Source organism: Triticum urartu, chromosome 2 (genome assembly GCF_003073215.2).
Source record: "Triticum urartu cultivar G1812 chromosome 2, Tu2.1, whole genome shotgun sequence".
Lineage (NCBI taxonomy): Eukaryota > Viridiplantae > Streptophyta > Magnoliopsida > Poales > Poaceae > Triticum > Triticum urartu.
This window is the reverse complement of record NC_053023.1, coordinates 75,919,404-75,991,492: the sequence shown is the minus strand read 5'-3', so window position 1 is coordinate 75,991,492 and position 72,089 is coordinate 75,919,404.

Here is a 72,089-nt window from a genome sequence, read left to right as displayed (position 1 = left end):
ATACATGCTTATTCTCAAGAAGGTGGTGGGGTTGATGCAGCAAGCCAGCTTTGACTCTTGGCTAAGCTATCCTACGGAACTCCACCAGTAAAATAGTTTTCGCACACGAGTCCACTACTCACCAACACAATACTCCACCGGGGATCCTCCCTCGTCATCCTACGAGAGGGCCATCCTCGGTACTCACACTTATCTTGGGTCTTTTGGTAGTATCCATTAACTTGTCTATGAACTGTATAGGCAACCAAGTAGTCCTTTACCGTGGATGCGGCTATTCGAATAGTTTTATACCCTGCAGGGGTGTACTTCGTCATACACGCTTTCACCACTTACCGCCGTTTACACGACATGTACTCGGCAACCTTCAAGCGGAAGCCCAGCGAGGGTGTCGGCCACGGCCTACCTAAACACTTAAGTCTCTAGTCCAGGTTTATCGCCTATCCAGGTTCCATCCGCAGGGAGTCCGACCGAGGTTTCCACATACGGCCCCGAACGATGTGAACAGGGTCCCGAGACGCCAAACGGGCGCCCGGCATACCCGGCCACGGTGTATCTACCGCAACATAGCCCACCCCTAGGGTCAGCGCTACGCACGGCCGCCAACACATAACCTACAAACACCAGAAACTATTTGCAACTCCTGGACAGAGTACTAGGGTGATTAAGAAGCCGAGAGGGTCCATTGGTTTCGGGCCCAATGTACGGTAGTAACTGCATCTTAAATCACACATACAAATATCAGTTCTTATGGACGGCCTCAATGAAACAACCCACCATCTACTCCTACATGGCCTCTCATCGATACCTTTACCAAAACATGTTCAACACATCCCTCACATTACCGGCATAAGCATTTCACTCTAGCCCATCACCCAGATGAACCAGACCTGACACAACTCTAAGCATAGCAGGCATAGCAAGGTAGGAATCACATACATGGTTCAATCAACTCCTACACATGCTAGTGGGTTTCATCTAGTTACTATGACAATGACAGGTCATGCAGAGGATAAGGGTTCAACTACCGTAGCACACAACAGTTTGAATCGCGTTGTCTTAATGCAGTAAACATGAGCAGAAGCGAGAACATGGTTTTGTATCGCAATGATCATGGGTTGCTTTCCTGATGGACTGGTAGTGGGATACTGCCCTTTAGTTGAATACTCGTGAATATCCTCGGAGGCAGAACCTACCACGAAGAACACATCGGAACACAATCAACACATGACGATATGCAACAATATGATGCATGCTATGACATGGCAATATGAATGTGTCTTGGCCTAATGCAAGTTATAACAGAAAGAAATGTGCTTATTTGAATCAAAGATTCAAATATTGGCTCATTAAACATGGCCTTAATAGTGCATTTCCTTATTCTGCTTAAAAAGCAAGGTAAAATTGTTTTGTCATGCAAGAAACCATTACAAATGGATAGATTGAATTTTTCTGATAATTTTTCATATATAAATTATTTCATTTGTAGTTACGGTTGAATTTCTATGATTTTTAGAAGTTTTAAACATTTTCTGGAATTTCCTGAATAAAAATAAATCCAGAAAATGCAATACTGCGTCAGCATTGCATCATGCTGACCTCAGCAGGTCAAAGGCGCCAGCCCAGGTCAAACCTGACTGGTGGGCCCCTTCTGTCAGCCTCTCAGCTAATTAACAAGAATAGATTAACACTAATTAGCTGTCAGTGGGGCCTGGGCCCACATGTCAGTGACTGATTAACTTAAAATTAGTTAAAACTAATCCTAGATTAGTTAGCAGAACGGCCCCACCTATCATAGACTCAGGGGGGTCTACGTGGGCCCACCCAGGGGTCAAACTGGGTCAACTCGCCGATGACTCGACGACGGCGAGGCCCGAGATGGTGGCGCGGCTCGGAAAACGCCTACAAGGCACGAGCGAGGCCGATCTTGGGCGCGTTGGAGAGCTCTTGCAGTCGCGCATCTAATGGTGGTGGAGGCCGGGCCTACGGTGGCCGGAGACGACGACGGCGAGCTCCAAGGCGGCGGCCGGAGTTCTCCATGTGCGGGGTGTGGGCTGCGGCGTGCAAACGCGAAAGCTAAAGCGCTAGCGAGGCACTACGCGATGCGGCAAGCACGTTGCGTAGCACTGGAGGACCAAATGGTCGCTGGAGCGACGCCGGCGACAAGCTCGAGCGGCGATGAGCTTCGGCCATGGTGGAACTATGGCCTAGAGGGTGCGAATGCGTGGGAAAGAAGAGGGGAAAGGCGGCGGAGCTCACAGCAGGGTCGGAGAGGGGGTCAGCGAGCTCGGGGAGGCCCTGACGGCGGCGAATCGACCGGAGATGGCTCGGGTGCCCGAGGTTGAAGACGAGGGCGAAGACGGCGTTCGGTGGCGTTTGGAGGCGCGTGGGTCGGCGGAGAGGTCCAGGGCGACGAGGCGGAGCTGTTGGGCTTGTCGGAGGGGCGAGGGGGTGGCTCTGGTGGCGTCTACGGCGAACAGCGGCGAGGGACGCGCTCGGCCATCGTGGGAGAGAGTGAGGGAGACGAGGGGGGGATTGAGGGAGGATGAGAGGGGGGCGTGGGGGTCGCGTGGCGTCCCTGGGCGTCTCCAGGCGTCGGCGGAAGCAGGAGGTGGCCGGTGTGTGGCCGCGGGCGCCGGCCACGCGCTCCGCGTCCTTCTGGCGGGAGGTGGACGACGACTGGCAGAGCCAGTAGGCTGGGCCGAGCCAGGTGGGCTGGCCAGCACAGGTAAGGCCCAGGTGGGCTTCCTTCTCTCTTTTTTTGATTTTGTTTTTGTTTTCTATTTAACTGCAACTGTTTAGCTTTATTAAAAATACTAAAATGTTTCCAAAAATCCTGAAAATAAATGTGGCCTCTGTTTAGATTATTTCCAACAGGAAACATTTATTCCCAGAATTATTTGAGCATTTAAATTATTTTATAGCATTTAAATGCCCAAATTCAAATACTTATGATTTAATTCAATGACCTTCTGTTGACCTAGAAAATTGTGCACCAATTTTGCCAGAGGTTCTAACCCAAGACAAAGAGGGTGAACTTTTTAGAAGGGCATTTCAGGTTCATTGAAAATAATTTTAGTAAACCCTAGTTGTTTCCAGGGGGGTGTTGGGGGTTCTGTCTTCCCCAATTCAAATTTAAGAAGAATTTAAACATGATGCACATTCTAATGCTTGAACTAGCTAGGGTGTGACAACTCACCCCCACTCAAAAGAATCTCGTCCCGAGATTTAGGATCCTCTGGAAAGAAGGTGGGGTACTCGAGTCGAAGACGATCCTCCCTTTCCCAAGTGGCTTCTTTCTCAGAATGGTGTGACCATTGAACCTTGAGAAACTTGATATTATGACGTCGAGTGGTACACTCGGCTTGATCAAGGATACGAACGGGATATTCCCGATATGAGAGGTTATCTTGTAGATCAAGCGTTTCGTGGTCCACTCCACGGATAGGATCCGCGAAGCAACGCCTGAGTTGTGAAACGTGGAAGACATCGTGAACTCTGGAAAGATGCGGAGGTAGTTCCAATTGGTAGGCAACTTCTCCTCGTTTGGCAAGAATGCGAAAGGGTCCAATGTAACGAGGAGCCAATTTGCCTTTGATACCGAAACAATGGGTTCCCTTTAGCGGAGTAACCCAAAGGTAAGCCTTCTCGTCGACCTCATAAGTCATAGGCTTATGTTTACGATCATATTGACTCTTTTGACGAGATTGGGCTGTTTTCAATTTCTCACGAATAACGCGAACCTGCTCTTCTGCTTCTTGAATCATATCCGGGCCAAAGAGTTGTCTTTCCCCGGTTTCTGACCAGTTAAGAGGCGTTCGACATTTTCGTCCATAGAGAACTTCGAAAGGAGCCTTGCCCAAGCTAGCTTGATAACTATTGTTATAAGCAAACTCCGCGAATGGAAGGCATTTCTCCCAACTCATTCCAAACGAGATAACAGAAGCTCGGAGCATATCTTCCAGAATTTGATTGACTCGCTCTACTTGACCACTTGATTGAGGATGGAAGGCGGTGCTAAAAGAGAGACGAGTTCTCATAGCATTTCGGAAACTTTCCCAAAATCGAGAGGTGAAGAGACTCCCACGGTCTGAGTTAATTTCCAATGGGACACCATGAAGAGACACTATTCGGGAGATGTATAAATCGGCTAGCTGGATAGCGGTGATACTCTCACGAACAGGTAGGAAATGGGCTACTTTGGAAAGACGGTCGATCACAACGAAGATGGCATTATTCCCTCTCTTGGTCCTGGGAAACCCAGTAATGAAATCCATAGTGATTTTATCCCATTTCCACTCGGGAATAGCCAAAGGTTGAAGGGTGCCAGCAGGCCGTTGATGCTCTGCTTTAACATGACGACAAACGTCGCAATTAGCAATGTATTGAGCGATTTCTCTCTTCATCCTAGTCCACCAAAACCTCTGGCGTAGGTCTTGATACATTTTGGTACTACCGGGATGAATGGTGAGAGGGGATTCATGAGGTTCCTTAAGGATCAGCCGCCTCAGGTTTCGTGCCTTTGGAACCACTAGGAGATTCCCAAAGTATACGACACCTTGATCATCAATGGAGAAACAATTCACGACTCCTTTCTTAATGTTTCTTTTAATACGGGAGATTCCCGGATCTACCTTCTGTGCCTTGATGATCTGATCCGTAAGGGTAGGTTTCGCCACCAGGGTGGATAGGAATCCTCGAGGAACAATGTGAAGATTAAGCTTACGAAATTCCTCATGGAGAAGTGGTTGACTTTGTTGTAACATCAGGTTGTTACAATAGGACTTACGGCTTAGTGCATCAGCCATGACATTGGATTTGCCCGGGGCGTAAGTTAGTCCTAAGTCGTAATCCGAGATCAACTCGACCCAACGTCTTTGCCTGAGATTCAAATCTGGTTGGGTGAAGATATATTTCAAACTTTGGTGATCGGTGAAGATCTCGCAACGATTACCGAGAAGGTAATGTCGCCAAGTTTTAAGTGCATGGACTACAGCTGCCAGCTCTAGATCATGTGTGGGATAATTTTCCTCATGTGGATGTAATTGCCGTGAAGCATAGGCAATTACCTGACGATCCTGCATGAGTATGCAACCTAGTCCTTGTCGCGAGGCGTCGCAATAGATAATAAAGTCCTTGGAGAAATCTGGTGGTACCAGTACGGGAGCAGATGTCAGGCATCTTTTCAGTTCCTGAAAGCTGAAATTGCACTGTGGAGTCGACTCGAACTTTTTATCTTTCTTGAGGAGTTCAGTTAGAGGTTTAGCAACCTTGGAGAAATTCTCGACGAAGCGGCGGCAATAGCTCGCTAAGCCAAGGAAGCTCCGAACTTGCTTAACCGTCTCAGGTGGAGTCCAATCAAGGACGGCTTGAACTCGCTCGGGATTGACAGCAATACCCTTACTAGAGATTACATGGCCTAGATAGGTCACTTCTGGCAACCAAAATGCACACTTGGAGAATTTGGCATAAAGGCGATGCTCTCGAAGTTTCATCAATACCAGCCTTAGATGTTCGGCATGTTCCTCTTCATTCTTGGAGTAGATGAGTATGTCGTCGAGGTATACTACGACAAATTTGTCCAAGTACTCCATGAAAACCGAGTTCATTAACCGGGAGAAGGTGGCTGGGGCATTGGTTAAACCGAAGGACATAACGGTGTACTCGTATTGGCCATAACGAGTAACAAAGGCCGTTTTGGGAATGTCCCCATTTCTAATTTTGATTTGATGGTAGCCCAACCTCAAATCCATCTTGGAGAAGACTGAGGATCCAGCGAGCTGATCATACAGATCGTTGATCCTGGGAAGCGAGTATCTATTCTTGATGGTGACCAAGTTGACAGGTCGGTAATCCACAACCATTCGATCCGTTCCATCCTTCTTCTTAACGAAGAGGACGGGGCAAGCCCAAGGAGAGGAACTAGGACGGATGAAACCCTTTTTCAAGGACTCATCGAGTTGGTTCTTAAGCTCGGCTAGTTCTAGGGGTGCCATCTTATAGGGTCTTCTAGAAATTGGAACGGTTCCTGGAACAAGGTCTATCACAAACTCGACATCCCTGTCAGGTGGAACACCTGGCAGTTCTTCTGGAAAGACATCCGGAAAGTCTCGGACTACCGGAACATCCTCAAGGTCTAGAAGAGGGTAGGCATTTAGGGAGTAAAGCTGGCGCTTGGCCACTCGAGTTAAGACATTAACTGTCTTGCCCGATGGGTGAGTAAGTTGAACGGTTCTAGTGGCACAATCAATCTTAGCATAATGAGCTGACATCCAGTCCATACCCAAGATGATGTTTATGTCCGAGGACTTGAGAGCTATTAAGGATGCAAGGAAGACAAGTCTATCGACAAGAATTTCGTTCCCATGGCTTACTCTAGAAGTTTGCCATCTAGAGCCAGGGGTTTGAATTTCCATGGTAGAGGGCATGTCACAGAATGTCGTGTTGTGCAATCGAGCATAGTTCTCGGATATGAATGAATGAGATGCTCCAGTACCGAAAAGGACAGATGCCGGATGACAGTTAACCAGGAGCGTACCAAGGACGATGTTAGGATCCTCATGAGCCTCCTCGGCTGAAACATAGTTGACATGGCCATGGGAAGTAGTGACCGGCTTGGCGTAGAATGTCTTTCCCGCGGCATTACCACGGCCAACGGACTTTCCAGTTTGATTGGGGTTGTTCTGGGGATACTCTCGGCTATAGTGACCCGGCTCTCCACACTTAAAGCATGTCACCACATTGGGGCGTGGAGCAGCATTAGCAGCGGGGCCACCATAGGGCTTGGGCGGTGCAAATTGCTGGTTGGGACGAGGCGCCTCAAAGGATGGCCTCGGAATGAACCTGGGTGGCAGTGCCGTGCTTGGGATCCACACCCGGCGCTTCTGAGCTCCAGAGCCGGATGAAGAGCCAAAATCACGGGAGTGCTTGCGTGAAGCGTCATAATCAGTCTGACCTGTCTTAGCACTGATGACTTTATTGACCAACTTCTGAAAGGAGGCGCACTCGTGCAGACGAAGATCGCGGTGAAGCTCAGGGCTAAGTCCCTTGCGGAACCTTGCCTGCTTCTTAGCGTCAGTATATACCTCTTCGGGAGCATAGCGTGCCAGATTCCCAAATTCACGACTATAAGCATCCACAGTCAGTCTTCCTTGGGTGAAGTTGCAGAACTCCTCCCTCTTGCGATCCATGAGACCTTCCGGAATGTGATGCTCACGGAAAGCCTCACTGAATTCAGCCCAAGTGGTGATTTGGCCGACCGGGCGCATAGCTTCGAAGTTTTCCCACAAAAGGCTAGCAGGGCCTTCGAGGTGATAGGCAGCATAAGTAACCTTGTCGGCTTCGGCTACGTTGGCAGAACGTAGCTTGTGGGTGATGCTGCGAAGCCAGTCATCCGCGTCGAGGGGTTCGACGGAATGGTTAAACTTTGGTGGGTACAGCTTGATAAAGTCATTGATTGACACCAAGTCATTTCGTGATTGGTGTGCAGTGTTCTGCTCAATCCGCTCCAACAGGCGGTTAGTCTCACGCTTGTTTCTTTCCGCCTCCAGCATCACTTCGGCCAGAGAAGGCGGGTGAGGCAGATTTTCACCCCTAGCTGCACTGGCTTCCCCCTGCTCCGAGACAGCAGGGTTGCTGCGGGTGTTGACCATCCTAGGAGAAAACAAGAAACCAGTTTAGACAAGGATGGTTCAAACTTAGCAAGGAAGTGCAGAATGTAATGGATAACACGGAATGCAGAGATGTTCATCCGTATGTCATGGTAATATAAAACTGCCATATATATACCAACGGTCATACACATCATACATAGTTTAGTACAAGCCCAGGCTACAGTACAACTATGATGAAAGACGTTACATCTCATCGGAGGCATTCCAAGCTCCTATACATTATTTGTCTACACCTCCGGAATCGATTACACAAAAAGTCATATTCCACAAGTCACGCAGGACAGTGGAGATACAACTACTACAATACTAGTGGTACTACTACTAACTCAGACAGCTCCATAGTAGTCCTCATAGAAGTCACCTCCATAGACTGGAAGTTCAACGTGACCATCCGGGAACAGACGGTCCTGAGGAGCCTGTGGACCAAAGGGGCTAGGATGAGGCCTTGGACCAACAAACGGTGGCCTGCGGGGACCACGGGGTGGGGTGATGCCTCCCACATCACGCCAATCCACCATGTCTGGCAGAGCTAATCTCACAGGATACAGATCCCTTGTATCCATACATCCAGCTTGCACCGCAGGTGCAAACCGAGTCAATGTGGCCCAATGATCAGAACGGGTATTGAAAAGTTCCAGCCTCAAGGCCCGATTCTCTCGGTCCTTATCTTCGAGCATCTCGGCAGTGGTACGAGTTAATGAGTCCTCCTGAGTGGAGTCAGCATAGATAGCCTGAAGATACCCTTGCACTCCCGGAAGTGAAGCTGGCATGTAACAGAAGTCGGTGTTCCGAAGCAGGCCAGTCCGGACTCACATGATGGTCATCATGGAATAGGCAGCATCCTGCACAACCATCTCAACAGTAACCCCGAGTCCATAGGAACAGTGAAGGGGCTCGGTAGATCCAGGATAAGAAGGAAATATCCGGACGGTGCAGAAATACTGGCTTTGATTAAAGTCGCGGAATTGCTCTTCGACGGTGTATTCGGGATACCAACGGTAACCCGTCTCGATCATTACCCGGACTAACATAGCAGTATGACCGGGCACGTCGAGGCACCGGGTCAGGCGAACCACTTGGTTTGAGCATGGTTGGCCATCTGAAAGCACAACCACAATGCAAAGCCATTAGAATTTCTAGGGAAAATTGGACAACATAACGGCTGTAAATACTCAGAAAAAGATTTGAGACATCCACAACAGTTCACAATACCACTCAACAACATCATATCAAGGTTCTGATTCAATTAGCAACATACTAAGAATGGTAGAAACTGAACTGGGACTTGTAACAATAATCCTATAAGCTACTACGGATTAGTAACACGTGAACCTGATAGAAGAAGAGAGCCTAGTCCCTAACCCACGTTGAATGAGGAGAGAATGACTCAGATCAGAGGCATAGGGTAAAGGAGTAAAACAGCCTTACGTCCCCTTCCACAATCAATTCCCCTACATATAACTAAAGCATTTCTAGACTCGACATCGACTAGTTTGGCTCAACGAACCTACAGGCAGTCCGGCTCTGATGCCAACGCTGTCAGGACCCCGATTCCAAGTCACATCGATCTAGCCGGTAACACCTCATATCACTTTGCGGCCTCACGCACGGTATCCCACGGGTGTCGCCTTACCATGGCCCGGGACCGTTTGCGCCTTTTGGCTCACGTATATGATAGTGTCTCTAGCATCCATATGACAGAGAACACGGGCCGACATGGCTAGTCGTGAACCCAAAGCGGCACAGACCTATGGAGACAAGCATACATGAATCACATTGAGCATGTCGGTCATCAACGAGTGATTCCGGGCTGTAGCACTGGGCTAACAGGACTCCGGGGAACCCGGGCTGTAGCAGGCTAGGCAGGACTCCAGAAGTCACCGCGTGACATTTCCCCGAAGGGACAGACATAGGAACGAAGTGAAACACATGCCGGCCAGTCAAGTGTCCTGAACAGTAGTGCTGGGCTAGCAGGACTCCGGTGAACCGGGCTGTAGCGGACTACTATGGCTTGAGGAACACTAGACTACATTTCCCCATAAGAAAGGCTGCCAAGGATAAACAACTAGATTGTCGGATCCCACTCATACCAAGCATTTCAATCATACACACAATATGCCCGATATGAGTACATACAACATGGCATCACAACAAAACTCTACAACTCAAGTACTTTATTTAAAGGCTCCAGAGAGCCATACATAACATGTTCATACAGATAGGGGTCACATGACCCGACACTCAAGTCATACAATCATACAAGCACATGCGGAAGCAACTAGTCTGAGTACAGACTCTAGAAAGAAAGAAGGCTTCTCGAAGCCTGTCTATCTACATAGGGCCCTCCATGGTCAGAATCACCACCTGGGTGGCTAGTCACTCGTCGACGTCAAGGTCTACATAGAACCCATCGGAGGGGGCGGTGTTGTCGTCTGAAAACAGTAATTAAGCAAACATGAGTACAAAGGTACTCAACAAGTCTTACATCAGAACCTACTATACATGCTTATTCTCAAGAAGGTGGTGGGGTTGATGCAGCAAGCCAGCTTTGACTCTTGGCTAAGCTATCCTACGGAACTCCGCCAGTAAAATAGTTTTCGCACACGAGTCCACTACGCACCAACACACACCAACACAATACTCCACCGGGGATCCTCCCTCGTCATCCTACGAGAGGGCCATCCTCGGTACTCACACTTATCTTGAGTCTTTTAGTAGTATCCATTAACTTGTCTATGAACTGTATAGGCAACCAAGTAGTCCTTTACCGCGGACGCGGCTATTCGAATAGTTTTATACCCTGCAGGGGTGTACTTCTCGTCATACACGCTTTCACCACTTACCGCCGTTTACACGACATGTACTCGGCAACCTTCAAGCGGAAGCCCAGCGAGGGTGTCGGCCACGGCCTACCTAAACACTTAAGTCTCTAGTCCAGGTTTATCGCCTATCCAGGTTCCATCCGCAGGGAGTCCGGCCGAGGTTTCCACATACGGCCCCGAACCGATGTGAACAGGGTCCCGAGATGCCAACGGGCAGACCCGGCAACCCGGCCACGGTGTATCTACCGCAACATAGCCCACCCCTAGGGTCAGCGCTACGCACGGCCGCCAACACATAACCTACAAACACCAGAAACTATTTGCAACTCCTGGACAGAGTACTAGGGTATTAAGAAGCCGAGAGGGTCCATTGGTTTCGGGCCCAATGTACGGTAGTAACTGCATCTTAAATCACACATACAAATATCTCAATTCTTATGGACGGCCTCAATGAAACAACCCACCATGTACTCCTACATGGCCTCTCATCGATACCTTTACCAAAACATGTTCAACACATCCCTCACATTACCGGCATAAGCATTTCACTCTAGCCCATCACCCAGATGAACCAGACCTGACACAACTCTAAGCATAGCAGGCATAGCAAGGTAGGAATCACATACATGGCTCAATCAACTCCTACACATGCTAGTGGGTTTCATCTAGTTACTATGTACAATGACAGGTCATGCAGAGGATAAGGGTTCAACTACCGTAGCACACAACAGTTTGAATCGCGTTGTCTTAATGCAGTAAACAAGAGCAGAAGCGAGAACATGTTTTGTATCGGCAATGATCATGGTTGCTTTTCCTGATGGACTGGTTAGTGGGATACTGCCCTTTAGTTGAATACTCGTGAATATCCTCGGAGGCAGAACCTACCACGAAGAACACATCGGAACACAATCAACACATGACGATATGCAACAATATGATGCATGCTATGACATGGCAATATGAATGTGTCTTGGCCTAATGCAAGTTATAATAGAAAGAATGAACTTATTTGAATCAAAGATTCAAATATTGGCTCATTAAACATGGCCTTAATAGTGCATTTCCTTATTCTGCTTAAAAAGCAAGGTAAACTTGTTTTGTCATGCAAGAAACCATTACAAATGGATAGATTGAATTTTTCTGATAATTTTTCATATATAATTATTTCATTGTAGTTACGGTTGAATTTCTATGATTTTTAGAAGTTTTAAACATTTTCTGGAATTTCCTGAATAAATAAATCCAGAAAATGCAATACTGCGTCAGCATTGCGTCATGCTGACCTCAGCAGGTCAAAGGCGCCAGCCCAGGTCAAAACCTGACTGGTGGGCCCCTTCTATCGCTCTCAGCTATTAACAAGATTAGATTAACACTAATTAGGTGTCAGTGGGGCTGGCCCACATGTCAGTGACTGATTAACTTAAAATTAGTTAAAACTAATCCTAGATTAGTTAGCAGACCGGCCCCACCTGTCATAGACTCAGGGTCTACTGGCCCACCCAGGGGTCAAACTGGGTCAACTCGCCGGGCGACTCGACGCCGGGCGAGGCCCGAGACGGTGGCGCGGCTCGGAAACGCCTACAGGGCACGAGCGAGGCCGATCTTGGGCGCGTGGAGAGCTCTTGCAGTCGCGCATCTAATGGTGGTGGAGGCCGGGCCTACGGTGGCCGGAGACGACGACGGCGAGCTCCAAGGCGGCGGCCGGAGTTCGGCCATGTGCGGGGTGTGGGCTGCGGCGTGCAAACGCGAAAGCTAAAGCGCTAGCGAGGCACTACGCGATGCGGCAAGCACGTTGCGTAGCACGGGAGGACCAAATGGTCGCCGGAGCGACGCCGGCGACAAGCTCGAGCGGCGATGAGCTTCGGCCATGGTGAACTATGGCCTAGAGGGTGCGAAATGCGTGGGAAAGAAGAGGGGAAAGGCGGCGAAGCTCACATCGGGGTCGGAGAGGGGGTCAGCGAGCTCGGGGAGGCCCTGACGGTGGCGAATCGACCGGAGATGGCTCGGGTGCCCGAGGTTGAAGACGAGGGCGAAGACGGCGTTCGGCATTTGGAGCCACGTGGGTCAGCGAAGAGGTCCAGGGCGACGAGGCGGAGCTATTGGGCTCGTCGGAGGGGCGAGGGGGTGGCTCTGTGGCGTCTACGGCGAACAGCGGCGAGGGACGCGCTCGGCCATCGTGGGAGAGAGTGAGGGAGACGAGGGGGGGATTGAGGGAGGATGAGAGGGGGGCGTGGGGGTCGCGTGGCGTCCCTGGGCGTCTCCAGGCGTCGGCGGAAGCAGGAGGTGGCCGGTGTGTGGCCGCGGGCGCCGGCCACCGCTCCACGTCCTTCTGGCGGGAGGTGGACGACGACTGGCAGAGCCAGTAGGCTGGGCCGAGCCAGGTGCGCTGGCCAGCACAGGTAAGGCCCAGGTGGGCTTCCTTCTCTCTTTTTTTGATTTTGATTTTGTTTTCTATTTAACTGCAACTGTTTAGCTTTATTAAAAATACTAAAATGCTTCCAAAAATCCTGAAAATAAATGTGGCCTCTGTTTAGATTATTTCCAACAGGAAACATTTATTCCCAGAATTATTTGAGCATTTAAATTATTTTATAGCATTTAAATGCCCAAATTCAAATACTTATGATTTAATTCAATGACCTTCTGTTGACCTAGAAAATTGTGCACCAATTTTGCCAGAGGTTCTAACCCAAGACAAAGAGGGTGAACTTTTTAGAAGGGCATTTCAGGTTCATTGAAAATAATTTTAGTAAACCCTAGTTGTTTCCAGGGGGGTGTTGGGGGTTCTGTCTTCCCCAATTCAAATTTAAGAAGAATTTAAACATGATGCACATTCTAATGCTTGAACTAGCTAGGGTGTGACACGAACTAGCTAGGGTGTGACACTGGCCTTCATCTTTGGCAGGTATTTTTCTTATTTTCTGAAAAGTGGCTCCGTGAAGTGTCATGTCATTCCGAGAATGTTTGCTCCTGCACATAAATAACACCATGGTAATTCTGCTAAAAACAGCCTCAGTCCGTGTTAGTTCCATTCAAATCATGTAAGTTAGAGTCCAAAACAAGGGCAAAAGTGTTTGAAAAAGTAGATACGTTGGAGACGTATCAACTCCCCCAAGCTTAAACCTTTGCTTGTCCTCAAGCAATTCAGTTGGCAAACTGAAAGTGATAAGGAAAAATTTTACAAACTCGGTTTGCTCTTGTTGTTGTAAATATGTAAAGCCAGCATTCAAGTTTTCAGCAAAGATTATAACTAACCACATTTGCAATAACGCATAGGTCTCAAGTTTACTCATATCAATAGCATAATCAACTAGCGAGCCATAATAATAAATCTCAGATGACAACACTTTCTCAAAACAATCATAATATGATATAACAAGATGGTATCTCGCTAGCCCTTTCTGAGACCGCAGAACATAATTGCAGAGCACCTTTAAAGACCAAGGACTGACTAGACATAGTAATTCATGGTAAAAGAGATCCAGTCAAGTCATACTCAATGTAAACTAATAGTAATGAATGCAAATGACAGCGGTGCTCTCCAACTGGTGCTTTTTAATAAGAGGATGATGACTCAGCATAAAAGTAAATAGATAGGCCCTTCGTAGAGGGAAGCAGGGATTTGTAGAGGTGCCAGAGCTCGGTTTTAAAACAGAGGTGAATGATATTTTGAGCGGTATACTTTCATTGTCAACATAACAACCAAGAGATGGAGATATATTCCATGCTACACACATTATAGGCGGTTCCCAAACAGAATGGTAAAGTTTATACTCCCCTTCCACCACAAGCATCAATCCATGGCTTGCTCAAAACAACGAGTGCCTCCAACTAACAAGAGTCCCAGGGGGAGTTTTGTTTGCAGTTATTTTGATTTAGTTTGCCTAAAGCATGGGACTGGGCATCCCGGTGACCAGCCATTTATCTCGTGAGTGAGGAGCGGAGTCCACTCCTCTTGAGAATAACCCGCCTAACATGGAAGATACAGGCAACCCTAGTTGATACATGAGCTATTCGAGCATACAAAACGGGATATTTATTTGAAGGTTTAGAGTTTGGCACATACAAATTTACTTGGAACGGCATGTAGATACCGTGTATAGGTAGGCATAGTGGAGTCATGTGGAATGACTTTGGGGTTTAAGGGATTGGATGCACAAGCAGTATTCCCACTTAGTACAGGTGAAGGCTAGCAAAAGACTGGGAAGCGACCAGCTAGAGAGCGACCACAGTCATGAACATGCATTAAAATTAATCAACACTGAATGCAAGCATGAGTAGGATATAATCCACCATGAACATAAATATCGTGAAGGCTATGTTGATTTTGTTTCAACTACATGCGTGAACATGTGCCAAGTCAAGTCACTTAAATCATTCATAGGAGGATACCACCCTATCATACCACATCATAACTATTTTAATAGCATGTTGGCACGCAAGGTAAACCATTATAACTCATAGCTAATCAAGCATGGCACAAGAAACTATGATCTCTAATTGTCATTGCAAACATGTTTACTCATAATAGGCTGAATCAGGAACGATGAACTAATCATATTTACAAAAACAAAAGAGGTCGAGTTCATACCAGCTTTTCTCATCTCAGCCAGTCCATCATATATCATCATAATTGCCCTTCACTTGCACGACCGAACCATGTGAATAATAATAATAGTGCACGTGCATTGGACTAAGCTGGAATCTGCAGGCATTCAATAAACAGGAGAAGACAAGGCAATATGGGCTCTTTTGTCAGATCAACAATAATGCATATAAGAGCCACTTCAACAATTTAATTATGGTCTTCTCCTATCGACCCCCAAAGAAAAGAAATAAAACTATTTACACGGGAAAGCTCCCAACAAGCAAAAGAAGAACATGAAATCTTTTTGGGTTTTCTTTTTAATTACTACTACAAGCATGGAAAGTAAACTAATTAAAAGCCAAAACTATTTTTTTTTGGTTTTTCTTAAGGTTTATTAAACACTCAAGAAGAAAGCATAAAAAAGGAAAATAAACTAGCATGGATGATACAATGAAAAAGTATGAGCACCGACATCTAGCAATGAGTGTGTGAGCATAAATGTAATGTCGGTGAGAAATACGTACTCCCCCAAGCTTAGGCTTTTGACCTAAGTTGGTCTATGGCCACGGCTGTCCTGGCGGATATCCATAATAATAGTTGGGGTCGTACTGTGATGCAGAAGAGGAAGAATCCGATTGCCACTGGCTGACAATCATCTCCGGATCCCACTCATAATTAGACTGTCATGAAGGATCAAATTGTGGTTCCAGCTCTGGCTCCTCGGCTGGTGCAGGGTTCCGGTAGGCGTGAATAGCCATCAACGGAACAAGGTACGTGCCTACAGTCAAATCAAACAAAGAAGGAGCAGGCAAGGTAATAGTCTCAGGATGATGTTTATTAAAAAACAATTGATATTTAAGCTCTCCTTCCCTATTCTTAACAATAAAATCATGCGCCACCATACTTTTATAATCTAAATAAACACGAGGCAGCACCTTTTCTTCCTTCTCATAATGCCTAATAGGTATGTTAAAATGTGCAGCTAGGCGTGTAGCATAGATGCCTCCAAAGATGGGGCCCTTGGTACGGTTCAGACTTAACCGTTTGGCAATAATGCCGCCCATATTAAAAGAGTTATCACCGTATAAACTGTGGTGCAAAATAATAATATCAGGGATACTCAGGTTCCACAGTTTCCGCGACCAATCAAGCAACAACTAGCAAATAATGCAAAATAACGTAAAACAGGAAAGTGTATGCTAGTGATTCGTGCATCGGAAACCTTCCTTGTTTCCCCCACAGTGGTAGTATCGATAAATCCCTCCACATCATCACGATGTGGTTCTTCTGTCTTGCCCTCAAAAGGGACTAAACAAATCTAACAGAAATCATAAAGTGACATCTCCTTATGCTCATCATATAAATAAAACTCCACTGTAGGTGGTGAGCTCCTAGAATGGAAATGAAAGTTTTGCACAAAGATATTTGTGAGCAAGAGATACTGATCGCATTGGTCATGGAGGAAAGCGGTAAGGCCTGCAGTCTGAGCCAATTCATAAAAATCTTCATAAATCCCGGCTGCTCAAAGAAATCCTCGGAAGGCCATTCACACGCCCGAACCTCCGCGATGCGAGACAGATTATACTTACGCTTTGGTGCCTTTTCCTTCGAACTTTGGCTCGATGAGCCCCTCAAAAGTCTCCTCATCATTTTCTGAAAAATTCTGAAATTTTTAGTAACTTCAAAATAAAAGTAAACCAAACTCAATAATATTGATAGCAACTACTCCTACAAGTGCCTAGGGCCTATATCATGCATCAAAACTACTTTTGACCATATAAATTTGACATGCAAGCTCAAGAATAGGGTCACCTAAGCAGTAAAAATTTGCAATGAATAAAGCACCAGAACAAAAACTAATTGGACCAATGGAGGAGTCACATACCAAGGAACAATCTCCCCAAGCAGTTTTGTGAGAGGTGCTTTGAGCAAGGAGATCGAAAATGGCAGCAAAACGAGCTTGGACTCGGGTTTGAGCTGGTTGTTCGTGTTTGGAGGAGGAAGAAGGAATGTATGGGTGAAAGGATAAGTGGAGGAGGGCCATCGTGGGCCCACGAGGCAGGGGGCGCGCCCTAGAGGGGTGGGCGTGCCCTCCACCCTCGTGGGCAGGTGGTTGACCCCCTGGTGAGTTCTCAGTTCCGTAAATCCTCAAATGTTCTAGAAAAAACCATATTTAATTTTCAGGGCATTTGGAGAACTTTTATTTTCGAGGTATTTTTATATTGTATGGATAATCAGATAACAGACAGAAAAGTATTTATTTTTATTTTATTTAATATAAATAACAGAAAGTAAAAGTGGGGTACAGAAGGTTGTGCCTTCTAGTTTCATCCATCTCATGATCATTAAAAGGAATCCACTAACAAGGTTGATCAAGTCTTGTTAACGAACTCATTCTGAATAACATGGAACCGGAGAAATTTCGACTAACACTATGTTACCTCAACGGGGATATGCACATCCCCAATAATAAGAATATCATATTTCTTCTTGATAGTAGGAAGAGGAAATTCAAAACCTCCAAATATAATCGATGAAAATTTTCCAATAGAGTTGATACTATGAACTTGAGGTTGTTTCCTCGGAAAGTGTACCATGTGCTCATTACCATTAACATGAAAAGTGATATTGCCTTTAGTGCAATCAATAACAGCCCCTGCAGTATTCAAAAAGGGTCTTCCAAGAATAATAGACATACTATCGTCCTTGGGAATATCAAGAATAACAAAGTTCGTTAAAATAGTAACATTTGCAACTACAACAGGCACATCCTCACAAATACCGACAGGTATAGCAGTTGATTTATCAGCCATTTGCAAAGATATTTCAGTAGGTGTCAACTTATTCAAATCAAGTCTACGATATAAAGAGAGAGGCATAACACTAACACCGGCTCTAAGATCACATAAAGCAGTTTTAACATAATTTCTTTGAATAGAGCATGGTATAGTGGGTACTCGTGGATCTCCAAGTTTCTTTGGTATTCCACCCTTAAAAGTATAATTAGCAAGCATGGTGGAAATTTCAGCTTCCGGTATCTTTCTTTTATTTGTAATAATATCTTTCATGTACTTAGCATAAGGATTTGTCTTGAGCATATCAGTTAATCGCATACGCAAAAAGATAGGTCTAATCATTTCAGCAAAGCGCTCAAAATCCTCATCATCCTTTTTCTTGGATGGTTTGGGAGGAAAGGGCATGGGTTTCTGAACCCAAGGCTCTCTTTCTTTACCATGTTTCATAGCAACGAAGTCTTTCTTATCATAACATTGATTCTTTGATTATGGGTTATCAAGATCAACAACACGTTCAATTTCTATATCATTATCATTACTAGGTTGAGCATCATCATGAACATTATTATTGACATTTTCACTAGTTTCAGTTTCATTACCAGGTTATATTTCAGCATCAGAAATAGAAATATCATTTGGATTCTCAGGTGTTTCAACAATAGGATCACTAGAAGCATGCAAAGTCCTATCATTTTTCTTTTTCTTCTTCTTAGAAGAACTAGGTGCATCTAAATTATTTCTCTGAGAATCTTGCTCAATTCTCTTAGGATGGCCATCAGGATACAAAGGTTCTTGAGTCATTCTACCACCTCTAGTCATAACTCTAACATCATTATCATTATTCTTATTATTCAATTCATTTAGCAAATCATTTTGAGCTTTAAGTACTTGTTCTACTTGAGTGGTAACCATAGAAGCATGTTTACTAATAAGTTTAAGTTCACCTATGACATTAGCCATATAATCACCCAAGTGTCCAAGCATATTTGAATTATATTTCAGTTGTCTACCAAAATAAGCATTAAAATCTTCTTGCTTAGCCATAAATTTATCAAACTCATCTAAGCATGGGCTAGCAATTTTAGTGAATGGGATTACAGCTTTATCATATCTATAGAGAGAATTTACCTTTACTACCTGTGTCGGGTTATCAAGACCATGAGTTCTTCAATAGCTAAAGGATTTGGATCATATATTTCTTCAACAGGCGGTAAATTAAGACCATGTATTTCTTCAATAGGAGGTAAATTCTTAACATCTTCAGCTTTAATACCTTTTTATTTCATAGATTTCTTTGCCTCTTGCATATCTTCAGGACTGAGAAATAGAATACTCCTCTTCTTTGGAGTTGGTTTAGGAATAGGCTCGGGAATTGGCTCCGGAGGTGTCCAATTATTTTCATTTGTCAACATATTATTCAATAGAATTTCAGCTTCATCCGGTGTTCTTTCCCTGAAAACAGAACCAACACAACTATCCAGGTAATCTTTGGAGGCATCAGTTAGTCCATTATAAAAGATACCAAGTATTTCATTTTTCTTAAGAGGATGATCATGCAAAGCATTGAGTAATTGGAGAATCCTCCCCCAAGCTTGTGGGAGACTCTCTTCTTCAATTTGCACAAAATTATATATATCCCTTAAAGCAACTTGTTTCTTCTGAGCAGGGAAATATTTAGCAGAGAAGTAATAAATCATATCCTGGGGACTACGCACATAACCAGGATCAATAGAATTAAACCATATCTTAGCATCACCTTTTAATGAGAATGGAAATATTTTAAGGATGTAAAAGTAGCGAGTTCTCTCATCTTTAGTGAATAGGGTGGCTATATCATTTAGTTTAGTAAGATGTGCCACAACAGTTTCAGATTCATAACCATGAAAAGGATCAGATTCAACCAAAGTAATTATATCAGGATCAACAGAGAATTCATAATCCTTATCAGTAACAAAGATAGGTGAAGTAGCAAAAGCAGGGTCAGGTTTCATTCTAGCATTTAGAGATTGCGTACTCCATTTAGCTAATAATCTTTTAAGTTCAGTTCTATTTCTGCAAGCTAAAATAGCTAAAGAAGCATCTTGATCAAAAACATAACCCTTAGGAATGGCAAGTGGTTCTTCATCATCACTTTCATCAGTGTCGGTGTCAAAACCGGCGGATCTCGGGTAGGGGGTCCCGAACTGTGCGTCTAGGCCGGATGGTAACAGGAGGCAAGGGACACGATGTTTTACCCAGGTTCGGGCCCTCTTGATGGAGGTAAAACCCTACGTCCTGCTTGATTAATATTGATGATATGGGTAGTACAAGAGTAGATCTACCACGAGATCAAGGAGGCTAAACCCTAAAAGCTAGCCTATGGTATGATTATTGTATGATGAAGTTGTCCTACGGACTAAAACCCTCCGGTTTATATAGACACCGGAGAGGGTTAGGGTTACACAAAGTCGGTTACAATGGTAGGAGATCTTGAATATCCGCATCGCCAAGCTTGCCTTCCACGCCAAGGAAAGTCCCATCCGTACACGGGACGAAGTCTTCAATCTTGTATCTTCATAGTCCTGGAGTCCGGCTGAAGGTATAGTCCGGCTACCCGAACACCCCCTAATCCAGGACTCCCTTAGTAGCCCCTCAACCAGGCTTCAATGACGATGATTCCGGCGCGTAGATTGTCTTCGGCATTGCAAGGCGGGTTCCTCCTCCAAATTCTTCATAAAAGTTTGTAAACACCAAGAGTAGTGTCCGGCTCTGCAAAATAAGTTTCCACGTATTGCCACAGAGAGAATAATATTAACACAAATCTAATCTGCTGACGTATTCCGCAACGTGACATCACACTACGGCCAAGCCTTTATTCGAATCGTTTTCACTTTTCCACCTCAGCGTGTTTTGCGAGGCGGTTTCCTTGGCACGTCTTGTCAAAGCAGAGATCGTGTCCTCCATTTACGGGATTCTCATCAATACGGACGTGGGTAACCCAACCGCTCCATTTACCACGGTGCTTGGGAGGCAAGCGAGTTTTACTAGGCTGGTGGGGACGCATAGTCGCATCCGCTCATATAAGGGGATAAGGATCCACCTTTTTACCTACGCCTTCTTCCTCCTTTGCCTATCCATCTTCTGCGCCCCCAAGCTCCAGTGCCCAAGCCCGCACTTCCTGCCTCAACCTTCTCCAACAATGTCCGGAGCAGGAGGCAAGTGGATGGTCTCCTCCGTCACGGAGGGCCATGTCAAAAGGCTAAGGAAGGCCAGATACCTGTCCAAAGACATCGCGCACTGGCTTCCTGAGGAGGGGCAGCTTCTCCCCACCCCAAGGCCCCATGAGAGGGTAGTATTTCTTCCCCACTTCCTCCGCGGACTGGGTTTTCCTCTCCACCCATTTGTCCGCGGGCTCATGTTCTACTATGGCCTAGATTTCCACGATCTGGCCCCGAACTTCATCCTCAATATCTCGGCATTTATCGTCGTGTGCGAGGCTTTCCTCTGCATCCGCCCCATTTCGGCCTATGGCTCAAGACCTTCAACGTCAAGCCAAAGGTGGTGCGTGGCAACCAGGCGGAGTGCGGAGGTGCCATGGCGGGCAAAATAGCCAACGTCCTATGGCTCGAGGGCTCCTTTGTGGAGACCTTGAAGGTGAAGGAAATATGCCCTAGAGGCAATAATAAAGTTATTATTTATTTCCTTATTTCATGATAAATGTTTATTATTCATGATAGAATTGTATTAACCGGAAACATAATACATGTGTGAATACATAGACAAACAGAGTGTCACTAGTATGCCTCTACTTTACTAGCTCGTTAATCAAAGATGGTTATGTTTCCTAACAATGGACAAAGAGTTGTTATTTGATTAACAGGATCACATCATTAGGTGAATGATCTGATTGACATGACCCATTCCATTAGCTTAGCACCCGATCATTTAGTATGTTGCTATTGCTTTCTTCATGACTTATACATGTTCCTATGACTATGAGATTATGCAACTCCCGTTTGCCGGAGGAACACTTTGTGTGCTACCAAACGTCACAACGTAACTGGGTGATTATAAAGGTGCTCTACAGGTGTCTCCAAAGGTACATGTTGGGTTGGCGTATTTCGAGATTAGGATTTGTCACTCCGATTGTCGGAGAGGTATCTCTGGGCCCTCTCGGTAATGCACATCACTTAAGCCTTGCAAGCATTGCAACTAATGAGTTAGTTGCGGGATGATGTATTACGGAACGAGTAAAGAGACTTGCCGGTAACGAGATTGAACTAGGTATTGGATACCGACGATCGAATCTCGGGCAAGTAACATACCGATGACAAAGGGAACAACGTATGTTGTTATGTGGTCTGACCGATAAAGATCTTCATAGAATATGTAGGAGCCAATATGGGCATCCAGGTCCCGCTATTGGTTATTGACCGGAGACGTGTCTCGGTCATGTCTACATTGTTCTCGAACCGTAGGGTCCGCACGCTTAAGGTTTCGATGACAGTTATATTCTGAGTTTATGAGTTTTGATGTACCGAAGGAGTTCGGAGTCCCGGATGAGATCGGGGACATGACGAGGAGTCTCTAAATGGTCGAGACGTAAAGATCCATATATTGGACGACTATATTCGGATTTCGGAAAGGTTCCGAGTGATTCGGGTATTTTTCGGAGTACCGGAGAGTTACCGGAATTCGCCGGGAGAAGTATTGGGCCTTATTGGGCCATACGGGAAAGAGAGAGGGGCTGCCTAGGGCAGGCCGCGCGCCCTCCCAAGGCCTAGTCCGAATTGGACTAGGGGTAGGGGCTGCACCCCTTCCTTGTTTCCTACTCCTACTACATGGAAGGACTCCTAGTTGGACTAGGAAAGGGGGAATCCTACTCCCGGTGGGAGTAGGACTCCCCTAGGGCGCGCCATAGAGAGGGCCGGCCCTCCCCTCCTCCACTCCTTTATATACGGGGGCAGGGGGCACCCCATAGACACACAAGTTGATCCTTGAGATCGTTCCTTAGCCGTGTGCGGTGCCCCCTGCCACCATATTCCACCTCGATCATATTGTAGCGGTGCTTAGGCGAAGCCCTGCGACGGTAGAACATCAAGATCGTCACCACGCCGTCGTGCTGACGGAACTCCTCCCCGACGCTTTGCTGGATCGGAGCCCGGGGATTGTCATCGAGCTGTACGTGTGCTAAGAACTCGGAGGTGCTGAAGTAACGGTGCTTGGATCGGCCGGATCGGGGGGACGTACAACTACTCTACTTCCTCTACGTTGTGTCAACGCTTCCGCAGTCGGTCTGCGTGGGTACGTAGACAACACTCTCCCCTCTCGTTGCTGTGCATCATCATGATCTTGCGTGTGCGTAGGAAAATTTTGAAATTACTACGGTGATGAAGCTATGTACCTAGGGTAGGGGCACGGACCCGTCCAAAGAGCCCTACCCAAGGACATCCCTAGAAGAAATCACCTATCAATCGACTTGAAGGTACCCCACTCGACAGGTTCAAGACACTCGACCAAGAAGCTACCACTCGACCATGAAGCTAATCACTCGACTGCCAGGAGACCTACAGTCACTCTGTAGGCAAACGGTCAGCTGTTAAGTAGTCTTCATGGTCATTATAGCACTTTATTAGAGGCGTTACCAGTAACGCCCAATCTTAAATGTACCTTAAACCCTGCATTACTGAGGGCAGGAGGGGGCCGGCGAACTCTATATAAGCCACCCCCCTCCTCAGTATGAAGGGTTCGCACCCCTGTAATCCATACACGCAAAATCCAGTCGACCGCCTCCGGGCTCCGAGACGTAGGGCTATTACTTCCTCCGAGAAGGGCCTGAACTCGTAAACCTCGCGTGTAACAACTTCCCAATAGCTAGGATCTAGCCTCTCCATACTCACCCCCCTACATCACTGTCAGAGTCGGAACCACGACAGTTGGCGCCCACCGTGGGGCAGGAATCTTAGCACTTAGTTGGAGAAGTTGCGATCTTTTCCGATCCCTTTGATCATGGTTTCTTGCGGAGTTTTGGTGGAGGGCCGCGAGATCCGTCTCGGCGCGCTCATCTTCATCGCCGATGACTCCGCCTGGCTTCAGGAGGCACCACTCGACATCGACGCGCTCCCCATCCGCGGCGCGACGCACTTCCGCGCATGCATTCGTGGCGTCCTCCTGCGGCAGCCGTCGACCCAGTATCGGTCGACCCCTGCGTCGTCTCCCCGCCCTGTCTCCCACCAGCGCAAGCGCTCCGGTCGGTTGAGACTTTAGCGGTGGGTGAGGCACGCCGTGGCCTGCCAGTCGGCAGCCCCACAAGTTGCGGCAATCGAGCCCGTCGAGTCCCTCTATGGCCTGTTTGACCTGTCGACTGGCTCCGTGGGGACCGCATCCGAGTGCGACAGCAGCGACCCAGCGGCTGAGGTTCTGGTAGTCGATGGGACACACAGTCCCCCCGGTTTCCCTCGCGCTGACGGAGCTACGGGCGGAGGCGACCCGTCGCATCCCCACGATGAGTATCTGCCCAAACCTCTCACGTCGTTACAGTGAGAGGAGCTTCGCCGCCGGAACATGGACGCACTCCACACTCCTATTGTCGGAGAAACCCCCGAGGCCCGGGCCTTGGAGGACGTGCGCCTTGCTAACCTGGCCGAGCGCACTCGACTGGAGAATCTCCAGCGAATACTCGACGAGCAAGCGCGTCAGCGGGCTCCCGAGTCCAGTCGACGTCCGCTAGCTCCCGAGTCCAGTCGGCGCCGGCTCTTCTCACCGCCTCAGGTATATCGAACCCCAGTTCAGAATTTGGCCGCTGCAGCCCGTATAGCAGAATCAATTCAGCCATCCCAGTCAGAGGCAGGCAGGAGCTTGTTGCAGATCAGAGCATTGCTCCGGGCGGCAGGAAACCATAATTCCGCCGTTTCTCAGTCGCGGGATAGGATCCATAGTCGATCCGTTGCAGCAGACATAGTCCAGTCAGCCCACAGCCCGAGATCGCCCCCGAGGCGTGAGGGACGTGATGACCGGCATGATCAGTACAGGAGGAATGAGCAGTATGATCATCGATTCGGTTGAGATGATCGACGTCGAGTGCCAACCCCTCCCCCGAGGAGCGGGTCATATGCGCCTCGACGGCAAGATGACAGACGCCCTCACAGTGTTGGGCAGAGGATTCCAGTCGACCCCAGAGACCCAGGCTTTGATGCGAGGTCTATCCTCGTTCAAGGTTTGGTCGACAGGAACAGGGCTCATCGAGAGGGCCACAACAGAGATGCGCCTGCCAGCAGCAGCAGAGTACGTGTTTCAGGGCCAGAGTGCTTCAGTCGAGCCATCAAGGCCGCAGTGATTCCTCCCAATTTCAGGCTGGCAACTGGAGTCAGCAAGTTCACCGGCGAGTCCAAGCCTGACACTTGGCTCGAAGATTACCGAGTGGCTGTACAGATTGGCGGTGGCAATGATGAAGTGGCCATGAAGCATTTGCCTCTTATGTTGGAGGGCTCAGCCAGAGCATGGTTGAATCAGTTGGCACCTAGCAGCATTTACACCTGGGAGGACCTCTCCCGAGTGTTTGTCACGACCTTTGAAGGAACATGCAAACGACCTGCAGGCCTCACAGAGTTACGGTCTTGCGTGCAGAAGCCGAATGAAACACTGAGGGATTACATTCAGAGGTGGATCACGCTGCACCACACAGTTGAGAACGTGCCAGACCATCAAGCAGTTTGCGCTTTCAAAGAGGGCGTTAAATACAGAGAGTTGAATCTGAAGTTCGGTCAAACTGGAGAGATGTCTCTGAATCGGATGATGGGGATCGCCACCAAGTACGCTAATGGTGAAGACGAAGACCGACTCCGAAGCGGCAAGCTCAAAACAGTCGCCCAAGAAACTGGAGGAAACTCCACTCGGAAACAGAAGCGGAAGGCCGAGCCAGCTGCTCCCGGGGAGGCCCTGGCCGTTGCCCAGGGAAACTTCAAGGGGAAACCCAAGGGCACCTGGAAGCCCAAGAAGGTCAAAGATCAAGACGGGAATGATGTTTTGGACTTACCGTGTCACATCCACACCAAGAAAGACGAAGAGGGTAATTTTATTTACCCAAAGCATACCACTCGACAATGCCGGCTCCTGATCCAGCAGTTCCAGGGCAAGCAGCCCAAAGATAAGGAAAAAGAGCCAGACAGGATTGAAGACAAAGAAGACAATGACGATGGATACCCCCAGATCAATTCCACCCTGATGATTTTTGCTGATGTTGAGAGCAAGAGTCGACTGAAAGTCATTAACCGTGAGGTGAACATGGTTGCCCCGGCAACACCCAATTACCTGAAGTGGTCGCAGACTGCCATCACATTCGACCAGTCGGATCACCCGACGCACATTGCCACCCCTGGGAGGCAAGCTTTGGTGGTCGACCCAGTTGTCAAAGGCACTCGACTGACCAAAGTATTGATGGACGGCGGCAGTGGCCTGAACATACTGTACTCTGAGACTTTGAAAGGGATGGGCATTCCGATGTCCAGACTTAGTACCAGCAACATGAGCTTCCATGGAGTCATTCCTGGGAAGAAAGCCGAGTCGCTCGGCCAGATTGCTCTTGATGTAGTTTTCGGTGATTCAAAGAATTACCGCAAGGAAAGGTTGACATTCGAAGTTGTGGACTTCCAGAGTGCCTATCATGCCATTTTGGGTAGGCCAGCTTACGCACGCTTCATGGCTCGACCATGTTACGTGTATCTCAAACTGAAGATGCCTGGCCCCAAAGGTGTGATCACTGTTACTGGCAGCCGAAAGAAAGCAGAAGAATGCTTTCAGAAAGGCTCAAAGATCGCTGACGCTCAGATGGCAGTAGTCGAGCTGAAAGAGTACCAAAAGACTGCCGATCCGAGTGAATTGCTGCGAGCCAAGAAGCCCGCCTCAGAATCAGCTTTTCAGTCGGCTGGCGAAACAAAGACAGTCCACATTCACCCGACTGACCCCGACGCTGCTCCGACTCACATCTCGACGACGCTCGACTCCAAATAGGAAGAAGTGCTCATCCAGCTCCTCCGTGAGAACTGGGATATCTTCGCATGGAAACCCTCTGACATGCCTGGAGTTCCCAGAGAGTTGGCTGAGCACCGTCTATGTGTCGACCCAAAATTCAAGCCTGTGAAGGAACATCTTCGACGGTCCGCCGTCCAGAAGAAGCAAGCCATTGGCGAGGAAGTGGCTCGGCTCTTAGCAGCAGAGTTCATCCAAGAGATTTACCACTCCGAGTGGCTCGCCAATGTCGTCATGGTCCCCAAAAAGGACAAGTCGCTCCGCATGTGCATTGACTTCAAGCATATCAATCGGGCCTGCCTGAAAGATCATTTTCCCCTCCTTCGCATCGACCAAATAGTCGACTCGACTACGGGGTGCGAGAGACTGTCTTTCCTAGACGCCTATTCTGGGTCTCATCAGATCCGTCTGTATGGGCCCGACGAGATCAAAACAGCTTTCATCACTCCATTCGGGTGCTTCTGTTACGTCACCATGCCGTTCGGCCTCAAGAATGCCGGAGCCACATTCATGAGAATGATTCAGAAGTGTTTACTCACTCAAATCAGTCGGAATGTGGAGGCATACATGGATGATATCGTGGTCAAGTCCCGAAAAGGTTCCGACCTGCGGGCTGACCTTGCTGAAACCTTTGCCAATCTCAGGAGGTATGATATCAAGCTCAATCCATCAAAGTGCACATTCGGAGTTCCAGGTGGAAAGTTACTCGGTTTTCTCGTTTCCGAACGAGGGATCGACGCCAATCCTGAGAAAATGGGCACCATACTCCGGATGAAGTGTCCTGTACGCGTGCACGATGTCCAAAAGCTTACAGGCTCCTTGGCCGCTTTAAGTCGATTCATTTCTCATCTTGGTGAAAAGGCGTTGCCTCTTTACCGACTGATGAAGAAGTCTGACAAATTCGAGTGGACTCCAGAAGCTGATGCAGCGTTTGCAGATCTCAAAGCTCTGCTCTCCACCCAGCCGGTGCTTGCTGCCCCAATCAGCAAAGAACCTTTGCTGCTTTACATTGCAGCCACAGGACAAGTTGTCAGCACAGTACTTACGGTCGAGCGGGAAGAGGAAGGAAAGGCCTTCAGAGTTCAGCGTCCATTCTATTACGTATCTGAAGTTTTGACCCCTTCAAAACAAAGATACCCCCATTACCAGAAGCTTGTATATGGGATTTACATGACCACAAAGAAGGTTGCACATTACTTCTCTGACCACTCCATTACAGTCATCAGCGACGCCCTACTGTCAGAGATTCTGCACAACAGAGATGCAACTGGTCGAGTGGCCAAGTGGGCGATTGAACTCCTTCCCTTAGATATCAAGTTCGAGGCAAAGAAGGCTATCAAGTCCCAAGCAATCGCAGATTTCATCGCCGAGTGGATTGAACAGCAACTTCCGACTCAAGTTCACTCAGAGCACTGGACCATGTTCTTCGATGGATCTAAGATGCTTAATGGTTCCGGCGCGGGAATAGTCTTAGTCTCCCCCCGAGGAGATAAGCTCAGATATGTTCTCCAGATTCACTTTGATTCCTCCAATAATGAAGCAGAGTATGAAGCACTTTTGTATGGGTTGCGCACGGCCATTTCACTCGGCGTCCGTCGCCTCATGGTCTATGGCGATTCGGACTTAGTGGTTAATCAAGTGATGAAGGAGTGGGACGTCAGAAGTCCGGCTATGACCGGTTACTGCAACGCAGTAAGAAAGCTAGAAAAGAAATTTGAGGGGTTGGAGCTTCATCACATTCCCCGACTGAAAAACAAGGCAGCTGATGATCTGGCAAAGATAGGCTCCAAGAGGGAAGCCATTCCCAGCAACGTGTTCCTGGAACACATCCACTCGCCCTCAATCCAAGAAGATCCCTTCACAGAAGAAACCCCGCAGCCGAAAAGTGCCACAGATCCGACTGGAGTCGAAGTTCCTGCCGTGGTCGACCTAATCATGGAAATCTTGGCGATCACTCCCGACTGGACGATACCGTACATCGCGTATATCCTAAGAAAAGAACTCCTGGAGGACGAAGAAGAGGCTCGACAGATCGTCCGTCGATCCAAGGCCTTCACAGTCATAAAAGGACAGTTGTACAGAGAAAGCGCGACTGGAATCGGTCAGAAGTGCATAACACCGGAAGAAGGTCAGATGATCCTTGATGAGATCCACTCGGGGACCTATGGTCACCATGCGTCCTCTCGGACCATCGTGGACAAAGCATACCGAGCGGGATTTTACTGGCCAAGAGCAAATGAGATGGCAAAGGAGATAGTCGACAAGTGTGAGGGGTGTCAGTTCTACTCCAACATGTCACACAAGCCCGCATCAGCCCTGAAGACCATTCCACTCGTCTGGCCCTTCGCTGTCTGGGGACTGGACATGGTCGGTCCTCTGAGAACAGGCAGGAGCGGTTTCACCCATGTGCTTGTGGCAGTCGACAAGTTTACCAAATGGATTGAAGCTAAACCCATCAAGAACCTCGATGCTTGCACTGCTATTAGTTTCGTCAGAGGACTAACATTCAGATATGGAGTCCCTCACAGCATCATCACTGACAATGGGTCAAACTTCGATTCAGACTAGTTCAGAGCCTTTTGCGCCTCTCAAGGCACTCGAGTCGACTATGCATCAGTCGCCCATCCCCAGTCGAATGGACAAGCTGAAAGAGCAAATGGTCTGATCCTCAAAGGACTAAAACCTCGACTAATGCGTGATCTCAAGAACGCGGCAGGTGCCTGGGTCGATGAGCTTCCGTCAGTTCTGTGGGGATTAAGGACCACCCCTAACCGGTCGACTGGAAGAACCCCATTCTTTCTTGTTTATGGAGCCGAAGCCGTTCTGCCAAGTGATCTCCTTCACAACGCTCCCCGAGTCGAGCTTTACACCGAAGATGAAGCAGAACAGGCTCGGCAAGATGCAGTAGACCTCCTGGAAGAAGAAAGAGAGATGGCCATGATCAGATCGACCATTTATCAGCAAGACTTGCGTCGATTCCATGCCCGGCATGTGAAGAGTCGAGCCTTCCAAGAAGGAGATTTGGTCCTCTGAGTGGATCAACAGAAACCACACAAGCTTGCTCCTACTTGGGAAGGCCCCTTCGTCATCACCAGAGTCCTCCACAACGGAGCGTATCACCTCTAAAATGTTGATCGCCAGATCGACGAGCCGCGAGCTTGGAACGCGGAGCTGCTCCGCCACTTTTACACTTAAGTTCCTTCCTATAAAGATGTAATAAGAGAAACTTCCGCAGTTCATTTTTATCAAAGTCAAGAGTGTTCCAATGATTGCTGTCACTTTTGTTTACATACGAAAACCCCCAGTGGGTGACTTAGCCGCGAATCCGTTTCGCCTAACTTCAAAAAAAAAATCCCACCGAGTGGAGAGCAAACCTCCCACTCGGGGGCTTAGCTGCAGTCCAGCACTCGCCTAAGTTCTCCTACGAAGAGACTTAGCTGCAGTCAGCACTCGCCTAAGTTTGAAAAATCCTACCAAGTGGAGAGCAAACCTCCCACTCGGGGGCTTAGCTACAGTCCAGCACTCGCCTAAGTTCTCCTATGAAGAGACTTAGCTGCAGTCAGCACTCGCCTAAGTTTGAAAAATCCTACCGAGTGGAGAGCAAACCTCCCACTCGGGGCTTAGCTGCAGTCAGCACTCGCCTAAGTTTGAAAAATCCTACCGAGTGGAGAGCAAACCTCCCACTCGGGGGCTTAGCTGCAGTCCAGCACTCGCCTAAGTTCTCCTACGAAGAGACTTAGCTGCAGTCAGCACTCGCCTAAGTTTGAAAAATCCTACCGAGTGGAGAGCAAACCTCCCACTCGGGGGCTTAGCTGCAGTCCAGCACTCGCCTAAGTTCTCCTGCGAAGAGACTTAGCTGCAGTCAGCACTCGCCTAAGTTTGAAAAATCCTACCAAGTGGAGAGCAAACCTCCCACTCGGGGGCTTAGCTGCAGTCCAGCACTCGCCTAAGTTCTCCTACAAAGAGACTTAGCTGCAGTCAGCACTCACCTAAGTTTGAAAAATCCTACCGAGTGGAGAGCAAACCTCCCACTCGGGGGGCTTAGCTGCAGTCCAGCACTCGCCTAAGTTCTCCTACGAAGAGACTTAGCTGCAGTCAGCACTCGCCTAAGTTTGAAATCCTACCGAGCGAGAGCAAACCTCCCGCTCGGAGGCTTAGCTGCAGCCCAACGCTCGCTTAAGTAGGAAACACATCTCATTTCCCAAGGACGACGAGGGGCAGGTCGACTGCCACCTTCTCCTAGAGAGCTTCACCGCAAATACAATGTGCGCTCCGTCCCACCCCACAGCAATAGGGTGTGGGTCGACCGCCACCTCCTCCTGGAGAGCTTCGCCACAAATACAATGTGCGCTCCGTCCCACTCTGCAGTAACAGGGTGTAGATCGACTACTACCTTCTCCTTTGGAGCTGCACCACAGACACAAAGTTATTTCGAGTGAAGACCAAATTCCACTCGACGGGTCATCCACAAAGAGATTAAACGACAAATCAAGTTCAAATAAAGCCTAAAAGGTCCCAGAGACCTCAGATCGAAGTACTCGAGCCCCTGGCTTAGCAGAGTTCAACTCTTACACTTCCACTCGGTATTCCGAGGCAAATTTAAGGCAGAGTTTAACGGATTACAAAATACACTCGGCATTCCGAGGCAAGTTTTTTTCATTCCTCAGGAGGAGGAGGACTGGCAGGGGCGACAAACTCATCCAAGTCGATCCCGTCTGCGATACGGGTAGCAGCAGCAATAAATGTCTCCATGAAGTCCTGGAAGTTGTGCTTCCTCGTGTTGGCGACTTGGATGGCGGCCAGCTTCTCCTCCCGCACCTCCTTGCAATGGACGCGGACCAGAGACAGAGCCACGTCAGCGCCACACCTATTTGAAGACTTCTTCCACTCCTGCACTCGGTCAGGGATTCCGTTGAGTCGAGTCATCAGAGACTCGAGATCATTCTAGAGCATAGACTCTGGCCAAAGCGTCGGGTCGATCTGCATCATGGCAACCTTCAGTCGAGCCAAGTAATCCACGACGCCGTCAACACGAGATTCCAGTCGGAGCAGGTTCATGGCAGCTTCATCTTTCACCGGAGAGTTGATTGGATCCAAACCTGTTTCGATCCGCCCAGTATCCTCTTCAAAGTTCTGGCAAAGTTCTGCATACATGACCCAAGGATAAGTCAGATTTCGTAAAACTGAGTCGACACAAAAAAAGTCGGAACTGAATGTGCACCTTCGAGCTTGATGTACAACTTCTTGGCAAAACTCCTCAAGTAGCCCTCCAGGTCGTCCCTCCTACGAGCGATGCCTTCCATCTTCTCGCCCAAGAGGAGGTTCTCCTTCTTCCAATTTGCAGTCAACCTGTTGGCTTCATTCAGAGCGGTCTGCAACCTGGTATTCTCTTTTTCCAATTGGTCGACCGAAGCCAGCTTCTGTGTGGCCAGAGCAGTCTTGTCATCAGCCTCCTTACGGGCAGCAGCCAAGTCCTGATCCTTCTTCGCCAGAGCTTCTTTCAATTTTTCTGCAAAAAAAATGATGATTGAGTCGGAGAAAACGAAAAGATACTCAAGCCTAAAAACTAACCAGTCGACAAAGGCGTCTTACCTGCAGCGCCGTCTCTGACCTTCTGCAGCTCTGTCCTGGCCAGCTCCAGATCAAGGTTCATTTGAATTTGCTGCTTCTCCAAGTCAGCCAAGCGGGTTCCAAGATCACAAGATCTCTGAAGTCAAAGGGGAGGAGTTACAATTTCAGTAAAAAAAAGCAACAAAGGCAATAAATACTAAGACTACGGTCGACTGCCAGCAGTCCACCACAGTCTCGGGGACTACACCCAGTGGGTGCACTTAGCGTGCCCCCACCGGTTGCTATCCCACCCGACCGACCCCTGAAGTCGAGTCCAAGACAAGTTGCTTCCGAGCAGCTAAGAGACAATAATGGAGTTTCTAAGACTACAGCCGAAGCGAAACATTCGACAGTAGCCTCGGGGACTACACCCAGTGGGTGCACTCAGCGTGCCCCCACAGTAAAAAAAAAGAGAAAGACGTCGACTGCCCGCAGTCGACAGGATACTGTTCCATTCGACATGACCCGATCAGACAGAGCGAAGAAACTCAACTACAACGACTCAATTTAAAGACTACAGTCGACTGCCAGCAGTCCACCGTAGTCTCGGGGACTACACCCAGTGGGTGCACTTAGCATGCCCCCACTCGTCCAAGAATTGGCAAACACACCCAGTGGGTGTACAAACTTAAAGATCTTCGGAAAAGAGATTCTTCAAAGGACATATCGAAACAGACCAAGTGTTGAAGTCGACTGACCTGGACATTGCTCTAAAGAGCCGAGCTTGCGTCATAAGCCGCCTGGCAAGCCTCCCGAGCCACTTTCACCTGTTCCATCATGATTCCAGCCTGGCGTACAGCCTCCTTCGCAGCAGCCGCTTGGTCCTCAGGGACGGGGTACGCAGCAAAAAGCGAAGACGGATCCGCAGTCGACGCTGAAGGCCGCACACTCGTCAGAGGAACAGCGAAAGTCACGGAAGCCCGAGTGGGTTCGCCATCGTCCCGAACTACGGCCTCAGGCGCCGGAGTGGATTGCGGAGTCTTGCCAGCCAACGCCTTCTTCTTCCTCTTCACCCTCAGTGGTTCGTTGTCGTCGTCGTCCGGGAGGTCAATAACATGAGGAGGAGCTGCAAGGAAAACATTCAATCGACCAGAGTTGCAATAAAGTTTCAGTCGACTCAAAAGCAGGACGTCAGTGATCGTACCAGGGTTGGAGGTGACAGCGTCCTCCATCTCTTGGTCATCATTCCTGGCGGAGACCTCAGAAGTTGCACCACTGCAAATCTCGAAAGTTAGTCAGTTATCCCAGTGAATCGACCAAGGATCCGTCCACAGTCGACAAAGGAAAGCAAGTGTTATTGTTACCCGGAAATGGTGGGAACAGCTATCTTCATCTTGGGCAAGGCCTTGGGCAGCTTGGATGGCGTCGCTCATGGGTGCTTGGGAGCCTTCCCGGTCGGCGGAGGAGAAGAAGTCCGAGGGCGTTTCGACGACTGCCCAACAGGAGCAGTCGCCTTGCCACGTTCCTGCGCTGGATCGTGGGTGAGCTTGGATCGCCCCTCCGGGCGGGAGGGTTCAGCCTCCTCCTCTTCTTCGCTGGAGAAGATGTCGTCGCCTTCCTCTCCCTCACCGTCGGACTCCCACTCGCCCTGGTCGTCCCCGCTCTCGCCTCCGCTCCCCTCACCTTCCTCAGTCTACCCTTGTGCCCCGTTGGGCGTCGAGTACATCTCAGTGGTCGCCTGGAAGACAACAGACAGGACAAAAGTCAATCGAATTACCCAAAGAAGACCAATACAGAAGGCCAGATATCCGACACAAAGACATACCTGATCCACTTCATATGAGTTGTCGAGTGGAATTACCCTTCTGGCTCCTCGGGGGTTGTCTTTGTTCCCCGTGATGCTTGACAGCCACCCCTCCAGCATCTCGTCGGTGACCTCCTCCGGGTGGATCCGAGTGGTGTCGTCAAGGCCAGAATACAGCCACATCGGGTGGTCTCGCGCCTGGAGCGGTTGGATGCGCCTCTGGAGAAAGATCTCTAACAGGTCCATCCCAGTCACCCCCTCACGGACAAGCTCAACCACTCGACCCGCCAATACCTTGACTTGGGCCCTTTCCTCCGGCGTGACTTTCAGAGAGACAGGCTTCTCGGCTCGGTCGAGGGAAAAAGGAGGAAGACCAGTCGACTGTTCGGGGGTCGCCTGGTCCTGGCAGTAGAACCAGGTCGACTGCCAACCGCGGACCGACTCCGGGAAGGTGATAGAGGGGAAAAAGCTCTTCCCCCTCGTCTGGATCGCCAGGCCCCCGCACAGCTGGATCACTTGCGTCTTCTCATCACTCGACTTGGCCTTTTTAACCGACTGAGAGCGGCAAGTAAAAATATGCTTGAAAAGCCCCCAATGCGGACGGCAACCCAGGAAGGCCTCGCACATGGAAATGAACGCGGCAAGATAGACTATGGAGTTGGGGGTAAAGTGATGGAGCTGCGCTCCGAAGAAATTCAAGAAGCTCTGGAAGAATGGATGGGGAGGCAGAGAAAACCCTCGGTCGATGTGGGTGGCGAGGAGCACGCACTCACCGTCGCGGGGTTGAGGTGCGATCTCCCTCCCCGGGAGACGAGCAGCCTCGTGGGGAATGGCTCCTCCCTCGACCATGTCATCGAGATCTTCCTGCCGGAGCACCGATGGCATCCAGTCGCCCTGAATCCAACCCTTGGGCAGGGTGGTCCGGGAGGAAGATCCGCCTCGTGCAGACCTCTTTCCTTTCCCCGTCGCCGCCACCTTCTTCGCGCGCTCCAAAGCAGTGGTCTTGCCCTTCACCATCGTCGCCGGCGAGGTCTCACACGGGCTAACGGCGCTAGGGTATGGCCGAAGGTCACGGGAGGGCTGGCAAAGGGAGAGAGGAAGAAGGAAGAAGAAGAGAAGCGCACGGCTTGGAAACCCCGAGCCGGCAACTTATAAGGGGCCGCTCCCGAGTGGCTGACTGGTAGGCCCAGGCAGTCCAGTCAAATCCCGCAGCAGACGCGCGCGCAGTACGTGGCAAAAAAGGCGACGCGAGGATCGAGGAGTTTCCGCTTTATCACTTCCGATTACTGCGGCTGCTCCCGGCCCGCGCGCTTCCCAAAATCCGAATCCCGTGAGATCCGCGGGCCACAGAACCACATGCCAAAAACAGAGTATCCCACTCGCACCAACACTCGGCATGTCGCAAGCAAAGATATTCACTCGACGAAAGGCCTGGAATGGATCAAGGCGACTGAAAGAGGTTGATGACGTCATCCATGACAACTGACCCTAAACGAGGCACTCATACAGCCCCAAAGAACCAGTCGGAAAGGATCCCCAACTCTTTCCCCACTCTAACCTCGATCCATTCGGGGGCTAATGATGAAGCTATGTACCTAGGGTAGGGGCACAGACCCGTCCAAAGAGCCTACCCAAGGACATCCCTAGAAGAAATCACCTATCAATCGACTTGAAGGTACCCCACTCGACAGGTTCAAGACACTCGACCAAGAAGCTACCACTCGACCATGAAGCTAATCACTCGACTGCCAGGAGACCTACAGTTACTCCGTAGGCAAACGGTCAGCTGTTAAGTAGTCTTCATGGTCATTATAGCACTTTATTAGAGGCGTTACCAGTAACGCCCAATCTTAAATGTACCTTAAACCCTGCATTACTGAGGGCAGGAGGGGGCCGGCGAACTCTATATAAGCCACCCCCCTCCTCAGTATGAAGGGTTCGCACCCCTGTAATCCATACATGCATAATCCAGTCGACCGCCTCCAGGCTCCGAGACGTAGGGCTATTACTTCCTCCGAGAAGGGCCTGAACTCGTAAACCTCGCGTGTAACAACTTCCCAATAGCTAGGATCTAGCCTCTCCATACTCACCCCCCTACATCACTGTCAGAGTCGGAACCACGACACTACGTTCCCCAACAGTGGCATCCGAGCCTAGGTTTTATGTGTTGATGTTATATGCACGAGTAGAACACAAGTGAGTTGTGGGCGATATAAGTCATACTGCTTACCAGCATGCCATACTTTGGTTCGGCGGTATTGTTGGATGAAGCAGCCCGGACCGGCATTACGCGTACGCTTACGCGAGACCGGTTCTCCCGACGTGCTTTGCACAAAGGTGGCTAGCGGGTGACAGTTTCTCCAACTTTAGTTGAACCGAGTGTGGCTACGCCCGGTCCTTGCGAAGGTTAAAACAGCACCAACTTGACAAACTATCATTGTGGTTTTGATGCGTAGGTAAGATTGGTTCTTGCTTAAGCCCGTAGCAGCCACGTAAAACTTGCAACAACAAAATAGAGGACGTCTAACTTGTTTTTGCAGGGCATGTTGTGATGTGATAAGGTCAGAACGTGATGAGATATAAGTTGTTGTATGAGATGATCATGTTTTGTTAAAGTTATCGGCAACTGGCAAAAGCCTTATGGTTGTCTCTATATTGCATAAGATGCAAGCGCCAAATAATTGCTTTACTTTATCGCTATGCGATAGCAATAGTTGCAAGAGAAATAGTTGGTGAGACGACCGTGTGACGACACATTGATATAGATCAAGATGATGGAGATCATGGTGTCATGCCGGTGACGATGGAGATCATGACAGTACTTTGGAGATCAAAGGCGCAAGATGATGATGGCCATATCATGTCACATATTTTGATTGCATATGATGTTTATCTTTTATACATCTTATTTTGCTTAGTTTGACGGTAGCATTTTAAGATGATCTCTCACTAATTATCAAGAAGTGTTCTCACTGAGTATGCACCGTTGCCAAAGTTCATCGTGCCCAGACACCACGTGATGATCGGGTGTGATAAGCTCTACGTCCATCTACAACGGGTGTAAGCCAGTTTTGCACACGCAGAATACTCAGGTTAAACTTGACGAGCCTAGCATATGCAGATATAGCCTCAGAACACGGAGACCGAAAGGTCGAGCGTGAATCATATAGTAGATATGATCAACATAGTGATGTTCACCATTGAAAACTACTCCATCTCACGTGATGATCGGTTATGGTTTAGTTGATATGGATCACGTAATCACTTAGAAGATTAGAGGGATGTCTATCTAAGTGGGAGTTCTTAAGTAATATGATTAATTGAACTTAAATTTATCATGAACTTAGTCCTGGTAGTATTTTTCAAATTATGTTGTAGATCAATAGCTTGCGTTGTTGCTTTCATATGTTTATTTTGATATGTTCCTAGAGAAAAATTGTGTTGAAAGATGTTAGTAGCAATGATGCGGATTGGATCCGTGATCTGAGGTTTATCCTCATTGCTGCACAGAAGAATTATGTCCTTGATGCACCGCTAGGTGACAGACCTATTGCAGGAGCAGATGCATACGTTATGAACGTTTGGCTAGCTCAATATGATGACTACTTGATAGTTTAGTGCACCATGCTTAACGGCTTAGAATCGGGACTTCAAAGACGTTTTGAACGTCATGGACCATATGAGATGTTCCAGGAATTGAAGTTAATATTTCAAGCAAATACCCGAGTTGAGAGATATGAAGTCTCCAACAAGTTCTATAGCTAAAAGATGGAGGAGAATCGCTCAACTAGTGAGCATGTGCTCAGATTGTCTGGGTACTACAATCGCTTGAATCAAGTGGGAGTTAATCTTCCAGATAAAATAGTGATTGACAGAATTCTCTAGTCACCATCACCAAGTTAGTAGAACTTCGTGATGAACTATAATATGCAAGGGATGACTAAAGTGATTCCCAAGCTCTTCGTGATGTTGAAATCGACGAAGGTAGAAATCAAGAAAGAGCATCAAGTGTTGATGGTAGACAAGACCACTAGTTTCAATAAAACGGCAAAGGGAAGAAGGGGAACTTCAAGAAGAACGGCAAGCAAGTTGCTGCTCAAGTGAAGAAGCCCAAGTCTGGTCCTAAGCCTGAGACTAAGTGTTTCTACTGCAAAGGGACTGGTCACTGGAAGCGGAACTACCCCAAGTGATTGGCAGATAAGAAGGATGGCAAAGTGAACATAACTATATTTGATATGCATGTTATTGATGTGTACTTTACTAGTGTTTATAGCAACCCCTCAGTATTTGATACTAGTTCAGTTGCTAAGATTAGTAACTCGAAACGGGAGTTGCAGAATAAACAGAGACTAGTTAAGGGTGAAGTGACGATGTGTGTTGGAAGTGGTTCCAAGATTGATATGATCATCATCGCACACTCCCCTATACTTTCAGGATTAGTGTTGAACCTAAATAAGTGTTATTTGGTTTTTGCGTTGAGCATGAATATGATTTGATCATGTTTATTGCAATACGGTTATTCATTAAAGTCAGAGAATAATTGTTGTTCTGTTTACATGAATAAAACCTTCGATGGTCATACACCCAATGAAACAAGTTCATTGGATCTCGATCGTAGTGATACACATATTCATAATATTGAAACCAAAAGATGCGAAGTTAATAATGATAGTGCAACTTATTTGTAGCACTGCCGTTTAGGTCATATTGGTGTAAAGCGCATGAAGAAACTCCATGCTGATGGGATTTTGGAATCACTTGATTATGAATCACTTGATGCTTGCGAACCATGCCTCATGGGCAAGATGACTAAGACTCCGTTCTCCGGAGCTTGCAACTGACTTATTGGAAATAATACATACTGATGTATGCGGTCCGATGAGTGTTAAGGCTCACGGCAAGTATCGTTATTTTCTGAACTTCACAGATGATTTGAGCAGATATGGGTATATCTACTTGATGTAACATAAGTCTGAAACATTTGAAAAGTTCAAAGAATTTCAGAGTGAAGTGGAAAATCATCATGACAAGAAAATAAAGTTTCTACGATCTGATCATGGAGACAAATATTTGAGTTACGAGTTTGGTCTTCAATTAAAACAATGTGGAATAGTTTCACAAACTCATGCCACATGGAACACCACAGCATAATGGTGTGTCCGAATGTCATAACCGTACTTTATTGGATATAGTGCAATCTATGATGTCTCTTACCGATCTACCACTATCGTTTTGGGGTTATGCATTAGAGACAGCTGCATTCACGTTAAAAAGGGCACCATCTAAATCCGTTGAGACAACACCATGTGAACTATGGTTTGGCAAGAAACCTAAGCTGTCGTTTCTTAAAGTTTGGGGTTGCGATGCTTATATGAAAAAGTTTCATCCTGATAAGCTCAAACTCAAATCGGAGAAGTGCGTCTTCATAGGATATCCAAAGGAAACTATTGGATACACCTTCTATCACAGATCCGAAGGCAAGACTTTTGTTACCAAATTCGGAATTTTTTTGGAGAAGGAGTTTCGCTCGAAAGAAGTGAGTGGGAGGAAAGTAGAACTTGACGAGGTAACTGTACCTGCTCCCTTATTGGAAAGTAGTACATCACAGAAAACTGTTTCTATGACACCTACACCAGTTAGTGAGGAAGCTAATGATGATGATCATGGAACTTCAGAACAAGATACTACTGAACCTCGTAGATCAACCAGAGTAAGATCCGCGCCAGAGTGGTACGGTAATCCTGTTCTGGAAGTCATGCTACTAGATCATGATGAACCTACGAACTATAAAGAAGCGATGGTGAGCCCAGATTCCGCAAAGTGGCTTGAAGCCATGAAATCTGAGATATGATCCATGTATGAGAACAAAGTATGGACTTTGGTTGACTTGCCTAATGATCGGCAAGCCATAGAAAATAAATGGATCTTCAAGAGAAAGACGGACGCTGATAGTAGTGTTACTATCTACAAAGCTAGAATTGTTGCAAAAGGTTTTCGACAAGTTCAAGGTGTTGACTACGATGAGATTTTCTCACTCGTATCTATGCTTAAGTCTGTCCGAATCATGTTAGCAATTGCCGCATTTTATGAAATCTGGCAAATGGATAAACAAAACTGCATTCCTTAATGGATTTACTAAAGAAGAGTTGTATACGATGCAACTAGAAGGTTTTGTCGATCCTAAAGGTGTTAACTAAATATGCAAGCTCCAGCGATCCATCTATGGACTGGTGCAAGAATCTCGGAGTTGGAATATACGCTTTGATAAGTTGATCAAAGCATATAGTTTTATACAGACTTGCGGTGAAGCCTGTATTTACAAGAAAGTGAGTGGGAGCACTACAACATTTCTGATAAGTATATGTGAATGACATATTGTTGATCGGAAATAATGTAGAATTATTCTGCAAAGCATAAAGAAGTGTTTGAAAGGAGTTTTTCAAAGAAAGACCTCGGTGAAGCTGCTTACATATTGAGTATCAAGATCTATAGAGATAGATCAAGACACTTGATAAGTTTTTTCAATGAGTACATACCTTGACAAGATTTTGAAGTAGTTCAAAATGGAACAGTCAAAGAAAAGGTTTCTTGCCTGTGTTACAAGGTGTGAAGTTGAGTAAGACTCAAAGCCCGACCACGGCAGAAGATAGAAAGAGAATGAAAGTCATTCCCTATGCCTAAGTCATAGGTTCTATAAAGTATGCCATGTTGTATACCAGATCTATTGTGTGCCCTACCACTGAGTTTGGCAAGGGAGTACGATAGTGATCTAGGAGTAGATCACTGGACAACGGTCAAAATTATCCTTAGTGGAATAAGGATATGTTTCTCGATTATGGAAGTGAAAAAAAGGTTCGTCGTAAAGGGTTACGCCGATGCAAGTTTTGACACTAATCTAGATGACTCTAAGTCTCGGTCTAGATACATATTGAAAGTGGGAGCAATTAGCTAGAGTAGCTCCATGCAGAGCATTGTTGACATAGAAATTTGCAAAATACATGCGGATCTGAATGTGGCAGACCCGTTGACTAAGATTCTCTCACAAGCAAAACATGATCACACCTTAGTACTCCTTGGGTGTTAATCACATAGCGATGTGAACTAGATTACTGAATCTAGTAAACCCTTTGGGTGTTGGTCACATGGCGATGTGACTATGGGTGTTAATCACATGATGATGTGAACTATCGATGTTAATCACATGGTGATGTGATCTAGATTATTGACTCTAGTGCAAGTGGGAGACTGAAGGAAATATGCCCTAGAGGCAATAATAAAGTTATTATTTATTTCCTTATATCATGATAAATGTTTATTATTCATGCTAGAATTGTATTAACCGGAAACATAATACATGTGTGAATACATAGACAAACAGAGTGTCACTAGTATGCCTCTACTTGACTAGCTCGTTGATCAAAGATGGTTATGTTTCATAACCATAGACATGAGTTGTCATTTGATTAACGGGATCACATCATTAGGAGAATGATGTGATTGACTTTACCCATTCCGTTAGCATAGCACTTGATCGTTTAGTTTGTTTCTATTGCTTTCTTCATGACTTATACATATTCCTATGACTATGAGATTATACAACTCCCGTTTACTGGAGGAACACTTTGTGTGCTACCAAACGTCACAACGTAACTGGGTGATTATAAAGGTGCTCTACAGGTGTCTCCAAAGGTACATGTTGGGTTGGCGTATTTCGAGATTAGGATTTGTCACTCGGATTGTCGGAGAGGTATCTCTGGGCCCTCTCGGTAATGCACATCACTTAAGCCTTGCAAGCATTGCAACTAATGAGTTAGTTGCGGGATGATGTATTATGGAACGAGTAAAGAGACTTGCCGGTAATGAGATTGAACTAGGTATTGGATACCGACGATCGAATCTCGGGCAAGTAACATACCGATGACAAAGGGAACAACGTATGTTGTTATGCGGTCTGACCGATAAAGATCTTCGTAGAATATGTAGGAGCCAATATGGGCATCCAGGTCCCGCTATTGGTTATTGACCAGAGACGTGTCTCGGCCATGTCTACATTGTTCTCGAACTGTAGGGTCCGCACGCTTAAGGTTTCAATGACAGTTATATTATGAGTTTATGAGTTTTGATGTACTGAAGGAGTTCGGAGTCCCGGATGAGATCGGGGACATGACGAGGAGTCTCGAAATGGTCGAGACGTAAAGATCGATATATTGGACGACTATATTCGGACTTCGGAAAGGTTCCGAGTGATTCGGGTATTTTTCGGAGTACCGGAGAGTTACGGGAATTCGCCGGGAGAAGTATTGGGCCTTATTGGGCCATACGGGAAAGAGAGAGGGGCTGCCTAGGGCAGGCCGCGCGCCCTCCCAAGGCCTAGTCCGAATTGGACTAGGGGTAGGGGCTGCACCCCTTCCTTGTTTCCTACTCCTACTACATGGAAGGACTCCTAGTTGGACTAGGAAAGGGGGAATCCTACTCCCGGTGGGAGTAGGACTCCCCTAGGGCGCGCCATAGAGAGGGCCGGCCCTCCCCTCCTCCACTCCTTTATATACGGGGGCAGGGGGCACCCCATAGACACACAAGTTGATCCTTGAGATCGTTCCTTAGCCGTGTGCGGTGCCCCCTGCCACCATATTCCACCTCGATCATATTGTAGCGGTGCTTAGGCGAAGCCCTGCGACGGTAGAACATCAAGATCGTCACCACGCCGTCGTGCTGACGGAACTCCTCCCCGATGCTTTGCTGGATCGGAGCCCAGGGATTGTCATCGAGCTGTACGTGTGCTAAGAACTCGGAGGTGCCGGAGTAACGGTTCTTGGATCGGTCGGATCGGGAAGACGTACGACTACTTCCTCTATGTTGTGTCAACGCTTCCGCAGTCGGTCTGCGTGGGTACATAGACAACACTCTCCCCTCTCGTTGCTGTGCATCATCATGATCTTGCGTGTGCGTAGGAAATTTTTTGAAATTACTACGTTTCCCAACAGAAGGGGTGGCAGTCAGGGTGGTTTTACATCACCGAGCCATGCGATCTAAAGTGGATCGCAACCCCTGAATTCCGATCCGGACCCCCTACGCGGCTCACGTCCTGGAAGGAGACGGGCCTATCGTGGGGCGACGAAGAAGAGGTGACCGGACTGCAAAAATGCATCCAGTTCCTGGTGAACAAGCAGCTCAAGCTTGTCAACGTAGTCCAGGTCATGCTCGTCCGCCGGATCCTTCCGTGTCAAGAACGGGACTTCAATTTGTGGGAGTTCAACCCGGCGCAGCACCGAACTCTAAGCAGGCTCTTTGACACGACGTATGAAGATGTCTGGAAGGGGCTAACCAAAGGCGTCGAGGCTCCCACATCCGCCTCCGAAGACCGCGGATTCAGCTCGCAGCGTCCTGCTGGCGAGGTAAAATATTTTCATCTTTTATAGCATGTTAAGTTTTCTTCATAGTTTGACTCTATGCGGGATCTAAACTCCCTCACCTTTGACAGGATTGGCAGGCGAAGTCCGGACTGATTAACTGTCCGGCTCCCTTGCCTGAAGACCAGCCCCTGCTCTCCTAGTGAAGCTGCTAGTTCCGGCACCTTATGTGGTGCCGGAGAAGAAGGCCAAGAAGAAGAAGGCCATGGGGACTCGAAAGAGTTCTCGGCATATGGTGGTGTCGGACTCATCGTCCGACGAGTCCGAGATGCACTCCTCCCGTGAAGACGAGGAGGAGGAAGAAGAAACCTCTCCCCCTCCAGCGGGGGGAGGAAAGAAGAGGAAGGTCACCCTAGTAGGGGAGGCCGAGGGGTCCAAGAAGAGGAAAACCCCTCCGCCGGACTACGCCCCCGACGCCGGCGAGGACGAAGAGGAGTGGCCGGACAGGGCCAAGCGTCCGGCGAAATCGTAAGTGTTCGGATACCAGAGTAACTCATGATATTCCTTTTGTTGCACAGCTTTCCCTAATGTCGAATATAATCATGCAGCCCGCCCAAGGATGGGCTCGACGAGTCGTCGAGCGGCTCCCTGGACTCATCAGACGTGAATTCAGTTCCGCCCGCTGCCTCCCCCTATGCTGCGGATGACGCCAAAGTGGCGTCGCGACACGCTTCGGGGCAAGAGGAGGTGGTCCAGGAGGAGCCGCGAGGCGACCTCCCGGACTCCAGGAGTAAAGGGGACAAGACCCCCCAGGGCTCCAAGTCCGGCTTTAGGCCGGACACCGCGCCGGAATCATCGACGGTTCTGGACAGTGGCAGGCGAACTCCTGCCAAGAGGAGCAAGCCTATTGAGCCGGCGTCCTCTGTCCAACCAGAGGTGCCGGACAATCTGCTGGAGGTGCTTAAGGGCGCCTCCATCGACGAGGAGCACCGTACCATCATGAGTACGGTGATCCAGAAGGTTCGGTCCACCAAAAGCGGACTAACTGAAGCTTGTGCTAGCCTTCTAACAGGCTTCGAGATAAGTAAAAATATGTAAAAATATTACCGCATAGACAGTAGCCCCTGATGCTCTGTTTGGCATTCGGAAAGAAAAGCCGAACAGAGGATCTATTAAATATCGCAGGAGTCTAACTAGAAAGAGTCAATATACGTATGCAGGCTTCGCTGCTGGCCACCGCCGCACTGACTGCGGAGGTGGGTGCCCTGAAGTAGGGCCTCGAGCGGACCGAGCAAGAGCTCGGCCTTGCCAAACGGCAGCTCGAGGAGAAAGAAGGTAAGAGATACCTTATAGAAAAAAATGCCTATAAGAAGACGCAATTGCAAAAAATGACAGGAGTATACTGCTTATTGTAGGGGCCACAACTGAGGTGGCGACCCTTAAGCAGGTGCTACCCGAGGCCAAGAAGAGAGCGGCCACGGAGCGCACCGAGCGGGAGAAATTTGAGGTGCAGGTCGGCGAGGTGCAGCAAGAGCTTCAGGCTCTCATGAAAAAGCATGAGAGTTTGGAGCTCGACTCGAAGACGCGAGCGTCCGAGCTTGATGCGGCCCTTAAAACTGCCAAATCTGCCAAGGCCGAAACCTAGAAGGCCCTCCAGGAATTGGATGCGGTGAAGAAGATAGCGGCGGGTAAGGCATTCTCTATGCAAAGCAGACATATAAAAGTAAACTACTTGTTACTTACCCAAATCCGGAGCTCTCCAGGGGCATTCACAGATCTTCCCCGCAGCGTATCCGATGCCGCTGCATTCTACCGAGCCGAGGAAGGCAGCTCAACGGAGAAGGTGTTCTGGTCTCAGTACGCTGAGGCCGGACACCCTGTGCCCTTGAGCGACCAGCTGAAGCAGCTGGTCGAGCTCCACAAGGCGGCCGAGCAGGCCCTGAAGGGCTTCATAGTTCGGCTGTGGCCTGGAGAGGCCCTGCCTGGGAGCTACTTCGGACTGGTGCGGTGGCTGGTGGAGGCTTGTCCAAGGCTCGAGGTAATCAAGCGCTCCGTCTGCATCGAAGGTGCCCGTAGGGCCCTTGCCCGTGCAAAGGTGCACTTGGGTAAGCTGGACGGTGAGAAGCTTGTGAGGGACGGGCCGCCGCCGAGGAAGGAGCATCGCAAGCCCGAGAACTATTACAAGGATGTTCTGGCTGGTGCCCGCCTTATTGCGGATGAATGTACCATGGATGTAATTTTTGAATGAACTCGCCCGTGTTATCCTGTGCGCTGAAAACTTGTTCATATGCGCTAAGCAATGCTTGAATTTAAAATATTACTTTCTGTGCGGCCATTTATCAAAAAATTGAGAGATGGCCAGTCATCGGTTTCTGCCCCCATGCCACTAGTGCTGGGGTGTTCGGGATAAACCTGAGCGCTCTTTTTCCCATGATTGGGTCCGTCGAGGGAGGCGCTCAGCACAACGAACAAGGCAATCGGACTATAATGCTTGAACACTCTCACTTAGCCATAGAACTCTATAATTTTAAATTTCGGCGAAGCCCCTAGTATTCGGAAGACCGAGTTCGGGGCGCTATCCACGCCTTGGCCGGACAAAGCCGGTTCCTCACTCGAAGTGGCATAAGTCTTTAAGGACTCGAAAAACCTCTCGAACAGCGACCGGTCTCTTGCCTCATCATGACAGTCAGTTTTAGCTTTCTCTACTGAGGTGCTCAGCCCAGCTCAACTGGGGCACAATTGCAGTAGTTCTCCTAGTGCTACCTTAGCCGATATAGCAGAACGTAAGGAACCAAAACATAGGAGCCGAGCAAACACAACTATTGACCCAAATCATGATTCGGAGCCGATGCATATAGTGCTATAAGTTTGGGGTGCCGCACTTGTGAAAGTGTACGGACTTCTCACGCCATATTGATGGGTACTGAAGCCCCTGGCGTATTTTTGCCGTACCACAGTGTACGGATGCAACATGTTATTGATAAACATATATGTAAAAAGAGGATAATGCAAAAAATAGAGAAAAAGCTATGCATTGTTTATAGAAAGGCTGCTATGAAAGCGGAACGATACAAATAGTGCGATAAGCAAAAGAAATTGGACTATTTAACATGTCCTGGCCAGGGGCAGGCCGCGGAATTGTATTAAAAAAAGGTATACTGCTCGCAATAGAGACCACCTGGGAGTTCCATAATGCGGCGTGGCTTGTCCGCTTTCCTGGATCTTGCATCATTTGTGCGGCAGTTGAATTGCCGAACGGGTCATCCGAAGTATGGAGTCCTGAGAGTAAGAGAGAAAAAAGAAAAAAAAAGGAATCCGGCAGCCCCTGGTGCGGTTTAAGCCGTATTTCAGGCGTGCCGTGATAGTGCCCCTTCCCCTGTGCCCATGGTATTTCAAGAGCGTAGTTATGTACGCGAAGCACTGGTTTCGCTATATCGCGAGGGCTAGGGTTGGGGCCGCATTGCTATGCTAGCTCAGAACGTGCCAGGCGGTCTTGTTGTAGGGTACTCCGGGCGCGCTTGACAGTGTCCGGCTTTTTGAAGGCCGAACTGGAGAACTGCCTAGAGAGGCTGCTTTGTACTTCTGTTGCGAGCGCTGCCGTGTGCTCCTCCATTCAGAGGGAGCGTTCGGTGTTCCCATTGACCATGATTACTCCTCTAGGGCCTGGCATCTTGAGCTTGAGGTATGCATAGTGCGGTACCGCGTTGAATTTTGCGAATGCAGTTCGCCCGAGCAGTGCGTGATAGCCACTATGGAACGGGACTATGTCGAAGATTAACTCCTTGCTTCGGAAGTTATCCGGAGATCCGAAGACCACTTCCAGTGTGACTGAGCCTGTACAGTTGGCTTCTACACCTGGTATGACGCCTTTAAAGGTCGTTTTGGTGGGCTTGATCCTCGAGGGATCTATGCCCATTTTTCGCACTGTATCCTGGTAAAGCAGGTTCAGACTGCTGCCGCCGTCCATGAGGACTCTTGTGAGATGAAATCCGTCAATGATTGGGTCTAGAACCAATGCGGTGAAGCCGCCGTGGCGGATGCTAGTGGGGTGGTCCCTTCGATCAAAGGTGATCGGGCAGGAGGACCATGGGTTGAACTTTAGGGCGACTGGCTCTATCGCATATACGTCCCGTAACGCACGCTTCCGCTCCCTCTTGGGGATGTGGGTTGCGTATATCATGTTCACCGTCTGCACTTGCAGGGGAAATCCCTTCTGTCCACCATTGTTCGGTGGACTGGGCTCCTCCTCGTTGTTGCTATACAGCCCCTTGTCTTTGTTTTCGGCTCTTAACTTGCCTGCCTGCTTGAACACCCAACAATCCCTGTTGGTGTGATTTGCTGGCTTTTCGGGGGTGCCATGTATCTGGCACAAGCGGTCGAGTATTCAGTCCAAACTGGACGGGCCCTGAGTATTTCTTTTGAATGCCTTTTTTCGTTGACCGGATTTGTAGCCTCGGAATCCGGCATTGACTGCTGTATCCTCGTTGCTGTCGCTGTTAACACGGCGCTTTTGTTTGTTCCGATGCGACCTGTCGCTTTTGCCCTTGGTATTCGAATTACCAGGGTTCTTGGTTAAATTGTTGCTGCGAGCTAGCCAGCTGTCTTCTCCCGCGCAAAAGCAGGTCATGAGTGTCGTGAGGGCTGCCATAGATTTCGGCTTTTCCTGTCCCAGGTGCCGGGCAAGCCACTCGTCACAGATATTATGCTTGAAGGCCGCTAAGTCCTCTGTGTCCGGACAGTCGACTATCTGGTTTTTCTTTGTTAGGAACCGTGTCCAGAATTTCCTGGACGATTCCTCTAGCTGCTGAATTATGTGGCTTAGGTCATCGGCGTCCGGTGGTCGCACATAAGTGCCCTGGAAGTTGTCAAGGAATGCGGCTTCCAGGTCCTCCCAAGAACCGATTGAGTCTGATGCAAGCTGTTAAGCCAATGTCGGGCCGGTCCCTTAAGTTTGAGTGGGAGGTATTTGATGGCATGTAGATCATCACCGCGGGCCATGTGGATATGAAGGAGATAATCCTCGATCCATACCGCAGGATCTGTTGTGCCATCGTACGATTCGATGTTTACGGGTTTGAAGTCCTCAGGGATTTTATGATCCATTACTTCATCTGTGAAGCATAGTGGGTGTGCGGCGCCTCTATATTGGGCTATATCACGACGCAGCTCGAAGGAGCTTTGTCTGTTGAGTTCGGCCCGGCCGGATTCATTGCATCCAGAGTGACGATCACCGTCACGTGCCGTGGGGCGCCTATGCGATCCGTAGATCGATCTTGTTTGCCTTGCCTTGTCCTCCAGTATGTCGCGCAGGTCGGGCGCATTTTCCCGTGCCTTAGTGTGCTTGACGCGGCACCAGGGCATGGCTTGAGTGGAGGGCCGAGAAGCCTCTCTGTCGCGGCCACGAGGTGGCCGGTCGGCCATGTCATGCGCTGGTGATGTAGGTGCTTCCTCCTCTAGTCGGGGTAGCAGCCTGCGCTTTGGGTAACTCTTGGAGGGGCGTTCAAATTCATACTCTTCGGCCGCAAGGACTTCAGTCCATCTGTCAGCTAGCAAATCCTGACCAGCTCTAAGTTGTTGCTGCTTTTTCTTAAGGCGGCTTGCCGTGGCCATAAGCCTGCGTGTAAAACGCTCTTGTTCGGCGAGATCCTCTGGCACGACGAACTCATCGTCGTCGAGGCTTGCCTCGTCTTCGGAGGGAGGCGTATAATTATCGTCCTCAACCTCTTGGTCCGCCGCCCTCTCGTGAGGGCTGGCTTCTCTGTCCTCCTGTGCTGAATCTTGCTGGAGGGGGTGTTCTTCAGCGCTGTCTGGAGTAGTATTATCTCCCGTGCCGGAATCACCGTTTTTGCTTTGGCGGGATTTAGAGCGGCGCCGCTGACGCCGGCGCTTGGGCTGTTTCTTAGAGGTATCGTCCCCTGCTGTTCCATCGCCATCTCCATCCTTTGGAGTGTCCACCATATATATGTCATATGACGAGGTGGCCTTCCAGCACCCTACAGGTGCTGGTTCTTGTTCGTCTCCTGCATCATCGTCCATGTCGTCGATGTCTTCGGAGTCGAAGTCAAGCATGTCGGTTAAGTCATCGATAGTGGCTACGAAGTGGGTGGTGGGTGGGTTTTGAATTTCTTCATCGTCCGTATCCCAACCTTGCTGACCGTAGTCCGGCCAGGGCTCTCCTGATAAAGAGAGAGACTTCAGAGAATTCAGGATGTCGCTGAAGGGCGAGTGCTGAAAGATGTCCGCGGCGGTGAACTCCATTATCGGTGCCCAATCGGATTCGATCGGCAGGGGCGCGGGGGGCTCGGAGTTTGGAGAGGAATCCGGCTCCTCGGAGTCACGGGCCATGCGGAGTGCGGGGCTAGAGTTCGGCTCGATCGCCTCTGAGATCGCAGCCCCTGAGGCAGCGTCCAACCGCTGATCCTCGATCGGCGCAGTAGGCTCCGAATCAATGGTCGGAACCGATGCGTGTGCGGCCTCCAAGGCGCTGTTCGGCGGCAGAGCTATATCATGCCCATCGAGAAAGTGCGGCGCGCTTGGCTGTGGCTCGAATCCGTCGAAGATCAAGTCCCCACGGATGTCAGCCGTGTAGTTTAGCCTTCCAAACCTGACCTGATGGCCAGGGGCGTAGCTTTCGATCTGCTCAAGGTGGTCAAGCGAATTGGCCCGCAGTGCAAGGCCGCCGAAGACGAAGATCTGTCCGGGAAGAAAAGTCTCACCCTGGACTACATCGTTGTTGATGATCGAAGGAGCCATCGGGCCTAAAAGCGACGACATAGAGGAACTCTCAATGAAAGCACCAATGTCGGTGTCAAAACCGACGGATCTCGGGTAGGGGGTCCCAAACTGTGCGTCTAGGCCGGATGGTAACAGGAGGCGAGGGACACGATGTTTTACCCAGGTTCGGGCCCTCTTGATGGAGGTAAAACCCTACGTCCTGCTTGATTAATATTGATGATATGGGTAGTACAAGAGTAGATCTACCACGAGATCAAGGAGGCTAAACCCTAAAAGCTAGCCTATGGTATGATTGTTGTATGATGAAGTTGTCCTACGGACTAAAACCCTCCAGTTTATATAGACACGGGAGAGGGTTAGGGTTACACAAAGTCGGTTACAATGGTAGGAGATTTTGAATATCCGCATCGCCAAGCTTGCCTTCCACGCCAAGGAAAGTCCCATCCGTACACGGGATGAAGTCTTCAATCTTGTATCTTCATAGTCCTGGAGTCCGGCTGAAGGTATAGTCCGGCTACCCGAACACCCCCTAATCCAGGACTCCCTCAATCAGTATCATCAGATTCAATATTTTCAATTTCTCTAGCCCTAGCAAGTTGTTTTTCAAGAAAAGCACTAAGTGGCATAGTAGTATCAGGCATAGAGGTAGTTTCATCACAAGTATCATGCATAGGAGAAGTGGCATCATCAATAACATGCGACGTATCAGAACGAATAGCAGAAGAAGGTGTAGGTGTCGCAAGCTTACTCAAAACAGAAGGTGAATCAAGTGCAGAGCTAGATGGCAGTTCCTTACCTCCCCTCGTAGTTGAGGGATAGATCTTGGTTTTTGGATCTCTCAAGTTCTTCATAATGATAAGCAGATATATATCCTAAGTGACTCAAAGAATAGAGCTATGCTCCCCGGCAACGGCGCCAGAAAATAGTCTTGATAACCCACAAGTATCAGGGATCGCAACAGTTTTCGAGGGTAGAGTATTCAACCCAAATTTATTGATTCGACACAAGGGGAGCCAAAGAACATTCTCAAGTATTAGCAGCTGAGTTGTCAATTCAACCACACCTGGAAACTTAATATCTGCAGCAAAGTGTTTAGTAGCAAAATAATATGATAGTGGTGATAACGGTAACAAAAGGTAACAGTAGTAAAAGCAATGTTTTTGGTATTTTGTAGTGATGATAGCAATAGCAACGGAAAAGTAAATAAGCGAAGAACAATATATGGAAAGCTCGTAGGCAATGGATCGGTGATGGAGAATTATGTCGGATGCGGTTCATCATGTAACAGTAATAACCTAGGGTGACACAGAACTAGCTCCCGTTCATTGATATAATGTAGACATTTATTCCGAATATAGTCATACGTGCTTATGGAAAAGAACTTGCATGACATCTTTTGTCCTACCCTCCCGTGGCAGCGGGGTCCTTACGGAAACTAAGGGATATTAAGGCCTCCTTTTAATAGAGAACCGGAACAAAGCATTAACACATAGTGAATACATGAAATCCTCAAACTACGGTCATCACCGGTAAGTATCCCGATTATTGTCACTTCGGGGTTAACGGATCATAACACATAATAGGTGACTACATAGACTTGCAAGATAGGATAAAGAATACTCATATATTGATGAAAACATAATAGGTTCAGATCTGAAATCATGGCACTCGGGCCCTAGTGACAAGCATTAAGCATAGCGACATTAATCTCGGAAAATAGTGGACACTAGGGATCAAACCCTAACAAAACTAACTCGATTACATGATAGATCCCATCCAACCCATCACCGTCTAGCAAGCCTACGATGGAATTACTCACGCACGGCGATGAGAATCATGAAATTGGTGATGGAGGATGGTTGATGATGACGATGGCGACGAATTCCCCTCTCCGGAGCCCCGAACGGACTCCAGATCAGCCCTCCCGAGAGGTTTTAGGGCTTGGCGGCGGCTCCGTATCGTAAAACGCGATGATTTCTTCTCCGTGATTTTTCTCTCCCCGAAACTCAATATATGGAGGTGGAGTTGGAGTCGGAGAGGCAACAGGGGGCCCACGAGGTAGGGGGGCGTGCCCCCACCCTCGTGGAGAGAAGGTGGGCCCTCGGGCCTTCATCTTTGGCAGGTATTTTTCTTATTTTCTGAAAAGTGGCTCCGTGAAGTTTCAGGTCATTCCGAGAACGTTTGCTCCTGCACATAAATAACACCATGGTAATTCTGCTGAAAACAATGTCAGTCCGGGTTAGTTCCATTCAAATCATGCAAGTTATAGTCCAAAACAAGGGAAGAAGTGTTTGGAAAAGTAGATACGTTGGAGACGTATCAGGGAGTTAACCCCAACCTTTGTGGTGTTCGGAGCTCAATCATTGTGGTGTAAAGCTCCGGGCAAGCATCGGGGTCTCCAATTAGGTTGTGGAGATCGCCCCGAGCAATTTGACGGGTTCTGGTGACCAACCCCAAGGGTTGCCAAAGTTTACGTGTTCGGTAACCACCCCCAAGGCTTGCCATTTGTACGGGTTCGGTGACCGCCCTTGAGGGTCCCTTAGTGGAATCACGACATCTTGCATTGTGTGAGGGCGTGAGGAGATTACAGTGGCCCTAGTGGCTTCTTGGGGAGCATTGTGCCTCCACACCGCTCCAAACGGAGATTAGCATCCGCAAGGGTGTGAACTTCGAGATACATCATCGTCTCCGCGTGCCTCAGTTATCTCTTACCCGAGCCCCTTTACTTATGCACTTTACTTTGTAATAGCCATATTGTTTCTTGTCATATATCTTGCTATCACATAGTTGCTTATCTTGCTTAGCATAAGTTGTTGGTGCACATAGGTGAGCCTAGTTGTTTTAGGTTTTGTGCTTGACAAATTAACCGCTAGGTTTATTCCGCATTTGTTCAAGCCTAAACCGTAATTATTTTAAAACGCCTATTAACCCCCCTCTAGGCGACATCCACGATCTTTCACCCTTCGTCCATGGCCCCTGGTCTCTCACAATCAGACATCTCGGCGTGGGACCAAACTACCTAAGGTAATCACGAGAAAATTGATTCTCCCATGCACGGGAGATCCGATGCGTGCATCCATCGTTGGTTGTGCTGGATATCTGATTGCATGCAAACTATGCTTCATCATATACGTATAGCTGTTTGCATTAATATAGCATCGTATCATGTCAATCCACTTAAGGTTGGTCGTAATGGCAAGTATCATATACTAGTATCATGCATATGATTACTAGTGTATGATACTACACCCGTAGTGCATAGTATCATACGTTAGTATTATGGATGACTTTGTTTATTAGCATGCATGACACATAGTAGCACAACATTTAATATGACATGGTATCATGATAGGATACTCAACAATCTCTTTCTTCATTTAAACCTATGCCACATCATCAAATTTGCCTAGTTGGCATGCATGATACTATTTATGATACTCCCATTATGACTAGCCTAAGGCCAACTCCACCTCCCGACCCCATCTTATCCGGGTGCGTCCGTTTAGGGTAGAACGGACGAATAGCGCGGCCCAACACGCGGCCCCAAATGGTCAAATGTCCGGATTCCATCCGTTTTCGACCCATCCCCCGCCCAAACTTGCGCCGAGTTTGGGGTGAAACGGACATCGCGCAGACGGGCTCGCCGCACGTCATTGTCCTCCCATGGCCCGTCTGTAGGGGACACTAGCAGTCCCTTCGCTTCCAACGCCTCCACCCCTCTCCTCGCCCCGCCCCGCCGTCGGCGCCGCCGCTATTCTCCGGCCGTCTCCTCACCGCGCAGCCGCCGGCCGTCCATTCCAAACCACGTCCGACATGGCCGCCACCACGCCCACGCGTTCGCCGTAGTTTTGGCCGTTGATCGGAGGAGGTTTGGCCGTCGCCGTTGTTGCCGCTGGCAAAGGGGATACGACCGCCGGTGACGTACCACGGCGGCCGCGTTAGCTTCCGACGAGATCTCTGGAGTGGCCAGGCCGGCAACCACCCCTGCTGCGTCAAGGTGATCATCGCGGCCTCTTTGCCACCACGACCGCAAGGTGTTCGACACTTTGCCCACAAAGGTATGGATAGTGGAGATGAGTTTTTCTTCCACCACTTCATTTGTTCATCGGACGATTCATCGTCGGATGATGAAGATCTTGTGGTGGCTGCACTGGTCGTTCACGACCAGATTCAACGGCATCTTCCTTGGTACAGGGGATCAGTCCCTGGCCGTGCTCCCAACCTGAACTGCAACAGGGAGAGAGGCCACGCCCTGCTCTATGCCGATTACTTTTCCAACACCCCGCTCTTCAAGCCGGATAAATTTTGTCGCCGTTTTCGAATGGCAAGGCATGTGTTCAATCGTATCTGAGAGGGAGTGGTTGCTCATGACCCATACTTCGAGTGCAAGACGGATGCCCTTGGCAAGCTTGGATTCTCCTCTTATCAGAAATGCACCGCGGCCATCCGCATGCTTGCATATGGAATTCTAGGCGATCTGGTGGATGAGTATGTGTGTATGAGTGAGACAACATGTCTGATGTCAATGTACAAGTTCTACCAGGCTGTGATCGAGGTGTTTGGCCCTGAGTACTTGAGGCAGCCAACTGTCGCTGATACAGAGAGATTGTTGGCGACCAACGCAGCTAGAGGCTTTCCAGGCATGCTTGGCAGCATAGATTGTATGCACTGGGAGTGGAAGAATTGTCCATTTGCTTGGCAGGGCCAGTACAAGGGGCATGTCAAGGCGTGCACTGTCATATTAGAAGCGGTGGCTTCGCAGGATCTTTGGATATGTCATTCTTTCTTCGGCATGGCAGGTTCTCACAATGATATCAACGTGCTGCAGCGTTCTCCAGTCTTCGCAAGGCTTGCAGAAGGCCACTCCCCACCTGTCAACTTTGAGATCAACGGCCACCAGTACAACAAGGGATACTATCTAGCTGATGGTATATATCCTCAGTGGTCAACTTTTGTGAAGACAATCTCGAAACCCCAAGGTGAGAAGAGAAAGAGATTTGCCCAAATGCAAGAGAGTGCTAGAAAGGATGTGGAACGTGCTTTTGGTGTGCTTCAATCCTGGTGGGGTATCGTTCGAAACCCTGCATTGTCATGGGATGAAACGAAGCTTTGGGAGGTGATGGCTACTTGTGTGATCGTGCACAATATGATCGTCGAGGACGAGCGTGATGAGAGTATCTTCGACCAAAGATTTGATTATCAAGGTGAAAATGTTGATCCCCTCCACCAAGAACCGGCCACATTTGAACAGTTTGTCCAATTCCACCATGAGCTGCATGATTGGCACACTCATTTGGATCTTCAAAATGACTTGGTTGAACACGTGTGGGATCACATTGGCAACCAATAGATGTATTGGTTCATTTTATGTTCAGTCAAGACAATTTCGATTTGGTTGTAAAATTATTTTATTAGAAACAATTCCAATTGGGTTGTAAAACTATTTTTATTTTCAGAAAAATATTTGGACGTGCAAACTAGTTTTGATATGAAAATATGGGCATTTTTGGCCCAGACGGATAGGATGGGGCAAAAGGATGCGGCCGCGCGCTGGGCGCAGGGCCACAGCATCCCAGGACAGGACCCGGACACGACCCCATCTCCCTACCCAAAGGGACAAAATCCGGCCAAACCGGACGTCCGTTTGGGGTCGCGCGGTGGAGTTGGCCTAATGCCATGCATGTGTCCCTCTCTCTTTGGTGCTCACAACAGACTATCGCACATGCATGTCTGACAACATCTCTATCTTCCTCTCAAATTCCATCATTTTAGTTTCCTTAACAAAATTTAATTTGTTCATATCTTTAAAACCAAAACTCCTTTTCTAGAAGTTTTATATATTTGAACCCATTGCGTCAAGACCTTTAGAACAAGATCAATCTTGGATAGATTCTAAACACGTTAAAATTTCAATGTTTTGATACACTTTTCACTAAATCTATTTCACTAATTAGAATTTGTTTAATGATTACATCAATATTTGAAATGAATTTTTAATGAATGAAATAAAAAATGAGTGAAATTATTTTATTGAAATTAGTGAAATTGTTTATCTGAATTAAGCAAAATTACTTTTATCTAAATGAGTAAAAGCAGTGTTTGAAATGACTAGAATCAACATTTTGAAATAAGTGATTATTTTAAGTGAATGAAATATGTTTTTTTAAATGAGTCAAATCAGTTTTTTTAAATGAGTGAAATATGTTGATGAAATTTAAACTCATTTAAAATATATTCAATATTAACCTTGTCTTAAGGATCATGTCGTTAGGAATTCAAATATATAAAAATATTTTAAAATGGAATTAATATTCAAAAGATATCGATGAATTAATATCTCACAAGAAAATATAATGCTAGCTTTTGTATAGAGACTGGGTTCGGCACAGGGACGAACTTTGCATTACTTGGGCCATGTATTCTCAATCAATGTTGACGAATAGTATCTAGACGTATGGATAGGGTATTGTACAAAGAGTGACAGCTAGACCATGCACGGGACCTCCCGTGCGTGCATGGTAGAAAATCCAGTCTCAACGTAATCACTAGCAGTACTAGGTTTTTACAAACTACCGACTATTTGTTTATATTACATCGATTACAGATTGCATTCTAATTTTAGTATTTTTGCAAGATATGGATCAAACTTTATGATAGGAACTTTTGGACTGAGGCTATATACTAGCATAGAATCACAAAAGACAAAATTCAGAAGACTGGTTAGAAGTCTATTTATTATTTTGAAGTTTGACATGCTTGAAAACTAGAGAAAATAATAAAGCGTCACTCTAGTATCAGAAATTTAATCTTGTTGAGGAGAGGTTCCGCTCATTGGAATGCAAACTTCTAATCAAAATATAGTGGCATGAGTAAAAATCTGAACGATTGGAATGCAATCCCCTGATCGAATATTGTGGCACGAGTAAAGATTCTGAATAAGCTAAAACAAAAAACAAACCATATGGTATAATATGTTATCATATATCTTTTGTGACATTTGTTGTTACTATCTTCTTCGCCCCCTCTATGGTCAAATCCTGGCTCCGCCCCTGCTTCTTCGACTCCGTCCAAGCCGAGCCCGACCAGTCCTCCTGCCGTAGCCGTCGTACACGCCATCGGACTTCGCTCTTGCCATCATCGCCGTCCTCAGCCACTCCCGCCTCCGGTGTCTAGATCCTTCCAGCAACATGTCATTCTCGTCGGTATGGACTGGTTCCACCTCACCCCTCCCCTCTTTCTAGGGTTTCACTGGTTGGTCTCGCCGTTGGTGTGCTCTTATGATTCTTTGACGGCCTTGTGTAATCTAGTTCTTGGTAATATGCTTGGGTCACTGTCAATCAATATGTGTAGAAATATGTTTTGTTTTTCTAATATGCTTGGGTCACTGTCAATCACCGTTGGTCTCATCATTAACCTAGCATTTTTAGTTTCTTGGAGTTCTTGATTTATGATTTATGTATCCTAAATCAATCAATCAATCCAAATTGTTTGGGGATCGGATTAGCTGCTCATGGATGGAAGAGAACGAATTGTTCTTGACTCCTTTGCCGCGGAATCGCATACAGTAGCAATACAGTTCGAGACCTCATCAAGAACTGGCCCAGCTGTACAAGCTGAAAGTCTTCAAGGCCGAAACTAAGCTGTGATCAACTGTACTACACAGAAGCTGTAACCTTGTTGTCCTCTAGCTCCATTCTAAATTAGAGCCACGTCGTAACAAGTCTTGAGCCTGGGGTAATTAATTATTGCATAGTTATTTATCTGATGGTCCCTCGCGGGCGACTCGGGGGAGTCTAGGGTTTTCCCCCGCCCCCCTCGCCGCCACCGGAGACGACTGCCGGGAAAGCCTGCACGGGCGCTGGAGAAGGTGGTGGTGGGGTCTTCGGCGCTCCTTCTTCGTGGAGGCCATCGGATCCAAGGGCGGCGGCCCCTGCTGGCGTGGCCTGCGGCGTGCTTGAGGGTTCGGCCGTGAGGACGGCGAGCCGCAGGCATGCCAGATCTGGAGGTATTGCCCCCTCCCTTCCATGCATCCCTTTCCAGTCCCCGGTTCGGTTTGGATCTTGCCGGATACACCTCCGATGTGTTCTGGTGGAGCAGATCGGTGTCCGAGGGAAACCTTGGCCGCCTTGGCTGGCCGGCAGCGGCGACGCGGCCTTTTGGCGCCACTTTCCTCCTTGGGGGCGCTGCTGAGGGCACCATCTCTCCACTCCAACCCATGTCCGGGTGAAAGCCCAAGATCCAATGCGGATCGGGCGTCGGCAGCGCCCGGTGCACCGTAACCTTCCTGGAGGCGGCGTCAAGGACATTGGGATCGGATGGGAGGGTCTGCAGGTGAGGGGTGGGGGTGTGCTGCCTCCCTTTCGGTGGAGCGGTGTTTCTTTCTACATATTCTTGGCGATGGCTCTTGGCGGCATGGAGCAGCGGAGGCTTGGCGTCAGATGTGTGGTGACGGACACGCGCAGGAGGTCGACGCTGTCTGGCGTCATGGTGGCGTCGGCGGCAACGAGACCGGGCAAGGCCGATGCAACAGTACAGCTCTGAAGATGGATATGTGGCAGGTGATTGTGGCGGCCTCATACCCGGCAGGCGTCCTGGTTGAGGAGCACGTCGGACTGGTGGGTGCCCATACCCAGCAGGCGTCCTGGTTGGGACCTCGGGTCTTAGATGTTAGGTTTGGCTGCGAGGTCTGTTTGGTATTAGGCCCAGACCATCAGCGCCTTTTTTTTAGTTAGATAGGAGTAGCGACAGAGGTTGTTGAGATGGTGGCTTTGGTCTTACTGTTATACGACTTTGTAAGGTCTTATGTTAATAATTAATAAATTGGCCGTATGCATCGTCTAGATGCAGAGGCCGGGGGTATCCCTCCTTTTCTAAAAAGAATTTATCTGATCTCTTCATCTTTACTTACCGTGATCCATCTTATAGACGGTTTGATTTCTTCATGCACAGATGGAATGGTTGCACAGTTATATATATCTTGGAACAATGTGATCGATCGTCATCCGGAAATGATCATGATTTGACTCTACTTACTAAAAGTCCTTACCCATGTTGTGCTTGAGTTGTTTTCTGAAATCACGGCCACATCCTCTTTTCTTTAAGATTCATATGTAATGTGACATTGGTGATCAATTCATCCTCAAGAACTTTTGATGATCTAAGGGAGAAAGGAAAAAAACGTCTAATTGATGTATGCTGATGCGTCTTTCTAATTTGTAGCCGTCCTTGGATTATATAACCCTTAGACCAACGGATTTGTTTTTTATAGGTACCTGAGCCTTGGCCGCCGCCTTCGTGGGATTCCATCAAGACTCCAAAGTTTGGTATGCCTTGTATTTACTATGGTTTTTTAGCTCTCTAATTCTTGTCATTGTTTGTTGATTGCTTCGGTATTAGTTTTGAAATGAAGTCATGGGGTATAGATCATATTAGGAAGAGAAGAGAAGAAGATGATGATATGGTCCTTTTCATTCTTCCATTATTGCAAAAAAACTAACAGCACATATATGCAGATTGCTCTTGGTGTAGTTTTCTTTTGCAAAATGTCTTGTAGAAGTTCTTTCATATTTCCAGCTTTGGCATGGGAACAGTAACTTAAAACAATTCAGTGTTTGACTAGCTTAGAATCAACAACCAGTCTTGCATATTGAATGCGTGCTTCTGAGCTAACATCATTATCATATTGAATGAGGACAAGCTCCATTTCAGATTTGATAACACGGCATTCAGATGTGGAACTTGTCAATCTTGTCCCCCTTTTGGGGAGCCCTGCCCCTCCTTATATATGTTGAAAGGGGCGGTTTACATGTGAAGTCCTATTAGAATTAGGACTAGTCTATCTCTAATACAAACTGGATACAAGTCCAGGTCTTAGCTCCTTGTAAGATAATGTTCCTCATGCCTTTCCTCTTAAACCGGCCCATCGTTAAACGTGAACTGGCCTTCTGGACTTTGGGCCTTGTCATCCGTCGATCCCGCGCGCCGGATTACCATGAGTCAGAATGACCAGGTGGGTTGCTTGTAAACCGCCAGGTCAGGGCGGGTCGCCAGTAACTCGCCAAGTGTCAGCGGGGTCTTCAGATAAACCGCCAAGTCCAGCCGGGTTAACTTCCGGCCGGTTTACACCACGGGGTATATCCCCGACATTAGCCCCCAAGTTTAGCTTGGATTTATTCATGGTATACTTATGCTGCAAAATAAACACATGAACAAATTTGACAGGTTATGCTCTGGGTTAAGAATTTTTGTAAACCGGTACCTGATCATCCTTAAGTCCTTATTATTTCCTCCTTCTGGGAAATCCGGGTCAACAGACCAGCTTCATAATCAGTTTGCCGACATTGGCTTGTCACCGAGAAATATTGTGAAGAATAACTCCTTTGACTCAGCTCCGCCGGTTTGAGAAATATGGGTCTGAAAATACTTATCTGATATTCAGCCGGTTTGAAGATGTAAAACTTGCCGGTTTAATATTCCCAAAATGGCCGGTTTATAAATATTGATGGCGCCGGGTCATAATTGTTGTCGACACCGGGTCATGTAATTGATCTTCCTGATTTGCTCAAAACTAATAAAATGAAGATGTTCCTCCTTTATATGCATAATACCTGTAGCCCCCCAAGTCTTAAGAGGAGAACATAGTGATAACTTAAGACTTGCTCCAATAAGTGTTTCAACCTTGAAGAAATCCGGGTTGTTCATCTCAATCATATAAACTGAATACTCCATACATATAGCCCCCAAGTGCCGGGTTGTCATGCTTGCAGCAACTTGGAACTTGCAATTGCTTATAAAAACTTCAATCAGTGTAGCCCCCAAGGGCCGGGTCATTATGCAATAATTAGCAGGGACTTTATAAATATAATCATGTAGACTTGAGCAGTGATGTGTAGCCCTCAAGGGCCGGCTTAGTAAGATAATACTGAACCGGGACTTGATATATACTTCAATGAAAATAACATCTTATAATGTAGCTTCCATCGTAGGGCTTGAACCCACGTCCACAAGGTTAAGAGCTTTGTGCTTTACCAACTGAGCAATGGATCCTTCAATATTATGGACGAAAACTTGTGTACCTTGAATTGTTGACAGGAGCAATTGGTAGCCCCCAAGGGCCGGCTCATTATAATATGATGAGTCGGGTCTTCAATAAGACTAGTAAAAATGACTTTGCATTAGCCCCCAAGTGTCATGATGCATGCTTGCAGCGAAATGAGACTTGCATGTAATCTCAATTTGAATAATGTAGCCCCAAGTGCCGGGTTGTAAGCCTGCAGCGACTCGGGACTATTCCTTCCATTGTAGAATAAATCATATCCTTTGATAAAATAATAGACATTGCGCTATAGCGACTTTGAAAACCTTAATAATAAAAATCCAGCCATGTTGGCTATTCAAGATAATATAATCCGGTATGAAAACCTTATTCATTCAATATCATAATGAAATTTCAGCCAAGTTTGGCTATTTGAATAATATAACCCAATGATTTATAAGCGCATGATTCCAATGGCGCAATCCAAATATATACTGGCGACTTATAGTCCAAAGCCAGGCCGGTTTAATAAACACCGGATCATACTACCGGTTTAATAAACACCGGTGATTTATAATCATGCTTTATTCAACCTGTTTCTGCATACAACAAGTTTAAAGTGTCCTGGCGGTTTACCACCGGACGGGTCATAATGCCCAACATATAACCTGGGTTTATAACCAAGGCTGCATTTAGAATAATCAAATATGAAATATATCATACCTGTGACATTGAATCACATCGTTGGTTTACCAACTTCTTTTTTAGTAAGGGTGATAACCCAAATCTCGAGTACTGATAACTCCTTCCATATTGTGCCGGTTTATGATAAAACTGTGCCGGGTTGTGATAAACACCGTGTTACTCCATAAGAGGATGTTAACAATAAGGATCAAACCGGGCAAATAGTCTCCGGATTGACGTGAACTGTGTTCCGTCAATTGATTGGTTAAAAAACTTTGTCGGTTTAAAAAACGCAATAAAAAGCAAAAAAAACCCCTTCAAAGAAAAGTGTAAATCAAATGCAATGACAAAACCGTTGCAAAAAAAAGGTTTATTCGAGCTGATCAGATGGTGTTACCATGGCCGAACACGACCAAGCTCCCGTTAGGTGTAACTATGGTTCTAGTCAGCCAGGTCCCCAAATGAAACCGTGGCATTTATGCCGATCAAGTGGCATGGTCATGGTCCGGGTTCGACCAAGCCCCCAAGTGATTCTGTGGCCTTAGGCCGATCAAGAGGCATGACTGGTTCAGACGTGACCAAGTCCCCAAGTGATCTGGTGGCTCTCGCCCATCAAGAGGCGTGACCATGGTTCAGACGTGACCACAAGTCCCCAAGTGATGTTGTGGCTTTACGCCTATCAAAAGGTGTTGCTATGGTTCGGATACGACCAAGCCCCCAAGTGATCAATAATATGATAAGCCAATAAGGCAGGATATCCATGTTTGAACCGCGCATCATGGCAGCAGGTCCTCTTCGGCAATTTTTAACTTTTGCAAGAGATAAATTCTTTTTTGAACCGGGATCTTGAACCGGATATTGAGAGCTTCAAAGCTTTGTGGGAGACATCTTTCCCTTGAACCGGATTTTAAACCGGAATCTTCATTTTTAGCCGGAAATTTTCTGACGGCCTTTAAACTCGAATTTGCGAGAAGTTAATTCCTTTTTGAACCGGAAATTCTTAAACCAGATTTGAGAGCTTCAGAGCTTTGTCGGAGAACAAATCTCCCTTGTACCGGATTATAAACCGGAATCCTTTTCTGATGACCCGAAACTTTTTCATTGAGCCGGGATTTTGTAACTGTCATATATTTTCTAATCCGGAAATCTTCTGACAACACGATGTGAATCCGGGACCGGGTTATCTTTCCCTCCAACGTATTGGGGTTCTTGACTTCATTGAAAACCGGCAACGTTTGCTAAGTCATATCATTGTAGCCCCCAAGTCTCAAGGTGACTCGAGGAGTTGGCTTGAGATTCTCCATATTTGACCGTGATATAAACCGGCATAACTTGTATATCATTGGTGTTGATAGTACGATGTGAATCCACAGAAGGTTGAGGTGTCTGCGGCGGGTTGTAAATGATCCCGTATGAGCTGTGTCAGCAACTCGGCCAATGGTTCCTTCCAACTGGTGATTTGAAGTTAACCAAAACTGTAGTGGCGACGACTTGTGCACCCAATAAACAGCTCATGCAGATAGGTGTGGCCCGGTATGTTGATGTATACCAAACCGCGAGAGACGGATGACAAAGGCGGCCGCAGCTTCAGAGACGGCACAGCCAAATGAGTCGGCCGCGGCGTAGTAAGTCGGCGCGGACGGGAGAGTCGACCGCAGGAGTTGTAAACCGGCGCGGACGGAGAACCGGCCGCGTGTTGATGTAAACCGGACCACAGGCGGTTTGCGCGCGTCCGATGAGCAGTGCGGAATGGTCAAAAGCCAGTATATAATGACGCCAGTGCGCGCTTCATATGCATGGTGTAACACCAATGTTGTGGCGAATAATTGTCCTGCATATAAAAATATGCAAAACCAACGTAATTGTTCTTTTTACAAAAACAATATATGTCAAAAATAGACTTAGATAGATGTCACCTGATTTGCTCGGACGAGGGATGAATCGGTTACGGTGTTGTAAGCCCGACTGGGTGAGTCGGCCGCGGTGTTATGAATCAGCGCACACGGGTGCGGACTGACGAATCGGCTGCGGACAGCGGTAATCGGTGCAGGCACGAGAGTTGTCCTCCGCGTTGTAAATCGGTGCAGACGCATGAACCGCCATGAAGGTAGATGAGCGAGCCGTCCGTGGTATTATAAGGCGGCGCAGACGGGCAAGTCTCCGTGGTATAACGCCACTTTGTAATGAATAATTTTCTTAGTATTTTTCGGATGTTGATAGCGAGGCCAGCGAGGTGACACGGCGACCCGTCCCTAGGCGGGTCAAACCCCGTGTTGCAGACAGAGTTTGAGCTACTAGGCTCATGTGGGTACGTATGGATTTTTTCCTTTTGATTCCACTGGAGTACTCACTGTTTGATGATTCCTCTTCAATTGCTGAAGTGATTTGATTACCGTCAAAAATATTGTTTAACTCGTAGCCACGCTTGGAGTCGTACTTTGGTGTCTGAGTGCCGCTGGAGCTTGGAGTGGAAACGTCGCATGTCCACGCCATGAGCCACGTGGGAGGCATAGATCCTCTTGTCCTGTTGTGATGATGTGAAGTAGTAATACGACCCGGAAGTAGTACTAGCAACAGACCGCCTCATAACAGCAGCGACGCGCAATAGCCTCCCGAGAAATCCATCCGGCTTTGGATTAAACTGCTTGTCGGTCACGTCAAGTCGACGATTTTGCTGGATTCTTCATCAGAACGATCCTCCTTGGTCTTAGCGTCTTACGTGTCCAGCCAATACTAGGTGCTGTAGAAACTTGCCGTCTTTGCTTTCTCTGGTGTTTGACGTCTGTCAGTTTCGACGGATCATCGGATGGCGGCGGCAGACGCGAATATCTTAACCCTAATTCTTTTTAAACTTCAATCTCATAGATTATAATTCTAAACTGATGAACTTGAAGCTGACGCAGATCTTTTCTTTATCTGAACAATCACGAGCTTCTCGTAACCCTGGAAAAGATCCTTCCAAGAATTCAACACCACCGTGCGCAGGCCCTACGGTGGGCGCCAATTATCGTGGAATTGTCACGGCAGATGTCCTTAGTGTCAGGACTTAGTCGTGAGGCCAACGCATCTATGTGGTAGCTTAAGAGGGGTTGAGCGGGACGAGAGACGCGAGGTTTTACCCAGGTTCGGCCCCTCACGATGGAGGTAAAAGCCTACATTCTGCTTCATTGATATTTATGATGATGATCACGGTTACAAGAGTGCTCTTATCTCGAGAGCTATTGTCTAAACCTAACTTGTCCAAGGTTGTGGAACTTGTCAATCTTGTCCCCCTTTTGGGGACCCCTGCCCCTCCTTATATATGTTGAAAGGGGCGGTTTACATGTGGAGTCCTATTAGAATTAGGACTAGTCTATCTCTAATACAAACCGGATACAAGTCCAGGTCTTAGCTCCTTGTAAGATAATGTTCCTCATGCCTTTCCTCTTAAACCGGCCCACCGTTAAACGTGAACCGGCCTTCTGGGCTTTGGGCCTTGTCATCCGTCGATCCCGCACGCCGGATTACCAGTGAGTCAGAATGACCAGGTGGGTTGCTTGTAAACCGCCAGGTCAGGGCGGGTCGCCAGTAACTCGCCAAGTGTCAGCGGGGTCTTCAGATAAACCGCCAAGTCCGGCCGGTTTAACTTCCGGCCGGTTTACACCGCGGGGTATATCCCCGACATTGAGCACATGCTCCTGACTGTTCTTTCAAGTATAAACAAGCATGTTCATCTTTTTTTTCTGTTTCAGCAGGTTCTCAGGCACCATAGGAAGCACTTTTGGCCACTCAAAAACTAGATGATCATGACATCGAAGGAGCAACTCATCTCCATTACAACATCATTTTTCATCCTTTCTTGATCTGCAATAATACTCAGCCTTGTTTGGTGTAGAAAAACATAATTAGTCCTTAGCTATTGCTCAAGTAGACATGCGTTGCATTATCAGTTTTTTTTCGAAAAGGGGGTTTGCCCCAGCCTCTGCATCAGAACGATGCATACGGCCATATGTTTATTAAAAAGCAAAGGATCCAGTACAAATCATCCTGTCACGATTAAGGAACAAATAAGACTCATCAAGAGCTAAACAGAAGAATAAGAGCCACAACTGACTGGTAAACTGAGATAGGAACACTAAATTCCTATCCTATTACATGACCGCCATCCAAACCGGCTGAAAATAGCCCGAGCTAGCATCTCCCATCGGGTAGATCCAGTAACCAAACACTTCATGGCCTCCGTCGGAGTGAGTAGCGACCACATACGGAGCAATGTAGTGGCCCGGAAAATAATCTGCAAAAAATGAATATTTGTTGTTCTGTTAAAAACCAAATCATTTCTGCAGTTCCAGACTGCCCATAATAAAGCACATACTCCTACACGAATATGTCTCGTTGTTTTGATATCTATCCCATCTAGCCACCTCCCAAATAACGCGGTGATAGAATTCGGAGGAGCAATGTTAAATGCTATGTGAACCGATCGCCACAATTTTTTTTGCCAGAGGGCAATCAAGAAAGAGGTGTTTGATAGATTTGTGTTGGTCGCAAAAGCTACATCTTGTAGATCCTGTCCAATTGCGTTTGGCCAAGCTATCCTTAGTTAAAATAACTTTTTTATGCACAAATCACATAAACACTTTGATTTTCAAAGGTACTTTGACTTTCCGAACATGCTTCGAACGCGGAATCGCGCTAGAATTGATAACATCCAAATACATGGATTTGCCGAAAACTCTCATTCTTATTTAGTTTCCAGCATATCCTGTCGGGCTGTTGAGTCAGCTGAATATCCATCAGTCTTCTCACAAGATGGAGCCACGATTCCCAACGGTTTCCCACTAGCGTCCTCTGAAATTGTATATTAAGTGGAGTGGACTGCAACACTGTTGCAACATACGGGTCTCTACGTTGAACAATGTTATATAGCGACGGATATTGGAGTGCGAGGGGCGTCTCCCCCAGCCATGTATCCTCCCAAAACCTCGTAGTGGTACCGCTTCCAACTATAAACCTAGTCATGTTGAAAAAGAGTGATTTAATTCTCATCAATCCTTTCCAAAAAGGCGAATCAGTCGGTCTCACTGTCACCTGGGATAAGGTTTTAGAGTGAAGGTACTTGTTACGTAGGATCTGCGCCCAAGTGGCCTCCGTCTCTACAGAAAGCTTAAACAACCACTTGCTAAGAAGACATCTATTCTTCACCTCCAGATTTTCAATACCTAGACCTTCTTGGTCTTTCGGCCTGCAAATGATATCCCATTTAGCAAGTCTATACTTTCGTTTTAGTTCGTCACTATGCCGGAAGAAGCGTGATCGATAGAAGTCTAGCCTTTTCCGGACTCCAACCGGTACCTCGAAAAAGGATAGGAGAAACATAGGCATACTTGTGACAACCGAATTAATGAGAATTAATCGGCCTCCATATGACATCAGCTTGCCCTTCCAGCAGCTGAGTTTCTTCTCAAATCGATCCTCAATGCACTTCCATTCTCTGTTAGTCAGCTTACGGTGGTGGGTCGGTATACCTAAATATGTGAATGGTAAAACCCCCAACTCACACCCGAACAATTGTTTGTATGCCTCTTGGTCATCATTAGCTCTTCCAAAGCAAAACAATTCGCTCCTGTGGAAGTTAATCTTTAACCCTGTCAATTGTTCGAATAAGCATAACACCAGCTTCATGTATCACGCTTTTGCCAAATCATGCTCCATGAAGATGATAGTATCATCAGCGTACTGTAATATGGAGACACTGCCATCCACTAAGTGCGGAACAAGGCCACCTACCTGGCCCGCATCCTTAGCCCTTCCTATGAGAATTGACAACATATCGACCACTATGTTGAGTAAAATAGGGGACATCGGATCTCCTTGTCTCAGATCTTTGTGTGTTTGGAAGTAGTGACCTATATCATCATTCACTTTTATCCCAACACTCCTTTTTTGCGTGAAAGATTCTACCTAATGTCTCCAGGCGTGATCAAAACCTTTCATACGCAGCGCCTGTTGGAGGAAAGGCCATTTGACCTTATCATACGCTTTATCAAAATCTACTTTGAAAACAACTCCGTCTAGTTTTTTCGTGTGAATTTTATGGAGTGTTTCATGTAAGACAACAACCCCTTTTAGGATGTTTCTGTCCGGCATGAAGGCAGTCTGGGACGGTTGAACCACAGAGTGAGCAATCTGTGTGAGTCTATTGGTCCCGACCTTGATGAAAATTTTGAAACTTACATTAAGAAGACAGATTGGCCTGAACTACTCAATACGAACAGCCTCTGTCTTCTTAGGCAGTAAAGTTATCGTTCCAAAATTTAATTAAAACAACTGAAGCTGTCCAGAGAAAAAAATCATGGAACATCGGAAGCAGACCCCCTTTGATAATGGGCCAGCACTTTTTATAAAACTCCGCCGGAAAACCATCCGGCCCTGGAGCCTTATTATTCTTCATTTGTGAAATGGCCTCAAACACCTCTTTCTCCATAAATGGGGCAGTTAAAATATCATTCTCGTCCGCCACATGTTGAGGGACATCCTCAACCATGGACTCATCTAAGGACACAAAGTTATCCTCTGGAGGCCCAAAAAGTTGCTTATAGTATCCTCTTGCATTATCAGATGGATGTACACATCATCAAAGGGCAAGTTATTGTGTGGCTATGTTGCATTATCATTGTTGCAAAATTATGTCGTGAATGTGATCCAAAATTATGTTGTTGTTGTGATGATCTACAAAATTATGTTGTTGCAAAATTAAGTCACGCAAAATTATGTTGTTGTTGTTGTGACGCAAAGATCACATTTTAATTTTAATTATCCAATAATCTTTGTCCCAAAATTATGTTATGGCTGTGGTGAAGTGGTGTTGTTATGATGACATATTGATTCTAAATCATGCAGAATTATGTAGTTGCTGTGATGATCTACAAAGATCACATTTTTTATTTTGATTATCCAATACTCCGTCCGTTCCAAAATATAGTGCTTCCTCTATTTTCGTGCTTCAACTTTGACTATAAATTTAACCAACGAGACCGACTGCGGCGGGAGCGAAAGTTATATCAGTAAATTCGTATTCAAAAGAAGTTTTCAATTATATAATTTTTTTCTCCTGCCGCAGTTGGTCTCGCTGGTTAAATTTATGCTCAAAGTTGGACCTCGAAAAACGCGGGTGCACTATATTTTAGAATTGAGGGAGTAGTACAAATTAAGGCAATCCCCCCTGTGAAACAATATTTGTATGTGCAAGGGAATGTGGGGGATTTCAAAAATTGGGTGAAGGGAAGGGGATCACCAAATCCCCTACAATCCCCAACTCCTTGGGGGCTGAAAAAAAGCTTGTGCCAAACAAGGCCTAAAGGATGTTCGAAAATTGTTTTCATGCTCAGCAGCAAAATGGTGGTACAGAATAATCAAACACAGTACAAATTTCAATCCTGGTACATTATTTAAAATTTAATTAGAAAACCCAGACAAAAAACTTAGGACAAACCACAATTCCTTAGGAGCATATGTCCATCATCGTCTCGTCTTGGGACGGCGGCAATTCAAAGACGCGTGGCGAGAGCAGAGTGGGACGGTAACCCCGACGGATCATCCATCGCCATTCGTATGATATTGTAGCCGTCTGGAGCTGTTTGTTCCACTGTAGCAATCGACCGTGGTCAGGAATGGACGACCTCATGTCATACCTGTGCAAGGTGTCGCTGCGCGTGTAGCAGAGTGTCTCATATTGAAACCACGCACTCCACGGTACCCTGCTCCACGGCCTTCGGGTGTTGAAGGGATGTTCCACTTCCACGAAGAAGCTGTAGCGCAAATCCCAGTGCGGCTCCTTCTCGCTGTCCGATTCCTTGTTCTCCATGCTCATGACCCAGAAGCGGATGGCCTTGGGGCGACCACCGCTGACCATGTGTGCTGCGAGGCACAGACGCCCCTTCAGCTCAAAGGCCAGTGGATTATCATATCGATATGTCGCGAGATCGTTCGGGAGAGGGTAAATGCGGTACGTCTCGGCAGGCACGTCCACTACCAGTACTCCGGCAGCCTCCTCTCCCATGGGTGCATTCCAGCCTTTGGTGACCACGTGAAGTTTACCATCGATCATCACTGGCGCCGAAATGCTGTTTCTTCTGTTTGGTGGGCGAGAGGGTGAGAGGAACGAGTCTTTGCGCCACCTGCGGGCGTCACCCAAGGTGTAGACGTCCACGTCCACCCGCTCTTCGGAGGAGTACGAGTATGGCGGCAAAGAGAAGCGGAACAGCTTGTACTCGTTGGTAGGCGGACTGAACCCAAAGACGAAGAAATACACATGGTTCTTGTTGCTGAGCGGAGGGGCCGTGGGAAGCGCCAGCGTCTCGCTGGTGACGGGGTTGCACACCACCGCCGGCGCCTGACCCTTTCGGTCCTCTAGCACGAAGCAGAGGAGGCCGTTGCAGATGTTGACGAGGCCGTCGCTGTGGGGCTTGGCGATGAAGCACATGGGTTTGTCCGAGGATAAGCTGAAGACGCCCGTCTTCATGCTCTGGCTGAGCTCGCATAGTACACCGGATAGGAGCAAGAACTCGGCCTCTGTAGAGAGCGCGGCATGACTCGCTGCGTGGAGCTTGCGGAAGGAGGGGTCCCTGACGACGCTGCGCCACTGCCGGGAGACGCAGCAGGACCGGGCCACGTCCTTGGTCGGCAGCTTCATCAGGATTTCCTGTAGCATCTCATTGGGGATCTCCAGGATGCTGCCGGAGCAGCAGCCATCAGCCTCACTGAGACGACGACGTCCCACTGCAAATGGATAGACTTGTGATTGTAGACCATCGACATCGACGTCCCATGGCAAAGAGATGCGCATCGTACTCGGTGGACCGCAGCCAGAGCCGGCAACTCGAAATCAATCGACGTGTGAGTTTTGACCCTAGACTTCGCATTTATACTATAGGGCACGACCGTACGAGTTGCCGAGTTTGAGTCAAGCAGGTCTTCCCGAGTTCGAGTCGAAGACGGTACCGCGCTGCGTGGGAGGCGAGGGGCTCTAGGCTCAAGAAGACCTTCTCCGGTACCACCAACCGCCGCCGCCGCCGGCTACGTACCCACCGGTCGCCGCCGTGCTAGCCAACCGTGGGATCAGGCGTTGACCGAGGCTGCTCGCAGCCTCCTTACCGCACGGCTCCGACCCCAAGCTTGCCGCCGGCCGCCACTACAACCTCGTCATCTACACAATTTGCTGTCGACCGACCACCCCTCCTACCTCGACGCCAACAAATGACATATGATGGATATGGATAATATATATGCATCTATGGATTATATGTAAAGTTTGGATAGTTTCCCGCAAAAAAACAGAATACCTTTTTGATGGATATATATAGATTTTTTATGAATATATGTATTTATTTTTTGTTTGTAAATGAATGCAATGCATGTTCGTCGCTGCTTCAAGGACCCGCACCGTGAAGTGGATCCTGAATTGATCGAAATGCAAGATGACCTCACTTACAAAGAGCATCTGATCCGCATTCTAGAAGAAGCTGAACGTTGAACCCGTCAGAAGGTTATCAAGTTCGTCAAAGTGCAGTTATCGAATCATACTGAAGATGAAGCCACTTGGGAACACGAGGATAATCTTCGTGCGGAATACCTCGATCTTTTACCTTCTACCTCTTAATTCTCGGGATGGGAATTCTTTTAAGAGGAGGGGAGTTATAACACCCCTATGTAATGAGCTACAATAACCCTTTCTGATTAAGCTAAATCATTTTGTTAAACAACGCTTGATCATCTTGATCAATATCTCATTTCAAATTTCACTTTGAATTCAAATTCAAAGCATAAGTGAAATAAAGAAATTCATAAACATGAAAACAAAAATGTCCAAAGTGTTGCAAATAATCACTGGATGATTGTCATGGTAAAAATATATTTTATAAAATGGTTTAATGCTCTAAAACAATTAAAATAGAGGGCAGAATAATATTTTTATTGCTTTTAAATTATAAAAAATTCCAAACTAATTGAAATAAGTGCTAAACTTCCTGTGGCAGTGGCCTAATTTGAAATACTAGATTAGGTGCAAGT